Source organism: Procambarus clarkii, chromosome 5 (genome assembly GCF_040958095.1).
Source record: "Procambarus clarkii isolate CNS0578487 chromosome 5, FALCON_Pclarkii_2.0, whole genome shotgun sequence".
In the NCBI taxonomy this organism is placed as follows: Eukaryota; Metazoa; Arthropoda; class Malacostraca; order Decapoda; family Cambaridae; genus Procambarus; species Procambarus clarkii.
Genome location: NC_091154.1, coordinates 9,300,935 through 9,373,023, shown reverse-complemented (window position 1 = coordinate 9,373,023; position 72,089 = coordinate 9,300,935). Strand labels below are relative to the sequence as shown.

The window sequence follows — 72,089 nt, the reverse complement described above, 5'->3', positions numbered from 1 at the left end:
CTAGCGAGGGCGGCCGTGACGAGGACGGCGGTGAGAACCCCCAGAGAGGGGTTAAAAGGCGCAGTAGTTACAACTAGAGAAGGAGCCGCGCCAGGGGACGAGGTAGTCACCACTGGAGGCCTGGGGCTCGACCCAACCACAGAGGAGGGAGGGGAGCCAGGGGAAGGAGTCAGAGAGGCCAAAGGAGGAGCAAGGTCGGGGCCCAATGCAGCGGAGGCTACAGAGCCCGGTCTTCCAATACGGGCCGACTTGGGGGGGGGGGGGGGGTTGGTCGCCCACCCCACGAGCCTGAGAAGGTACACCAGAAGCAGCCGAAACAGGGGTTATCATCATGACGAAAAGAAGAATTCATTTACGAATGTGCCCCCACACCCACCATGGAGCCACAATTAGAGGCAGGACACCCAAGAAGAAGCTAACGCCGATCTTGGCGGGGCCTCCTAGGGGTGCGTCGTGAGTATACGCCCCACAAACGCCACCTTAAGAAACCGACAGTCCGTCGAGATCGGGTTCAGTGACGAAAGGGGGATTGACAATAAAAGGTTCCCCTCGCTCTCTACGTCGGGTACTACAGTTCTACGGGTGCAAGAGTATACCTTCTCAAGCACCCTGGCGTCAAAATAGAAGTAGTCCAAGGGAAGAACCAGAACGAGCAAAAGGTCGGCAGGAAACGGCAAGCAGATAGGAGAAGAGGAGGGAGAAAAACGAAACAGAAGGAAAAGGAAAAGATGCCCAGCAGAATTGGAGAGGACGGCAGCAGGAGCACAAGGCTAGAAAAGGACAGAGGACTGTCCCAAGGAGCATCACACTCCGGCAGCCGTCTACTAAGCCCCCTCACGACGCCAACGAGCTGAGCGGGGAGGGGGGGGGGCGCTAATATAAAATAAGTAGTTTCTTTGATAAATTATTGGACAATCTAAACAAGAACTACAGTACTGTATAAATCAAACGCCTTTATTTTTTTTACTAAAAAATTCACTTAAGTATTGTGATTTCTTGGGATTCAAGAAATTATCACGTTTTAATGTAGAATGATAACATTAATAAAAAAAATTCCTTTGCAGTACATCCTAAAAAAAAAAAAAAAAAAAAAAAAAACTTGCTTCGAGGGGCAAGTTTATTGGGCAGCGCCACTCATGTGAGTGGACACACTGCCATAGTGACAGTATTGGGCAGCGCTAATGACAGTATTAAGCAGCGCCACTCATCCTATGAGTGTAAACATCCCTAATAGGAAGAAAACCCGCCGGGTTCATTCTGTCACTTGTACCCAGACACAGCTGGGACTTGCTTAACCGTCAAGTAAACAGGTTCTTAAACAAGATTAACATTCATCAACCCTTAAAATGTTATGTTATCATGCGGGTGCAAAATGGGGAAATCTTGTGTAAAGTATCTATATATGACAAATAGTATTTTCCTAACTCAATGTGGGGTTTACTATTCTACACATTTAAGCTATTTAACCCGACCCCTTAACCGTCTGGTTGAGAATGTTTGAATTTTGTATTCAATGCCAAAAAACTGTTTACGTTGAGTCAATATTATAAATATGCTCCATTGTGTAAAACTTCACATACAGAACAGTAAAAATTTCATCACATTTCAGAATATCAATGCTCACATTTGGCAGGTATTCTATGCTTATCAGATCACTGAACACAGAATATGTAACTTCAGATTTATATAAACATTTAAATTTACATCACAATATTCATCACATTAACAGGAATGAGTGAAGCTTCTCAGGCAACAAAAATGTCAATAAAAGTGTTCATTTTCGTTTCAAATATAAAGGTAGTTCATCTTATTTGGCATCATATATATACTTATGTACACAATGTGCTGACTAGTTGGCTCTCACCTCGGAACATAGGGTGATATGTGACCATCAAATACAAGAGTCTGGTCTAAGAAAATTGAACGATGTGAACACTATATATACAAAACTCTTTGCTATATACAAATGGGCAAGAACAACATTTTTCCAGCCCCAAATTCCTCTTCAACATTATACAAAGTGGTCAAGCACCTGGCTCAAGGTGGACCTAAACCTGAATACCGTATCGTACCCTAACATGGACTTAGCGAGGTGGAGATCAGGCCCCGGGGCCATTGATCCCTGGAACCTCTTTGGTGATCCGTCTGGTAGCCTCACTAGCCTTGGGAATCTGTTATCTGGAAATTTGAAAATTCTTTAGTCTGAGTAGGCTACACTGAACAGTCTCGAAATCAGCTAACCAGAACAGATTTATATAATTCAAAAGTGATGCAAGCTGTATAGTATTGCATTATATATATATATATATATATATATATATATATATATATATATATATATATAAAACAACAGTGTTCATTTACGTCGCTAGTCCCTCAATCAAATCCTTTATAGATGCATTTTTTTTAACAAAATGAGTTTGGCTAGTGTCATCGACCCAATAATTCTTGCACGTGATGTTTGAAAATTATCCAAAGAAAGGGGGGGGCCATTCTATGAGGTGTGGAGTGACTAAGTGGCATAATGTTTGTATAATAATGTCCATATGTCTGTCTTCCATTATGGAGCCACGAGTCGTGTGTGTGTGTGAGTGCCCATTACAGTCTAGCCAGGACCCATTTCCTGCCACCTATTTCAGCGGTAGGGAGGAAAGCCATGGGTATGGGTTACATGTAAAAGCTCACAGCTTGTTATTAATACGGAGAGGATATGGGTAGCGATTCTAGCCTAATGTGTGCGAAGCAGGGATCTGATTAACCACAAAGGGTGCATAGGACTGTGTGAATACTTTACATATTTTATAACTCAAAAATACCTGCTGACTATGATGGTTGAGACAGGTGCTGCTCCTGCTGGGTGATGAATTCATTTTACAGTAGGCGCCAAACTCCACAATTGCTTGCATATGCCCTTCCCATAGTTAACATGTTCAGACTTGAGAGATGCACACACACCTCCAGCAAACGAAGACACTTGCCACACGAGGCTAATGACCTCAGGGACTCGACAGTGTAGTAGGACTACTTCTCCCTGGAATATACAGAAAATTTAAGTGAAAATTTTACCCCAGAAAGTTAAAAGGATTCAGCATGAACCGGGACACCTACGGTGTATGGAAGCACGATAACTGGGTTACCAAGAGGCAATAGTTGACATATATATTGTGACGGGTCGGTGGCGGAAGATGGCAGGACAGTTAACTGTAGTGTCTTGATAAAGGGAATCTTGAGGTTATCTTGAGATGATTTCGGGGCTTTTTAGTGTCCCCGCCGCCCGGTCCTCGACCAGGCCTCCACCCCCAGGAAGCAGCCCGTGACAGCTGACTAACACCCAGGTACCTATTTTACTGCTAGGTAACAGGGGCATAGGGTGAAAGAAACTTTTGCCCATTGTTTCTCGCCGGCGCCCGGGATCGAACCCGGGACCACAGGATCACAAGTCCAGCGTGCTGTCCGCTCGGCCGACCGGTACCGAGTCTGGAATTATGAACAGGAAAATTGAACCTGTGACTTCGTAACTATATCACACAAGCTGAACTGCAGGCCATTCCGGCTGGTTTGGAAGAAGTCCAGCAATATGAAAATAGTTTTATTTGTCGATGGCCGAGGAGCAGTTGATTCTTTAAACAATCTTAATCCAATCTTCATGACCATAGTTTAGGTTTGTAAGAATAGGATAAATGAGACACAGGTGAAAGGTCACAAAAATTAAATTCATGTGGATTCCATCTCATGTTGGAATAGTGGTCAACGAGGTGGCCGAACACCACATCAAAACCACAAGTTTACAGTGAATGTATTCTATGAATACAATGAATAGAATACAATGAGACAAATAAGAGAATCTTGTATATCTTAAAGGAGTGGAGGTGTCCTTACCGGAGGTGGCGGCCTCAGCCACCACCCCTCCCTCGTCACCACCGCAACCATCACCACCACCACAACCATCACCATCACCACTGACACCATGCAAAGCCAACATCCACCATCACCACCACTACCGGTATCAAGTACCAACCACAACCACAGATCAACATATTAGCCCTATATAATATCACCTTATCATTCGCTATCTAATCTGATTAGATCCTATTTACTCTTTTAAATAAATAGTAGCCCATGCACTTAGTCTGATTGGTACAGCGACGGATTCACTTCTTGCTGGGTCGCCGCTCAATCCCCAATGGTTCAAGTGGTTAGAAACAGAAATAAATATTTAGGCTTAGAAGTGGTGAGGAGCGGTAATGTATGAGAGAAGTCAAACCTTGCAACACAATCATGTATGACTCGAAACACAAATTTATCGTAAAAGAAAGGGAAATATCAGGTGAAAGCGCCAAGCCATTACGGCTATATATCACTGGGAAGGAATGGTGCCCAACCACTGGGTGGACGGTCTGGGATTGAACTCTGCCCTGCATGGTAAAGGAGATATGCTCTAAAGTGACTCTGTACACATGCGGCTCAGGCTTGGGTATACATACAACTAGGAATATGGAACAGGTGTGCACGCGGCTAAGACGGAACAGGTGTGCACGCGGCTAAGACGGAACAGGTGTGCACGCGGCTAAGACGGAACAGGTGTGCACGCGGCTAAGACGGAACAGGTGTGCACGCGGCTAAGACGGAACAGGTGTGCACGCGGCTAAGACGGAACAGGTGTGCACGCGGCTAAGACGGAACAGGTGTGCACGCGGCTAAGACGGAACAGGTGTGCACGCGGCTAAGACGGAACAGGTGTGCACGCGGCTAAGACGGAACAGGTGTGCACGCGGCTAAGACGGAACAGGTGTGCACGCGGCTAAGACGGAACAGGTGTGCACGCGGCTAAGACGGAACAGGTGTGCACGCGGCTAAGACGGAACAGGTGTGCACGCGGCTAAGACGGAACAGGTGTGCACGCGGCTAAGACGGAACAGGTGTGCACGCGGCTAAGACGGAACAGGTGTGCACGCGGCTAAGACGGAACAGGTGTGCACGCGGCTAAGACGGAACAGGTGTGCACGCGGCTAAGACGGAACAGGTGTGCACGCGGCTAAGACGGAACAGGTGTGCACGCGGCTAAGACGGAACAGGTGTGCACGCGGCTAAGACGGAACAGGTGTGCACGCGGCTAAGACGGAACAGGTGTGCACGCAGCTAAGACGGAACAGGTGTGCACGCGGCTAAGACGGAACAGGTGTGCACGCGGCTAAGACGGAACAGGTGTGCACGCGGCTAAGACGGAACAGGTGTGCACGCGGCTAAGACGGAACAGGTGTGCACGCGGCTAAGACGGAACAGGTGTGCACGCGGCTAAGACGGAACAGGTGTGCACGCGGCTAAGACGGAACAGGTGTGCACGCGGCTAAGACGGAACAGGTGTGCACGCGGCTAAGACGGAACAGGTGTGCACACGGCTAAGACGGAACAGGTGTGCACACGGCTAAGACGGAACAGGTGTGCACACGGCTAAGACGGAACAGGTGTGCACACGGCTAAGACGGAACAGGTGTGCACACGGCTAAGACGGAACAGAAGCGAACAGTGTGAACTACAGAACCTACACACTTGCTACTTCAGGTTAGGCTAGGTTAAGGAAAGGTAATGTTAAGGTTAGGCCATGGTTAGGGCAAGGCCAAGGTTAAGGCAAGGCCAAGGTTAAGCTTAACGTTAAGTTATGGGTAGGCTAAGGTATGGTAAGGTTAAGGCTAGGGCAAGTTAAAGGAAGGTTAAGGTTAATAAAAGACTATGGCAAGAATAAGGCTAGGTTAAGGCAAGGTTAAGGAAGGGTAGGGCAAGTTTAGAGTAGACTAAGGTTAAGGTTAAGGTAATGATAAGGTTAATGTAATATATGGTTAAGGTAAGGTAAAGCAAGCTTAAGGTAAGGGTAAGAATAGGTTAAAGTAAGGTTAGGGTAAGTTTAAGGTCAAAGGCAAGGTTAAAGGTTAATGCAAGGTTACGGTAAGGTTAAGGTAGATTACGAGGTGCGTTAGGTTAAATTATGTAAAGTAACATTGGGTTAGTGAGGCAGAGATAGGGGCGGGGCCGGGCGGAGCGAGGCTAGGCTAGTATGCTACAAGTATATGCGCTGGCTTCCTGTCCCCGCCGAGGCCACTAGTGATAGTGGCCCACAGGTAAACTCGGTTAAACCCTTATACATTACCTAAAAATTCAACACCCCTGGTAAACCATTGTCTACTTTCCCTAAACAATATTAATATCTACCTTAGCTGAGAGGAGGAAGGTGACGGGTCCAAGGTAGATGTTGGGGGTCCAGGGTAGATGTTGGGAGTCCAGGGTAGATGGTGGGAGTCCAGGGAAGATGGTGGGAGTCCAGGGAAGATGGTGGGAGTCCAGGGAAGATGGTGGGAGTCCAGGGAAGATGGTGGGAGTCCAGGGAAGATGGTGGGAGTCCAGGGAAGATGGTGGGAGTCCAGGGAAGATGGTGGGAGTCCAGGGAAGATGGTGGGGCCCCGGGTAAATGCTGGGGGCACCGGGTAGATGTTGAGGGATGCTAGAGGCTCAGAGTGGATGCTGGGGGCCCATGGTAGATGCTGGGGGGGGGGGAGGCGTTCTACTCGACAGAGTCCAGCTACCTGGGAGTTCTCTCCTACGCCATGCTAGCTGTCACTCGCCTCAAGGCATCGGTTTCCTGCACCAAGCGATCCGCCACCCTCCTCAAGGCATCGGTTTCCTTCACCAAGCGATCCCCCACCTTTATCAAGCCATTTGTTTCCCGCGTCAAGCGAGCTACGTCCCGCTTCAAGCGAGGTGTCCCCAGCGTCGAGCCATCTGCCACCATCGACATTCGAGTTACCACCTGCATCAGGTGATCTGTCACCTCCCACAGGTGATCTGTCGCCTGCGTCAAGAGAGTTGTCATCTGCGTCAGGCGAGCTGTCACTTGCGTTAAGCGAGCTTCCTGCTGCATCCGGTAACTTTGGTCTAACGAACTGTTGCTGGCAGCGTCCCCCATGTCCACTCAAAGCAAGCTGATCCAACACTGCGGGCTTTGCTGCTGAGTGGACAGCGTTCGGGGGTCGTTGTCCTAAGCAGGGTTGCCAGATCCGAATTGTCAAATGTCGCGAAATTTTAATTAAAGTCCCGCAATATTTTGTTTATCAACTGAGACGGTTTTCATTGCAATATATTTTAATACATAAAATAATACAACATGATTTAATGATTGTATTAATATTATCACTGAATGTATATAATAATACATTTAAGGTAGAACAACCCGGCCTCACACTAGGCTGGTTAGAGCAGCGGCCGTCCTCCCCAGACACATTCATCAATTTTAACATACTGTGTATTAAAAATTTGTTTGTACTTATATATAAATTAATATTATTATACTTAAAATTCTTTGTATAGTTAGGCATAGGTCAAACTAGGTGTTTAGGTTCTGTTGGCGATTATTTGTAATTTTAGTTCGTGAGTGAAGCATTTGAAGATTTTTGGTTCGAACAGAGGACGTGAGAGAAACACATTTTCCGGAAGTGTTCGGACGTCATCAGTTGAGAGTCCAGCCCGTCCTCCAAACAAAGACATAAAAGTGATTCCATGCACCCGCCAAACTCCCTGTTTATGAATGAAAAACGGTTTACACACGACTGACAACTGCTGACATTCGAACACTTCTGGAACAAGTGGTTCACTGACGACTATTGTTCGAACCACAACGCTATAAATGCTTCACCCACGTACTACAAATACAAATAATCGCCAACAGAATCTAAACATCTAACCTAACCAATGCCTATAGATGCACAATATGCTAAAATATTATAATATTCACTTGCATTTGCGAACATTCTTGTTTTGAATGAACAGCATGTTAAAATTTATGAATGCGTCATTGGGGTCGACCGCTGGATGGAATGGATTTGAGTCGAGAACGGGTTGCAAGAGGATTAAGAAAAAGTTAAGATAACGGCAATGATGGACAGCAGTAACACACTTAAGCATTATACAATAATAAACAGAAATTCTTCCTCTACTGGCCGAGGAGGATTGACTGGGCGCTAATCCTTAACTGTAGCCTCTGTTCACCCAACAGTGAAATAAGTGGGATGGTATAGAGGCCCACACAACCCATACCTGTCCTGTGAGTGACAGTGTGAACTCTCACTCACCACCACAATCACAACCACCACCACAACCATAACTACCACTACCACCACCTCCACAACCATCACCACAGCCACCACCACCACCAATACAACCACCACCACCACACCCATCACCACAGCCACCACCACCACCTCCACAACCATCACCACAACCACCACCACCACAAAGACCACCCCCATCACAACCACCACAATCACCACATCAACTCCATCACCACCACAAATTACAAAGTAAATGTCCATCAATATTGCACAATCATTGCATACTCTTGCAAGCGATACTTTTTGAGTACATCTGGCCCTCCGTCGGCTGGGTTTTGCCCGTTCAAATGTTCACTTAAGCTGTTCACCCAGGCCAGTTTATATGACCTGCTCCTGGTTGTAAAAGTTCACTGGGTGAACATCCAGGGGCTGAACATTATTGGTGGGGTGATGAACATGGCGGGAAGAACAAGTGAACAATACGAACACGATGAACATGTGAACTTTTGGACAAATTCCATCCCCCCTCTTGCAGTTTTCACAATATGATGCCTATTGGAAATATTTCGCCTGAGAGTTATTTGTGAGCGGAATTTTGGGTGATTGGACGAATTTGGAGTTGTATATGTATTATATAGCACTGAGCTATGTAGCCCTAAGCTATGTAGCCCTGAGCTATGTAGCGCTGGGACCGGATTCAGGAAGGTACTTACGAAGGTTTTTTCCTCTTAGCTAAGTGCGTTTTCCGTCTTAGCGCCTTCGTGGCGGAAATTGAAATTGAAATTGGCGGCTACGTCCGTATTCAATTAACTACCCTAAGTGGAAAAACCTTCGTAAGTTCATTCCGGGATTTAAGTGTGGTTTCGACCACTCGTAGCTTTACGTAAACTGGATATAAGTAATTTTTTCTCTACTACATAACACTGGGATCGATTTATGATATTGGAACATGACCAAAATATTATAGCTGGTGAATCTAGTGGAGAGGAGTCCTTCGTGTTAGTTATATATGCATTCTCTGCTTGAAACTTGAAGTAAATATGTGTTTGATGATAGTAGAATTAGTTTTATAGTAGCAAGATATTATACCAGTAGTTATTAAGTAAATAAACACTGGTGAACATGAAATATGAGAGAAGGTGATGAGCTCTGCCTGATGGGATCATTTACTATCACCAAATGCCCCTGTTCACCTAGTAGTAAGGGTGTACCTTAGCTATACATACCCATTTCTAATTTATTTAGTTTGGTTTTATTTTGAAATTAATCTGGGTGAGACAAAATAAAAATATGCTGCACAAATGATGTTAGGTAAGGAGAGGGGTAAAAATGTCAAAAACTTTATTCATTGAATACTTAAAGCTATAATTATGACTATATAGACTATTAAAAAAGAGAGAGGGAAGTAGGGGTCCAAGACCTCTTCCTGTTATACAATTTGGGTGTGGAACAAGTAATTATCAAAAGAAGGAACCATGCCGGGAAAGCTATGTAGCAGTAAGGCAGTGAGGTGAGGCAGCTACTTATTTGAGAAATGCTTATTTTATTTACCTTATAAGCTGAGGCAACTTATTTTATTTGAGGAATACTCAGCTGATTCCTCTACATTTAGCATGGAACAAATTTGTGTCCAAGACCTCTTCCTGTTACTCAATTTGGCTGTGTGTAACCAAACTAGAAGTGCTCTACAAATCAAGGGACCCAGAATGTGGAATGACCTCCCGAATCATGTCAAAGGCTGTACCTCTCTCAACCAGTTTAAGAGTTAAACCAAGTACTGCCTAATTAACTCCATGTAACCTAACTTACCTCCTAAATGTCAACCCATGTCTTGCTATTTTTTAAACAACGCTGTTCACCAACATGTGCAATTGCTGATTTATGCTATGTTAACCCCCCTTTTTGTATTTTTTATTCCTTCTTTCAACACAATTTATACTTAATCCCGATTACTATTAAGTTTTAGTCTGTTTTTTTCCCCCCACACCTTGCCCGAAATGCTTTGAGTATTAGTGGCTTTAGGTATTGTATGTACTAGCTCTGTCTATAAATCTAACATTATGTTTGTAAATCAACTGTATGTACTTTTCCTGAATAAAATGTATTATTTATTTTTTAATCAGTAAGTATTAAAAGAAGGCACCAAGCTGGGAAGGCTATGTAGCACCATTGTGTGTAACAATAAACAAAAATTTTTTTTTTAACAAATAATGCACCTGTATGGTAAAACAAATCCTGTCAGCTGTAAAAATATTGATACAGTTATTTAAATGAAAAATATAATGAAAGAAATATTACTGGTTTATTTTTATCCTATCTTTTAGTACTGTTCAGTATATCGAAGGAAGTGAAAAATTGAGACAATGCACAATTTAATGAATGATTAGCATGGATTAGCAGTTCAAAAGAAATATGACTATTACATATCAATATGAGATCTTAATGATGCATGGTCAACATGATTTAATAAGGATAATACAGTACTGTATTTGTAATACAAACTATAATTTAAAATCTTTATTACTGATGATTTTTATTAAGAAGATTAGGTATACACAGCAATGTGCTGCTACCCTATTCTATATGGAATATTACACAGTGTAGATAAAAAACTAGCTATAAGTTTATCTAATACTCCCATCTCACAGGATGGTTAGACATACTGTACATGGAATCAATTTAGAAAATACCAGCCTCAATACAAAAAACAAATCAACTCTGACTAAACAACTCTAAGCAATTTTCACAAGAGGTAAGCACTGAATCATGGAAACATTATATTATAATTACTCCTACCAGTTTCTAAAAGACTCCTCTCAAACAATGTATTTTTTAACATGTTTAGGTATACACAGCAATGTGCTGCTTCCCTATTCTGTATGAAGGACCACACAGTGTAGATCAAAACCCAGCTACAAGCTCATCCAGCATCATCACCTCACAGGATGGCCAGTCATACATGGAATTAGGAGAGAACAAAATACTTAATGCTGATCTATTAGCCTCCACTGGCAAAATCTGGGTGCAGCACAAGAATATCTTCCAATATTCCTGAGTGTATGAAGTAATTACAGAGCTCAAAATACCTCATACCATTTGGTATGAAGTCACTGATAACAGGACAATCACAGATAGTGTTGGAGAGTATGTTCTCTCAAGTAGGACTGAAAACAGATGTTTTTTTCCACCAAGAGGGCTATAAACCCATGGAACCGTCTACCCGCTGAAGCCGTAAATGCCAAATTTCAGCTAAAAAGTATCATTAAGACAATTGGCGGGCCCTTTAACAAGCCGCCGGCTTTCTGTCCTCGTCGAGGTCACTAGATAGTTAGTGGCCCTTGGGTAAATTCAGTAAATATATACAATAATTGTCAGCGCATCTTCCGAGCAACAAGGACAGCTGCACAGTATCTCTTAGAATTACGTAGGTAAACAACAAATGTAACATTTGTTTACTACAATGTCGGTGCTGGCTGTAGAAGTTGAAAAAACATTGTTTTACTTCGAAATATACTAATTTTATAAGAAAATTCGACGTAAATAGGAGGCAGTAGAGCTCCGATAAGCCAGCGCTAAATCTTCAATATGAAGAATGTTGCTGCTCTCTGATTGGCCAAACAAAACACAGTAGTGACCTCTATCGGCACGCAGGTGAACCAACAAATTTCTTCCTAAGTACACCGTATTGAATCGCACCTAAGCATCTTCTTAGGGCGCACTTAGGAACCTTCGTAGCAAACCCACTTACGAAGAAATACACTGAGCTTCCTGAATCTAGGTCCTGGGCAAAAGACAATCACATATATATTGAACCAATTCAAAATACCAATATATTTAAACAAAGTTTATTGACAAACTGTCAAAAATTTAAATAATACATACACATTCCCTAGCTTTAACACTAACTGACATATATATATATATATATATATATATATATATATATATATATATATATATATATATATATATATATATATATATATATATATATATATATATATATATATATATATATATATATATATATATATATATATATATATATTATATATATATATATATATATATATATATATATATATATATATATATATATATATATATATATATATATATATATATATATATATATATATATATATATATATATATATATATATATATATATATATATATATATATATATATATATATATATATTTATATTTATTTATTTATGATCGATGTTCCCTTCGGGAATCTTAATTTTAAGTCTTTTAGGACTGGATTACCATTGTCTAAACCAGCATTTTCGGAGATTAGAAACCATTGTTATGAGTTTGATCATTCTCTGCTGGAATCTGATTTTAAAATTCTGGACACTTGTATGAATGGCCAGTCAGATTTGAGAATAATGGAATCCTTATATATAAAGGAACTGCGGCCTCTGTTAAATAGCAACCTTTCAGCTGTCCAATTGTACACTGTATAATGCACAGAAGGCCCTGTAATTTGATTTTTAGTTTATTTTGGTAGTTTAATTTTGTTTAGTTTACCATGTCCTTGCCCTTTCTTACTTATTTCAAGTCTTAACATTGTACATTAATATAATCTTCCATGTAGGATATATAATACATTTTTTGGTATTTAATTTTATTTAATATTTGAGTTTTTATAAGATTTTGGTTAGCACTTTGTAATTGTCGTTTATTCTGTTTGTATTTTACATACATTTTTTGTAGATTTGTAGACATTATATAAATATTTGTTATAGTGTTTAGTATCTATGTGTTAGGTATCAAGTTTCACTTCTGATCACTTCACGTAAGTTTAATAGAATGGTTTGGTTTAGTAGTTATAAATTTCATCTTGTAGTTTAATGGATTTTAAATTAGTTTTAATATATGTGACAGTTAATAAGTTTTATTTGTATTGATCACTTTAAGTGCGCTTAAGTGTTTTGTTTTTTAAGCTTTTTCCTTTCTTTGATAGGCAATTATATTCAGTATGAGTTCTTTGTTTACCAGCTATTTGACTGTGATTTCTGTTTTTTCTTTTAGATCTGATGATGAATACGAGAAGTATTCGAAACGTTATGTTTTTTAAAGTAAAGATTCTGATACAAGATGTTCAGTATATCCCTGGTTTTCCTATTCATCTTAAAATTAAAAATATATATATATATATATATATATATATATATATATATATATATATATATATATATATATATATATATATATATATATATATATATATATATATATATATATATATATATATATATATATATATATATATATATATACACACACACACACACACACACACACACACACACACACACACACACACACACACACACTCAGGACTTCATGGAAAGACTGAGCCTACAGCCCTCTTGTAAGATGCTTAGTCTTGATGTCGACTCTGTTCACTAATGTTCCCCTCGATGACGTTCTCTCTTTCTTTAGAAAGAAGGCGACTGAAGGCCTTCTTCCTCTCCCGCTTCCCACTGACGTTTTCCTCGACCTCATTAGACTCTGTGTTGACTATTTCTCTTTCAACGGTAAGTAAATAATTATCAAAAGAAGGCACCAAACCGGGAAGGCTATGTAGTACCATCAAATACGCAAAATAATCAGAGGGCGCTAAATATCACCAAGGATGCCAATACGAGAACAAAAACGCATAAGGCGAACGATATCAAAAGTATTCGAGTCACCAAGAATTCTATCGAGGGACAGGTGACCGCGAGGGGCGGTCGGAAAGAAAGACAAACGCTCGTCCTGGAAGTTAGGACATTAAAGAAGGACATGCACGACCGTAAGAGGGACAATGCAATTAGGACAATAAGGAGCAGGGCGGCGCTCCATCAAGTGACCATGGGTTAAGCAAGTATGGCCAATACGCAACCTCGCCAGAGCTGTTTCCCACCGCCGGTTACGGTGGAAGGAGGACGGCCACGAGGAAACACAACATTTAAGAGTACGTAGCTTGTTACCAGTAACAGACAACCAAGAAGCCTGCCAACGGGTAAGGACTGAGGAATGGATAACCGGGTAAAAGTCGGAATACGGAATGCCTTTACGAGAGATGGGACAAGAGCGGACAGCTTCCTTGGTGGCAGCATCCGCACGCTCATTTAAAGACACACCAATATGGCTGGGAACCCAACAAAACTCAACCGACTTAAATTTACTGTGAACGAGAAACAGCCAATGCTGGATCTCGACAACTACTGGATGAACCGGATTAAAGGACCCGAGAGCCATGAGGGCACTACGAGAGTCAACAACAACCACAAAGGAAGACTGACAACGAGAAAGCAGGAGACGAAGAGCATAGAGAATAGCATAAAGTTCCGCTGTAAAGATGCTAGTCTCCGGAGGCAAGCGACACATACAAGTGCGATCAGGAAAAACAACAGAGTAGCCAACACCGTCCGCTGACTTAGACCCATCGGTGAAGACAGAAACGGTGCGGGAGTGAGAAAAGTGCTCGAGGAAAAGGCGTTGTAGAACCGTAGGAGGGGTAAAAGCTTTAGTGATACGGGTCAAGGATGTACAAAACCGCGGAAGAGGGACCCTCCACGGGGGCAAAGAAGGAACAACACGAGGAGAAACATCAGAAATACGAACGGAAAGAGAAGCCTGTAGGCGAGATAACCGGACAGAAAGAGGGAGGTGGTGAAGAGGAACAGGAACCGCAGGAGGGGTAAAAGTTAAAGCACGACAGAGGCGAGAGGAAGGATGTTGCAAGGACCGCGCAAGATAGCGAAGACAGTAGCGATCACGGCGGTCCTGGAGAGACAGGAAGCCAGTGTCAACATACAAGCTAAGGATGGGAGTCGAACGAAAGGCACCAGAACTGAAGCGCAACCCAGTATGGTGCAAAGTAAGTAAGTAAGTAAGTAAGTAATTATCAAAAGAAGGCACCAAACCGGGAAGGCTATGTAGCACCATCAAATACGCAAAATAATCAGAGGGCGCTAAATATCACCAAGGATGCCAATACGAGAACAAAAACGCATAAGGCGAACGATATCAAAAGTATCCGAGTCACCAAGAATTCTATCGAGGGACAGGTGACCGCGAGGGGCGGTCGGAAAGCAAGACACACGCTCGTCCTGGAAGTCAGGACATTCAAGAAGGACATGCACGACCGTAAGAGGGACAATGCAACTAGGACAATAAGGAGCAGGGCGGCGCTCCATCAAGTGACCATGGGTTAAGCGAGTATGGCCAATACGCAACCTTGCTAGAGCTGTTTCCCACCGCCGGTTACGGTGGAAGGAGGACGGCCACGAGGAAACACAACATTTAAGAGTACGTAGCTTGTTACCAGTAACAGACAACCAAGAAGCCTGCCAACGGGTAAGGACTGAGGAATGGATAACCGGGTAAAAGTCGGAATACGGAATGCCCTTACGAGAGATGGGACAGAGGCGAGAGGCAGGATGTTGTAAGGACCGCGCAAGATAGCGAAGACAGTAGCGATCACGGCGGTCCTGGAGAGACAGGAAGCCAGTGTCAACATACAAGCTAAGGACGGGAGTCGAACGAAAGGCACCAGAACTGAGGCGCAACCCAGTATGGTGCAAAGCATCAAGACGGCGAAGAGTAGAAGGAGAAGCAGACGAGTAAGCAGGGCAACCATAATCGAGCTTAGACAGGACGAGAGAAGAATGTAAAGCAAGGAGAGTGCGCCTATCTGCACCCCAAGAAGTATGGGACAAGACCCGAAGGAGGGTAAGGGCCTTAGAGCACTCAACACGGAGGTAAGAGATATGGGGAGACCAAGACAAACGAGTGTCAAGGAATAACCCCAAAAGCTTCGCGGAATCTTTGTATTCAAGGGGATGACCATAAAGTGACAAAGAGGGACGAAGAACAACCCGTTTCCGCGTAAATGTCATGGCACAAGTCTTAGAAGTAGAGAACTTGAAGCCATGATCAGTGGCCCAAGACGACACGGCATCAATTGCAAGTTGAAGCCGGCGTTGAAGGAGAGGCGAATCATCACTCTGACAACAAAGGGTAAGATCATCGACATAGAGAGCGGAGAAGACACCAGAAGGAAGAGAGGAAAGAAGACCATTGAGGGCAACCAGAAAAAGAGTAGTGCTCAGAACACTACCCTGGGGCCCACCTTCGCATTGCATAAAAGAGGGAGAGAGAGCGGTACCAAGGCGCACCCGAAAGGAACGACGAGAGAGGAAGCTGCGGAGAAAGAGAGGGAGATGACCACGAAGGCCAAAAGAATGAAGTTGAGATAGGATATGATAACGCCAAGTGGTGTCGTAAGCCTTTTCTAGGTCAAAAAGGACGGCAACAACGGAGGTCTTCGCAGCAAAAGCAGTACGAATATAGACCTCCAAGTTCACCAGGACATCTGTCGTGCTGCGGCACTTGCGGAAACCAAATTGAGAAGGGGAGAGGAGGTGATGGTGTTCCAGGAACCACATCAGACGAACGTTAACCATACGTTCAAAGAGTTTGCAGACAACTTGTGAGAGCAATAGGGCGAAAGTCCTTAGGGGAAGTACCCAGAGACCCCGGTTTGCGAACAGGGAGGACAACGGCATCGAGCCAGTCCTCAGGGACTGACGACGACTCCCAGATCCGATTATACAGACTCAGGAAATACTGAGACGTGCTCGGAGGGAGATGGCGAAGCATCTCATAATGAATACCATCGGAGCCCGCCGCCGTAGAACCGCAGAGGGCCAAGGCAGACTGAAGTTCAGAGAGAGAGAAGGGATCATTATAGGGAAGCTGAAGACGAGTGCAGAAATCTAAAGGACGAGACTCAAGGACAGGTTTACGAAGGAAAGATTGGGGAAGATGAAGACCAGAGCTAACAGAAGAATAGTGGGAACCCAGTTCGGAAGCGACCTGCAACGGGTCCGCCACAAGAGTATCATGGAGGTGAAGGACCGGTGAAACATCGGGAACGAACTTACCCGCTATCTTGCGGATACGCTTCCAGATCTGGGCCAGAGGGGTTTTGGACGTAATTGTTGAGACATAAGATGCCCAACATTCACGTTTAGCTGTACGGATGGCCCTACGGGCCACCGCACTCGCTTTCCGAAAGAAAAGAAAAGAATCGGTCGTCTGCCTACGGCGGTGCCTCTTCCAGGCTGCACGCTTACAGCGGACAGCCCGAGAACAGTCCACATTCCACCAGGGAACGCACTTCCGTGGACCCCGAGAGGAAGAGCGAGGAATAGAGCGGAGGGCAGCGTTGAAGACAGTGTCATGAAAAAGGAGGAGAGCGCGAGAGAGAGGCAGAAGGGAGAGGTCAGAGAGAGCAGCACTGAGGGTAAATAGGGTCCAGTCCGCCTTAGCAAACTGCCACCTAGGGAAAGAGAGGGAAGGGCGAAAAGAGAAAAAGGAAACAAGGATGGGGAAATGATCACTTCCACGGAGGTCATCAAGAACCTGCCATGTGAAATCTAAGTAAAGAGAAGAAGAGCAGAGAGAAAGATCAAGACAAGAAAGGGTGCGAGTCCGAGAGTCCAAATGAGTGGGCTCACCAGAATTCAGAAGAGACAGGGAAGAAGAGAGGAGAAACGGCTCAAGGAGGCGACCCCGGGTATTCGTCAGAACGTCACCCCAAAGAGAATGACGACAATTGAAGTCACCCAGCAGGAGCACAGGCTCCGGCAAGGAGTCTAGGTGGTGTTTCAAATCAGGAAGAGAGAGCGGGACACTCGGGGGGAGATAAATGGAACAAACTGTGTACCATTTCCCCACAAAGATACGAGCAGCAGAACAATGGAGAGGCGAAGGAAAAAGTAAAGGAACAAAGGGAACATCAGCCCGAATCAAGAGAGCAGAAGAATTAGAAGCCCCAGCAATGGCTTGGGGGGGGGGGGGGAGAGAAAGGAATAGCCACGAAAACGACCAGGACGAGCACCAAGCATCGGCTCCTGGAGACAGACACAAAGGGGCGAAAACCGCGAAATCAGAAGTTGGAGTTCGAGGAAATTGGCGTAATAACCTCGAACGTTCCATTGAAGAATGGACAACGACGAGAAGAGAAAGGACAAAAACAGAGAACAAGGAACAAAGGCGAAAGAGCAACAGAGCACGTTAAAGAATATCAGGGTCAGCAAAGTCAGGGTTAGGGGGCATGGGTAAACTGAGCAAAGACGGAGGGAAGGAAACGGGAGAACAGATCAGAGGTGGGCAGGCGGGGTCCGGAGGAGGGGGAGGAGGAGGAAGAGGAGGAGACAACGGAGAGGAGCAGTCAAGGACAGCAGCAGGAAGAGGGGGAGTAGAAAGAGGGGAGCGCACCTCAGCAAGAGCAGCAACCGAAAGGGAAGCAGGGGCCAAAGAAACCTCCATAGCAGGAACAGGGGGCGCAAGCACTGAAACGGGAGGGGAAGAGCAACAGAGCCAGAAGTAGGAGCCGAGGAAGAAAGCGAAGCCTTCTTACCTGCTGGGGAAGAGGAAGGAGAGGAGCCAGGCTTTCGCTTCTGACTTAGAGACCGGTGTCCCAGCAACTACGTACCGGGCAACGGATTCCAGTGTCTCAACAGGAGAAGCCGAACGAGAGCACACGACGGCCGTTAGGAGAGCGATGGACATCCGCCCGCACCGACAGGCGGCGGGTGAGAGCCGATAGATGGAGGAAGAGGATGGGAAGGAGGAAGAGGATGGGAAGGATGATCGGAGGGGGACGAGGAAGAAGACACGACAGACCGGGTAGAAGGAAGGGGAACCCCAGACAGAGGACCAGGAGGAGGATCCTTCGGGAGAGAACCCAAAGGAACAGAGGAGGGGGCAGTGGGCGCATCAGGGTCCAAGGCCCGGAAACTGTTGTGAGTCTGAGGAAGGCGGGAAGGACGAGGAGAGGAAGAGCGCAACACGCGAGCATAAGAGATATTAGCATAAGGCGGGAGCCGGCGAACCTGGCGCCTCGCCTCAGGAAAAGATAAACGCTCCCGGTGCTTCAGGTTGAGGACGGCTGCCTCAAGCTTGTAATGGACACACGCACGGGAGAAGGTAGGATGGGCCTCACCGCAGTTGAGGCAACGAGCCTGGGGAGAAGTGCACTCCGACTTAGAGTGACCTTCGCCACCACACAAAGGACAGAGAGAGACAGTCCCGGAGCAGCGGAGGGCACCATGCCCAAACCTCCAGCACTTGTTGCAGAGCCGAGGAGAAGGAATGTACTCCTGGACAGAGCACCTGGCACCAGCAAGAATGACAGAGGGTGGAAGGGTCCTACCATCAAAGGTAATCTTAACAACCCGGAGGGGTTGACGGCGACTACCACGAGGGGGACGAGTAAACGTGTCCACCTGGAGAATAGAATGGCCCTGGGCAGCGAGGATATGGCGAATATCGTCGTGGCAGTCACGCAGGTCCCGAACACCGGTCGCAACATGGGGCGGGAGCAAAATAGTGCCAACACTGGCATTCAACTGAGCGTTCTTCGAGACCCGAACGGGGGTCTCGCAAAGGCAGGATAAGGCAGCCAAGCAGGAAGCAGCATCCTGAGAAGGAGCAGCAACGACACGTGTACCGAGACTAGTGGGGTTGAAAGTAATGGAGGCATCCACGGAATCAATGAGATGTCGATGGAGGGAGAAATCGTCAGGAGGCGCAGAATCAAGAGGGAGGAGATCAAAATATTTGGCCCACGAAGCGGGACCAAACAAGGCTTGATAGGTAGCAGAACTGGAAGGAATCGAGCGAGGACGGCCGTGACGAGGACGGCGGTGAGAACCCCCAGAGAGAGATGGGTTAAAAGGCGCAGTAGTTACAACTAGAGAAGGAGCCGCGCCAGGGGACGAGGTAGTCACCACTGGGGGCTTGGGGCTCGACCCAACCACAGAGGAGGGAGGGGAGCCAGGGGAAGGAGTCAGAGAGGCCAAAGGAGGAGCAAGGTCGGGGCCCAATGCAGCGGAGGCTACAGAGCCCGGTCTTCCAATACGGACCGACTCTGGGGCTTGGTCGCCCACCCCACGAGCCTGAAAAGGTAAGCCAGAAGCAGCCGAAACAGGGGTTATCATCTTGACGAAATTAAGAATTCACTCACGAATGTGCCCCCACACCCACCATGGAGCCACAATTAGAGGCAGGACACCCAACAAGAAGCTATCGCCGATCTTGTCGGGGCCTCCTAGGGGTGCGTCGTGAGTATACGCCCCACAAACGCCACCTTAAGAAACCGACAGTCCGTCGAGATGGGGTTCAGTGACGAAGTGGGGATTGACAATAAAAGGTTCCCCTCGCTCTCGACGTCGGGTACTGCAGTTCTACGGGTGCATGAGTATGCCTCCTCAAGCACCCGGGCGTCAAAATAGAAGAAGTCCATGGAAGAACCAGAACGAGCAAAAGGTCGGCAGGAAACGGCAAGCAGATAGGAGAAGAGGGGGGAGAAAAACGAAACAGAAGGAAAAGGAAAAGGATTCCAGCAGAATTGGAGAGGACGGCAGCAGGAGCACAAGGCTAGAAAAGGACAGAGGACTGTCCTAAGGAGCATCACACTCCAGCAGCCGCCCACGAAGCCCCCACACGGCGACAACGAGCTGAGCGGGGAGGGGGTATACCTTCTCAAGCACCCGGGCGTCAAAATAAAAGTAGTCCAAGGGAAGAACCAGAACGAGCAAAAGGTCGGCAGGAAACGGCAAGCAGATAGGAGAAGAGGGGGGAGAAAAACGAAACAGAAGGAAAAGGAAAAGGTGCCCAGCAGAATTGGAGAGGACAGCAGCAGGAGCACAAGGCTAGAAGAGGACAGAGGACTGTCCCAAGGAGCATCACACTCCGGCAGCCGTCCACTAAGCCCCCCCTCACGACGCCAACGAGCTGAGCGGGGAGGGGCGCTAATATAAAATAAGTGTTTCTTTGATAAATTATTGGACAATCTAAACAAGAACTACAGTACTGTATAAATCAAACGCCTTTTTTATTTTACTAAAAAATTCACTTTTAAGTATTGTGATTTCTTGGGATTCAAGAAATTATCACGTTTTAATGTAGAATGATAACATTAATGATAAAAAAAATTCCTTTGCAGTACAACATCCTTTAAAAAAAAAAAAAAAAAAAAAAAAACTTTTGCTTCGAGGGGCAAGTTTATTGGGCAGCGCCACTCATGTGAGTGGACACACTGCCATAGTGACAGTATTGGGCAGCGCTAATGACAGTATTAAGCAGCGCCACTCATCCTATGAGTGGAAACATCCGTAATAGGAAGAAAACCCGCCGGGTTCATTCTGTCACTTGTACCCAGACACAGCTGGGACTTGCTTAACCGTCAAGTAAACAGGTTCTTAAACAAGATTAACATTCATCAACCCTTAAAATGTTATGTTATCATGCGGGTGCAAAATGGGGAAATCTTGTGGAAAGTATCTATGACAAATACTATTTTCCTAACTCAATGTGGGTTTACTATTCTACACATTTAACCTATTTAACCCGACCCATTAACCGTCTGGTTGAGTGTTTGAATTTTGTATTCAATCCCAAAAAACTGTTTACGTTGAGTCAATATTATAAATATTCTCCATTGTGTAAAACTTCACATACAGAACAGTAAAAATTTCATCACATTTCAGAATATCAATGCTCACATTTGGCAGGTATTCTATGCTTATCAGATCACTGAACACAGAATATGTAACTTCAGATTTATATAAACATTTAAATTTACATGACAATATTCATCACATTAACAGGAATGAGTGAAGCTTCTCAGGCAACAAAAATGTCAATAAAAGTGTTCATTTTCGTTTCAAATATAAAGGTAGTTCATCTTATTTGGCATCATATATATACTTATGTACACAATCTGCTGACTAGTTGGCTCTCGCCTCAGGATAATGTGACCATCAAATACAAGAGATTGGTCTAAGAAAATTGAACGATGTTAACACTATATATACAAAACTCTGGCCTATATACAAATGGGCAAGAACAACATTTTTCCAGCCCCAAATTCCTCTTCAACATTATACAAAGTGGTCAAGCACCTGGCTCAAGGTGGACCTAAACCTGAATACCGTATCGTACCCTAGTCTATGGACTTAGGGAGGTGGAGATCAGGCCACGGGGACATTGATCCCTGGAACCTCTCTGTTGATCAGTCTGGTAGCCTCACTAGCTTTGGGAATCAGTCTGGTAGCCTCACTAGCCTTGGGAATCAGTCTGGTAGCCTCACTAGCAATGGGAATCTGTAATCTGGAAATTTGAAAATTCTTTAGTCTGAGTAGGCTACACTGAACAGTCTCGAAATCAGCTAACCAGAACAGATTTATATAATTCAAAAGTGATGCAAGCTGTATAGTATTGCATATTATATATATATATATATATATATATATATATATATATATATATATATATATAATCAACAACAGTGTTCATTTGCGTCGCTAGTCCCTCAATCAAATCCTTTATAGATGCAATTTTTAACAAAATGAGTTTGGCTAGTGTCATCAACCCAATAATTCTTGCACGTGATGTTTGAAAATTATCCAAAGAAAGGGGGGGGGGGGGGCATTCTATGAGGTGTGGAGTGACCAAGTGGCATAATGTTTGTATAATAATGTCCATATGTCTGTCTTCCATTATGGAGCCACGAGTCGTGTGTGTGTGAGGGCCCATTACAGTCTAGCCAGGACCCATTTCCTGCCACCTATTTCAGTGGTAGGGAGGAAAGCCATGGGTATGGGTTACATGTAAAAGCTCACAGCTTGTTATTAATACGGAGAGGATATGGGTAGCGATTCTAGCCTAATGTGTGTGAAGCAGGGATCTGATTAACCACAAAGGGTGCATAGGACTGTGTGAATACTTTACATATTTTATAACTCAAAAATACCAGCTGACTATGATGGTTGAGACAGGTGCTGCTCCTGCTGGGTGATGAATACATTTTACAGTAGGCGCCAAACTCCACAATTGCTTGCATATGCCCTTCCAATAGTTAACATGTTCAGACTTGCTTGAGAGATGCACACACACCTCCAGCAAACGAAGACACTTGCCACACGAGGCTAATGACCTCAGGGACTCGACAGTGTAGGAGGACTACTTCTCCCTGGAATATACAGAAAATTTAAGTGAAAATTTTACCCCAGAAGGTTAAAAGGATTCAGCATGAACCGGGACAACTACGGTGTATGGAAGCACGATAACTGGGTTACCAAGAGGCAATCGTTGACATATATTGTGACGGGTCGGTGGCGGAAGATGGCAGGACAGTTAATTGTAGTGTCCTGATAAAGGGAATCTTGAGGTTATCTTGAGATGATTTCGTGGCTTTTTAGTGTCCCCGCGGCCCGGTCCTCGACCAGGCCTCCACCCCCAGGAAGCAGCCCGTGACATCTGACTAACACCCAGGTACCTATTTTACTGCTAGGTAACAGGGGCATAGGGTGAAAAACTCTACCCATTGTTTCTCGCCGGCGCCTGGGATCGAACCCAGGACCACAGGATCACAAGTCCAGCGTGCTGTCCGCTCGGCCGACCGGTACCGAGTCTGGAATTATGAACAGGAAAATTGAACCTGTGACTTCGTAACTATATATCACCCACACAAGCTGAACTGCAGGCCATTCCGGCTGGTTTGGAAGAAGTCCAGCAATACGAAAATAGTTTTATTTGTCGATGGCCGAGGAGCAGTTGATTCTTTAAACAATCTTAATCCAATCTTCATGACCATAGTTTAGGTTTGTAAGAATAGGATAAATGAGATACAGGTGAAAGGTCACAAAAAAATTAAATTCATGTGGATTCCATCTCATGTTGGAATAGTGGTCAACGAGGTGGCGGAACACCACATCAAAACCACAAGTTGACAGTGAATGTAATTTAACAATGAGACAAATAAGAGAATCTTTTTTATCTTAAAGGAGTGGAGGTGTCCTTACCGGAGGCGGCGGCCTCAGCCACCACCCCTCCCTCGTCACCACCACCACAACCATTACCACCACCACCACAACCATCACCACCACCACCACCACCACTGACACCATGCAAAGCCAACATCCACCATCACCCCCACTACCAGTATCGAGTACCAACCACAATCACCACCACAGATCAACAACATATTAACACTATATAATATCACCTTACCATTCGCTATCTAATCTGATTAGATCCTATTTACTCTCATAAATAGTAGCCCATGCACAGTCTGATTGGTACAGCGACGGATTAGCTTCTTGCTGGGTCGCCGCTCAATCCCCAATAGTCCAAGTGATTGGAAACAGAAATAAGCAAAATAAGAAATATTCAGGCTTAGAAGTGGCGAGGAGAGGTAATGTATGAGAGAAGTCAAACCTTGCAACACAATCATGTATGACTAAACACCAATTTATGGTAAAAGGAAGGGAAATATCTGGGAAAAGCGCCAAACACTTACGACTATACATCACTGAGAAGGGGTCAGGATAAGCATTTTTGATGGGACGGGAAGGAATGGTGCCCAACCACTTGATAGATGGTTGGGGATTGAACTCTGCCCTGCATGATAAAGGAGATATGCTCAAAAGTGACTAAACATGCAACTCAGGCTTGGGTATACAGACTAGGAATATGGAACAGGTGTGCACACGGCTAAGACGGAACAGGTGTGTACACGGCTAAGACGGAACAGAAGCGAACAGTGGGAACTACATTGCCTACACGGCTCACTTGCTACAACAGGTTAGGCTAGGTTAAGGAAAGGTAATGTTAAGTCAAGGGCCAGGGCAAGGTTAAGGTCGGGCAAGGTTAAGCCAATTAAAAAGGTTAAGGTTAGGTTAATGAAAGGTTATGGCAAGAATAAGGCTAGGTTAAGGCAAGGTCGAGGCAAGATTAGGGAAAGGTTAAGGAAGGGTAGGGTAAGTTTAGGGTAGAGTAAGGTTAGGGTTGGGTAAGGTTAATGTAATATATGGTTAAGGTAAGGTTAAGTTTAACCTTTAGCTGGGTTACATGAACCCAGCGATAGGTGACTTAAATGGGGATTTCGATGTGGATTCAATATATAACTTATTTAAGAATATTCTAAACAAAGCACAGGAACGTAGTATACCATACAAATTGAATAGATCGAATACTAATGACCCAAAGTGGATAACAAAGAATTTGAAGAACCTTATAGGTAAAAAGAGAGCTTGGTACAAAAGGATTAAAAATGGGGAGGTCACTTTAGAACAGGAATTCGTACAACTGGTTAGAAATGTTAAAAAAGAGATAAGGAAAGCAAAAAGAAACTATGAAGTTCGCATAGCAGGGCAAGCAAAGACAAATCCTAAAGGGTTTTTTCAGTTATATCGTACTAAGACAAGGGAAAGGATAGGTCCATTAAAAACTGAGACAGGTCAAATAACAGATAGTGATGAAGAGATGAGTAGTATTTTTAATAAATATTTTGTATCTGTATTTACTAAAGAGGAACTTAACAATATGCCTTCAGCCGAACAAGTCTATGTGGGTGGGGACGAGGACAGGTTGACGAGTTTAACAGTTACCAGGGAGGATGTTCTTAAACAAATAGTAAAACTCAAACCAAACAAATCCCCAGGGCCGGATGAAGTGTTTGCCAGGGTGCTTAAAGAATGCAAAGAGGAGCTTTGTGACCCACTGTCAACCATATTTAATAAATCAATAGAGTCAGGCAGAGTGCCAGAGTTTTGGAAAGTTGCTAATGTGATACCAGTTTTTAAGAAAGGAGATAGATCACTTGCGTCTAACTATCGACCAATTAGCCTAACGTCTATTGTGGGAAAGTTACTCGAATCTATACTAGCAAATAAAATTCGTCTTCATCTTGAAAAACATAAATTAATAATTGAGTCGCAACATGGTTTTATAAATGGCCGTTCATGTTTAACAAATTTGTTATCTTTTTATTCTAGCATTGTTGAGGCAGTTGATAGTGGTAAGGATTGCGATGTTGTATACCTTGACTTTAGCAAAGCTTTTGATACAGTGCCACATGAAAGACTGATTAAAAAGATAGAGTCTCATGGTATTGGGGGTGCTATATTAAGCTGGATTAGGGCATGGCTATACCAAAGGAAACAGAGAGTTAGTATAAATGGAATCAAGTCAGAGTGGGAAAATGTTGTAAGTGGAGTGCCTCAAGGCTCTGTCCTGGGACCTCTGTTGTTTATAATATATATAAATGATTTAGATTCAGGTTTGAGTAGCAACATTTGCAAATTTGCCGATGATACGAAAATCGGTAGGGAAATTAATTCGGAGGAGGACTCACTATCACTTCAAGTTGATCTAGATAGGGTTTTGAAATGGTCAAAGGATTGGCAGATGCAGTTTAATGCTGATAAATGTAAAGTTCTGAGGTTAGGTAATGATGATAGAGTTACAAGATACGAGCTAGATGGTGTTGTGATTGCGAAGTCGGATTGCGAAAGGGATCTGGGAGTTATGATTAGTAAGAATTTAAAACAAAAGGATCAATGCATAAATGTTCGTAATAAGGCAAATCGGACACTTGGATTTATTAATCGCAGCGTTAGTAACAAGACACCTGGTGTGGTTCTCAAGCTATATCTTGCTCTAGTTAGGCCCCATTTAGATTATGCAGTTCAGTTTTGGTCGCCATATTATAGAATGGATATAAATTCACTTGAACGTGTCCAGCGTAGGATGACTAAGTTAATTCCCCAAATTAGAAATCTTTCATATGAAGAAAGATTAACAAAGCTTAAGTTGCATTCACTGGAAAGGCGAAGAGTTAGGGGTGACATGATAGAGGTTTACAAGTGGATGAATGGACATAACCGGGGGGATATTAATAGGGTATTAAAAGTATCATAAGAAGAACATAAGAACAAAGGTAACTGCAGAAGACCTATTGGCCCATACGAGGCAGCTCCTATCTATAACCACCCAATCCCACTCATATACTTGTCCAACCCGCGCTTGAAACAATCGAGGGACACCACCTCCACCACGTTACGCAGCAATTGGTTCCACAAATCAACAACCCTGCTACTGAACCAGTATTTACCCAAGTCTTTCCTAAATCTAAAGTTATTCAATTTATACCCATTGTTTCGTGTTCTGTCTTGTGTTGATATTTTTAATACCCTATTCATATCCCCCCTGTTATGCGTATTCATCCACTTGTATACCTCTATCATGTCTCTTCACCTTTCCAGTGAATGCAACAATATCAACACAGGACAGAACACGAAACAATGGGTATAAATTGGATAAGTTTAGATTTAGGAAAGACTTGGGTAAATACTGGTTCAGTAACAGGGTTGTTGATTTGTGGAACCAATTGCCGCGTAACATTGTGGAGGTGGGGTCCCTCGATTGTTTCAAGCACGGGTTGGACATGTATATGAGTGGGATTGGGTGGTTATAGAATAGGAGCTGCCTCGTATGGGCCAATAGGCCTTCTGCAGTTACCTTTGTTCTTATGTTCTTATGTTCTTACGTTAAGACTAAAGGTAAGGTAAAGCAAAATTAAGGTAAGCTTAACGTAAGGGTAAAAGGTTAAAATAAGGTTAATGTAAGTTTAACGTTAAGGCATGGACAAAGGCAAGGACAAAGGTTAAGGCAAGGTAGATTACGGGGTGGGTTAGGTTAAATTATGTAAAGTAACACGGTGTTAGAGTGGGCGTTGCGGGGCGGGGCCGAGCAGAGTGAGGCTAGGCGCGTATGCTCCAGGTATATGCGACGGCTTCCTGTCCCCGCCGAGGCCACTAGTGATAGTGGTCCTCAGGTAAACTCGGGTAAACCGCTATACTTTATCTAAAGATCCAACCCTGCTGGTAAACCATTGTCTACTTTTCTTAAACATTATTAATACCTACCTTTGCCGAGTGGAGGAAGGTGACATAGGGCCAGGGTAGATGTTGGGGGTCCCCGGGTAGATGTTAGGGGTCCCAGAGTGGATGTTGGGGGTCCCCGGGTAGATGTTGGGGGTCCCAGAGTGGATGTTGGGGGTCCCCGGGTAGATGTTGGGGGTCCCAGAGTGGATGCTGGGAGCCCACGGCAGACGCTGGGGGTCCCAGAGTGGATGCTGGGGGCCCACGGCAGACGCTGGGGGTCCCAGAGTGGATGCTGGGGGCCCACGGCAGACGCTGGGGGTCCCAGAGTGGATGCTGGGGGCCCACGGCAGACGCTGGGGGTCCCAGAGTGGATGCTGGGGGCCCACGGCAGACGCTGGGGGTCCCAGAGTGGATGCTGGGGGCCCACGGCAGACGCTGGGGGTCCCAGAGTGGATGCTGGGGGCCCACGGCAGACGCTGGGGGTCCCAGAGTGGATGCTGGGGGCCCACGGCAGACGCTGGGGGCCCACGGCAGACGCTGGGGTCCCAGAGTGGATGCTGGGGGCCCACGGCAGACGCTGGGGGTCCCAGAGTGGATGCTGAGGGCCCACGGCAGACGCTGGGGGTCCCAGAGTGGATGCTGAGGGCCCACGGCAGACGCTGGGGGGGGGGGGGTGGAGGCAGGACTCCTAGTGAGCAGGACTCTGCCCTCCAGGAGTTGTATCTTGTGCCATGCTAACTGTCACCTCTCTCAAGCCAGCGGTTTCCTGCGTCAAGCGAATTGTCACCTGCATCAAGGCACCTGCTTCCCGAGTCAAACGAGCCGTCTCCTGCGCCAAGCGAGCTCTCTCCTGCGATAAGCGAGCTGTCCCCACCGTCAAGCCAGTTACCACCTGCGTCATTCGACCTGTCACCTGCATCACGTGATCTGTCAACTGCGTCATGCGAGCTGTCACTTGCATCAAGCGAGCTGTCACTTGCATCAAGCGAGCTTCCTGCTGCATCCGGTGACTTTGGTCTAACGAACTGTTGCTGGCAGTGTCCCCCATGTCCACTCCAAGCAAGCTGATCCAACACTAGGAACTCGCGGCTGAATGGACAGCGTTTGAGGGTCGTTGTCTTAAGCTGGGTTGCCAGATCCGAATTGTCAAATGTCGCGAATTTGTAATTAAAGTCCCCCAATATTTTGTTTAGCGACTGATACGGTTTTCAAAGCAATATATTTTAGTACATAGAGTAATACTACAGGATTTAATGATTGTATTCATATTATCACTGAATGTATATAATAATACATTTAAGGTAGAACAACCCGGCCTCACACTAGGCTGGTTAGAGCAGCGGCCGGCCTCCCAGGACACGTTTATCAATTTTATCAAACTGTGTATTAAAAATTTGTTTGTACTTATATATAAATTAATATTATTATACATAAAAATTCTATGTATAGTTAGGCGTAGGTTAGGTTAGGTGTTTAGGTTCTGTTGGCGATTATTTGTAATTTTAGTTCGTGAGTGAAGCATTTGAATATTTTTGGTTCGAACAGAGGACGTGAGCGAAACACATTTTCCGGAAGTGTTCGGACGTCATCAGTTGAGAGTCCAGCCAGTCCTCCAAACAAAGACTTAAAAGTGATTCCATGCACCCGCCAAACTCCCTGTTTTTTGAATGAAAAACGGTTTACACACGACTGACAACTGCTGACATTCGAACACTTCTGGAACAAGTGGTTCACTGACGACTATTGTTCGAACCACAACGCTATAAATGCTTCACCCACGTACTACAAATACAAATAATCGCCAACAGAACCTAAACACCTAATCTAACCTATGCCTATATATGCACAATATGCTAATATATTATAATATTAATTTATATATGAGAAAATTCCTGTTTTGAATGAACAGTATGTAAAAAATTATGAATGCGTCTGTGGGGTCGACCGCTGGATGGAATTGACTTGGTCTGACGACGGGTTGCAGGCGGGATATAAATGGTTGAGCATATTTCCTTTCACCTAATGCGTTTGTTCATTTAGCAGTGAATAGGTACAAGTTCAAGTACGTTTATTGAGACAATAAAATACATCTCAAAGGGAAAGAGTAGTTTAGGCTATTTCTACCCCCTTCTACTTCATGTCCCTCAAGGGGCGCACTAATCCAGAGAGTAACATTCCACAAATCACAGTACAAGAACCACACATAACTTTGCAGGTTAATGTAGTAAGCACAGCCACAAGTTGACATTGAATGTGAACTCACAATGAGACAGTCTGCAGTCTCCGTGGTGTAGTGGTAAGACGCTCGCCTGGCGTTCCGCGAGCGCTATGTCATGGGTTCGTATCCTGGCCGGGGAGGATTTACTGGGCGCAATTCCTTAACTGTAGCCTCTGTTTAACTCAACAGTAAAATGTGTACTTGGATGAAAAAACGATTCTTCGCGGCAGGGGATCGTATTCCAGGGACCGTAGGATTAAGGACTTGTCCGAAACGCTACGCGTACTAGTGGCTGTACGAGAATGTAACAACTCTTGTATATATCTCAAAAAAAAAAAAATATTCAGGCACAGGCAGGAGCGGAGAGGAGAGAGATAATGTATGAGGGAAGACAAACCATGCAACACTACATGTATGTGAATCAAAACACCCATTTCACTTATGGTAAAAGGAGAAATGCTTGGAGTGACTCTGTGTACATGCGGCTCAGGCTTGGGTACAAATATTACTGGGAATATGGGATAGATGTTCATGGTAATGACACGAAGTGTAAACTATGTGGTATGTTAAGGTCTCACACCCTTGCCCATTATGTTCTTGATTGTCCGTTGGTTAATGTATATAGAAACACTGAGATAAGGACTGTTCCTGAACATATAGCCTGGATGTGTCACAACGGAAAGGTTGATGATATTCTTGAGAGATATAAGAATTTTGCACCAAGACTGTAATATTTTGTTGAATTATCTGCAGGTGTCTTGCAAATTGTCTATACAGTATACCTAGGTCATAAAAGTATTTGTGTGTACGTCTGATAACATACTACTTGTGAGGGAGGAAATGTATATGTTTATCTCTCAGAATGTTCGGTAATATGTTTATTGTTTGTGATGTGTGTATATGTATGTATTAACACGATGTACTGAACGGGGTGAGAATAGCTTGAGCTACCTCATCCCTTTGTGTGTATTTTACATCAATAAACTTATTTCAATTTCAATTTCATGTAGTAAGCACAGGATATAGGTGTTAGTCTCTTGAGGCCAAGTGTTTGTAGCACCTACAAGTATTGTGTCTATCATACCATTAACACACATCCAAACAATTTGATGTGGTACACTACATATTTCCTTATTTCTATAGTTATCATTCAATTGGCTCTCTAATATATAGTGATCTAAGGTGTGGGCGTGCACCATACTACACAGTGATCTAAGGTGAGGCATGCACCATACTACACACTAATACACAGTGATCTAAGGTGTGGGCGTGCACCATACTACACACTAATACACAGTGATCTAAGGTGTGGGCGTCCACCATACTACACAGTGATCTAAGGTGAGGCGTCCACCATACTACACACTAATACACAGTGATCTAAGGTGTGGGCGTGCACCATACTACACACTAATACACAGTGATCTAAGGTGTGGGCGTGCACCATACTACACACTAATACACAGTGATCTAAGGTGTGGGCGTGCACCATACTACACACTAATACACAGTGATCTAAGGTGTAGACGTCCACCATACTACACACTAATACACAGTGATCTAAGGTGTAGACGTCCACCATACTACACACTAATACACAGTGATCTAAGGTGTGGGCGTGCACCATACTACACACTAATACACAGTGATCTAAGGTGTGGGCGTGCACCATACTACACACTAATACACAGTGATCTAAGGTGTAGACGTGCACCATACTACACACTAATACACAGTGATCTAAGGTGTGGGCGTGCACCATACTACACACTAATACACAGTGATCTAAGGTGTAGGCGTCCACCATACTACACACTAATACACAGTGATCTAAGGTGTGGGCGTGCACCATACTACACACTAATACACAGTGATCTAAGGTGTAGGCGTCCACCATACTACACACTAATACACAGTGATCTAAGGTGTAGGCGTCCACCATACTACACACTAATACACAGTGATCTAAGGTGTAGGCGTCCACCATACTACACACTAATACACAGTGATCTAAGGTGTAGGCGTCCACCATACTACACACTAATACACAGTGATCTAAGGTGTGGGCGTCCACCATACTACACACTAATACACAGTGATCTAAGGTGAGGCGTGCACCATACTACACACTAATACACAGTGATCTAAGGTGTAGACGTCCACCATACTACACACTAATACACAGTGATCTAAGGTGAGGCGTGCACCATACTACACACTAATACACAGTGATCTAAGGTGTAGGCGTCCACCATACTACACACTAATACACAGTGATCTAAGGTGTAGGCGTCCACCATACTACACACTAATACACAGTGATCTAAGGTGTAGACGTCCACCATACTACACACTAATACACAGTGATCTAAGGTGTAGGCGTCCACCATACTACACACTAATACACAGTGATCTAAGGTGTAGACGTCCACCATACTACACACTAATACACAGTGATCTAAGGTGTAGGCGTCCACCATACTACACACTAATACACAGTGATCTAAGGTGTAGACGTCCACCATACTACACACTAATACACAGTGATCTAAGGTGTAGGCGTCCACCATACTACACACTAATACACAGTGATCTAAGGTGAGGCGTCCACCATACTACACACTAATACACAGTGATCTAAGGTGTGGACGTCCACCATACTACACACTAATACACAGTGATCTAAGGTGTAGACGTCCACCATACTACACACTAATACACAGTGATCTAAGGTGTAGACGTCCACCATACTACACACTAATACACAGTGATCTAAGGTGTAGACGTCCACCATACTACACACTAATACACAGTGATCTAAGGTGTGGGCGTGCACCATACTACACACTAATACACAGTGATCTAAGGTGTAGGCGTGCACCATACTACACACTAATACACAGTGATCTAAGGTGTAGACGTCCACCATACTACACACTAATACACAGTGATCTAAGGTGTAGACGTCCACCATACTACACACTAATACACAGTGATCTAAGGTGTAGGCGTCCACCATACTACACACTAATACACAGTGATCTAAGGTGTAGGCGTGCCACCATACTACACACTAATACACAGTGATCTAAGGTGTAGGACGTCCACCATACTACACACTAATACACAGTGATCTAAGGTGTAGGACGTCCACCATACTACACACTAATACACAGTGATCTAAGGTGTAGACGTCCACCATACTACACACTAATACACAGTGATCTAAGGTGTAGGCGTCCACCATACTACACACTAATACACAGTGATCTAAGGTGTAGGCGTCCACCATACTACACACTAATACACAGTGATCTAAGGTGTAGGCGTCCACCATACTACACACTAATACACAGTGATCTAAGGTGTAGGCGTCCACCATACTACACACTAATACACAGTGATCTAAGGTGTAGACGTCCACCATACTACACACTAATACACAGTGATCTAAGGTGAGGCGTGCACCATACTACACACTAATACACAGTGATCTAAGGTGTAGGCGTCACCATACTACACACTAATACACAGTGATCTAAGGTGTAGCGTCCACCATACTACACACTAATACACAGTGATCTAAGGTGTAGGCGTCCACCATACTACACACTAATACACAGTGATCTAAGGTGTAGGCGTCCACCATACTACACACTAATACACAGTGATCTAAGGTGTAGGCGTCCACCATACTACACACTAATACACAGTGATCTAAGGTGTGGCGTCCACCATACTACACACTAATACACAGTGATCTAAGGTGTAGGCGTCCACCATACTACACACTAATACACAGTGATCTAAGGTGTAGGCGTCCACCATACTACACACTAATACACAGTGATCTAAGGTGAGGCGTGCACCATACTACACACTAATACACAGTGATCTAAGGTGTAGGCGTCCACCATACTACACACTAATACACAGTGATCTAAGGTGTAGGCGTCCACCATACTACACACTAATACACAGTGATCTAAGGTGTAGACGTCCACCATACTACACACTAATACACAGTGATCTAAGGTGTAGGACGTCCACCATACTACACACTAATACACAGTGATCTAAGGTGTAGGACGTCCACCATACTACACACTAATACACAGTGATCTAAGGTGTAGGCGTCCACCATACTACACACTAATACACAGTGATCTAAGGTGTAGGACGTCCACCATACTACACACTAATACACAGTGATCTAAGGTGTAGACGTCCACCATACTACACACTAATACACAGTGATCTAAGGTGTAGGCGTCCACCATACTACACACTAATACACAGTGATCTAAGGTGTAGGACGTCCACCATACTACACACTAATACACAGTGATCTAAGGTGTAGGACGTCCACCATACTACACACTAATACACAGTGATCTAAGGTGTAGACGTCCACCATACTACACACTAATACACAGTGATCTAAGGTGTAGACGTCCACCATACTACACACTAATACACAGTGATCTAAGGTGTAGGACGTCCACCATACTACACACTAATACACAGTGATCTAAGGTGTAGGACGTCCACCATACTACACACTAATACACAGTGATCTAAGGTGTAGACGTCCACCATACTACACACTAATACACAGTGATCTAAGGTGTGGACGTCCACCATACTACACACTAATACACAGTGATCTAAGGTGTAGACGTCCACCATACTACACACTAATACACAGTGATCTAAGGTGTGGACGTCCACCATACTACACACTAATACACAGTGATCTAAGGTGTAGACGTCCACCATACTACACACTAATACACAGTGATCTAAGGTGTAGGACGTCCACCATACTACACACTAATACACAGTGATCTAAGGTGTAGGACGTCCACCATACTACACACTAATACACAGTGATCTAAGGTGTAGACGTCCACCATACTACACACTAATACACAGTGATCTAAGGTGTAGACGTCCACCATACTACACACTAATACACAGTGATCTAAGGTGTAGGACGTCCACCATACTACACACTAATACACAGTGATCTAAGGTGTAGGCGTCCACCATACTACACACTAATACACAGTGATCTAAGGTGTAGGCGTCCACCATACTACACACTAATACACAGTGATCTAAGGTGTAGGACGTCCACCATACTACACACTAATACACAGTGATCTAAGGTGTAGACGTCCACCATACTACACACTAATACACAGTGATCTAAGGTGTAGACGTCCACCATACTACACACTAATACACAGTGATCTAAGGTGTAGGACGTCCACCATACTACACACTAATACACAGTGATCTAAGGTGTAGGCGTGCACCATACTACACACTAATACACAGTGATCTAAGGTGTAGGACGTCCACCATACTACACACTAATACACAGTGATCTAAGGTGTAGACGTCCACCATACTACACACTAATACACAGTGATCTAAGGTGTAGGACGTCCACCATACTACACACTAATACACAGTGATCTAAGGTGTAGGACGTCCACCATACTACACACTAATACACAGTGATCTAAGGTGTAGACGTCCACCATACTACACACTAATACACAGTGATCTAAGGTGTAGACGTCCACCATACTACACACTAATACACAGTGATCTAAGGTGTAGGCGTCCACCATACTACACACTAATACACAGTGATCTAAGGTGTAGGACGTCCACCATACTACACACTAATACACAGTGATCTAAGGTGTAGGACGTCCACCATACTACACACTAATACACAGTGATCTAAGGTGTAGACGTCCACCATACTACACACTAATACACAGTGATCTAAGGTGTAGGACGTCCACCATACTACACACTAATACACAGTGATCTAAGGTGTAGGCGTCCACCATACTACACACTAATACACAGTGATCTAAGGTGTAGGCGTGCCACCATACTACACACTAATACACAGTGATCTAAGGTGTAGGACGTCCACCATACTACACACTAATACACAGTGATCTAAGGTGTAGGACGTCCACCATACTACACACTAATACACAGTGATCTAAGGTGTAGGACGTCCACCATACTACACACTAATACACAGTGATCTAAGGTGTAGGCGTCCACCATACTACACACTAATACACAGTGATCTAAGGTGTAGGACGTCCACCATACTACACACTAATACACAGTGATCTAAGGTGTAGGACGTCCACCATACTACACACTAATACACAGTGATCTAAGGTGTAGGACGTCCACCATACTACACACTAATACACAGTGATCTAAGGTGTAGGACGTCCACCATACTACACACTAATACACAGTGATCTAAGGTGTAGGCGTCCACCATACTACACACTAATACACAGTGATCTAAGGTGTAGGCGTGCACCATACTACACACTAATACACAGTGATCTAAGGTGTAGGCGTCCACCATACTACACACTAATACACAGTGATCTAAGGTGTAGACGTCCACCATACTACACACTAATACACAGTGATCTAAGGTGTAGGCGTCCACCATACTACACACTAATACACAGTGATCTAAGGTGTAGGACGTCCACCATACTACACACTAATACACAGTGATCTAAGGTGTAGGACGTCCACCATACTACACACTAATACACAGTGATCTAAGGTGTAGGCGTCCACCATACTACACACTAATACACAGTGATCTAAGGTGTAGGACGTCCACCATACTACACACTAATACACAGTGATCTAAGGTGTAGACGTCCACCATACTACACACTAATACACAGTGATCTAAGGTGTAGGACGTCCACCATACTACACACTAATACACAGTGATCTAAGGTGTAGACGTCCACCATACTACACACTAATACACAGTGATCTAAGGTGTAGGCGTGCACCATACTACACACTAATACACAGTGATCTAAGGTGTAGGACGTCCACCATACTACACACTAATACACAGTGATCTAAGGTGTAGACGTCCACCATACTACACACTAATACACAGTGATCTAAGGTGTAGGACGTCCACCATACTACACACTAATACACAGTGATCTAATGTGTAGGACGTCACCATACACACACTAATTACACAGTGATCAAGGTGTAGGCGCTCCACCATACTACACACTAATACCACAGTGATCTAAGGTGTGGACGTCCACCATACTACACAATAATACACAGTGATCTAAGGTGTTATAGACGTCCACCATATACCACTAATACACAGTGATCTAAGGTGTAGGACGTCCACATACTACACACTAATAACAGTGATCATAAGGTGTGGAGTCCACCATACTACACACTAATACAAAGTGATCTAACGTGTAGACCGTCCACCATACTACACAATAATACACAGTGAGCTAAGGTGTGGACGTCCACCATACTACACACTAAATACCAGTGATCTAAGGTGTGGACGTCCACCATAACACACTAAACACAGTGATCTAAGTGTGGGAGTCCACCATACTCACACGTAATACACAGTGATCTAAGTGTGGACGTTCCACCATACTACACACTATACACAGTGATCTAAGGTGTAGACGTACACATACTACCACACTAATACCAGTGATCTAAGGGTGGACGTCCACCATACTAACACTAATACACAGTGGATCTAAGGTTGTGGACGTCACCATACTACACACTAATACACAGTGATCTAGGTGGAAGTCCACCATACTACACACTTAATACACATGATCTAAGGTTGGACGTCCACATAACAAACACTAATACACAGTGATCAGGTGTGGTCGTCCACACCATACTCACACACTACATACCAGTGATCTAAGGTGTCGGAACGTCCAACCTTACCTACACACTAATACACAGTGATCTAAAGGTGTGGGCGTCCACCATACTACACACTAATACACAGTGATCTAAGGTGTAGGACGTCCACCATACTACACACTAATACACAGTGATCTAAGGTGTAGGCGTCCACCATACTACACACTAATACACAGTGATCTAAGGTGTAGGACGTCCACCATACTACACACTAATACACAGTGATCTAAGGTGTAGACGTCCACCATACTACACACTAATACACAGTGATCTAAGGTGTGGACGTCCACCATACTACACACTAATACACAGTGATCTAAGGTGTAGACGTCCACCATACTACACACTAATACACAGTGATCTAAGGTGTGGGCGTGCACCATACTACACACTAATACACAGTGATCTAAGGTGTAGGACGTGCACCATACTACACACTAATACACAGTGATCTAAGGTGTAGGCGTCCACCATACTACACACTAATACACAGTGATCTAAGGTGTAGACGTCCACCATACTACACACTAATACACAGTGATCTAAGGTGTAGACGTCCACCATACTACACACTAATACACAGTGATCTAAGGTGTAGACGTCCACCATACTACACACTAATACACAGTGATCTAAGGTGTAGACGTCCACCATACTACACACTAATACACAGTGATCTAAGGTGTAGACGTCCACCATACTACACACTAATACACAGTGATCTAAGGTGTAGGCGTCCACCATACTACACACTAATACACAGTGATCTAAGGTGTAGACGTCCACCATACTACACACTAATACACAGTGATCTAAGGTGTAGGCGTCCACCATACTACACACTAATACACAGTGATCTAAGGTGTGGGCGTGCACCATACTACACACTAATACACAGTGATCTAAGGTGTAGACGTCCACCATACTACACACTAATACACAGTGATCTAAGGTGTGGACGTCCACCATACTACACACTAATACACAGTGATCTAAGGTGTAGACGTCCACCATACTACACACTAATACACAGTGATCTAAGGTGTAGACGTCCACCATACTACACACTAATACACAGTGATCTAAGGTGTAGGCGTGCACCATACTACACACTAATACACAGTGATCTAAGGTGTAGGCGTCCACCATACTACACACTAATACACAGTGATCTAAGGTGTAGGCGTCCACCATACTACACACTAATACACAGTGATCTAAGGTGTAGGCGTCCACCATACTACACACTAATACACAGTGATCTAAGGTGTAGGCGTCCACCATACTACACACTAATACACAGTGATCTAAGGTGTAGACGTCCACCATACTACACACTAATACACAGTGATCTAAGGTGTAGGCGTGCACCATACTACACACTAACACCATATTGACAGAAATATTTGTATCCTAGTCTTATCTCATCTAAATAGAGTCCTTCCAAGTAGATTTTTTCTACACAAGTTACTTTGTATTTTGTTGTATATAATTACGTATATATATACACATGAGTTGTAACATTGTTGTACAGCCAATAGCACGCTTAGCTTTTCGGGCAGGTCCTTAATCCAATTATTTTCCAGGAATACGACCATGCCAAATCGTTTAACAACTAGGGGCCAGATTCACGAAAGCACTTACGCAAGTACTTACGAACGTGTACATCTTTCCTCAATCTTTGACGGCTTTAGTTACATTTATTAAACAGTTTACAAGCATGAAAACTTGCCAATCAACTGTTATTATTGTTATAAACAGCCTCCTGGTGCTTCAGTGCTCATTAACTGTTTAATAATTGTAAACAAAGTCGCCATTGAGGAAAGATGTACACGTTCGTAAGTGTTTGCGTAAGTGCTTTCGTGAATCTGGCTCCTGGTACCCATTTTACTGTTGGGTAAACAGAGGCTACAGTTAAGGATTGGCTCCCAGTCAATCCTCCCCGGCCAGTGAAGGAAGAATTTATGTTTATTATTGAATAATGCTTAAGTGTGTTACAGCTGTCCACCATTGCCGTTCTCTTAACATTTTCTTCGTCTTCTTCCAACCCGTCCTCAACTCAAGTCCATTCCATTCAGCGGTCGACCCCACAGACGCATTGATAAATTTTAACATGCTGTTAATTCCAAACAGAAAGTTTCTCGAATATATATTAATATTAAAATATATTAGCATATTGTGCATATATAGGCATAGGTTAGGTGTTTAGGTTCTGTTGGCGGATATTTGTATTTCTAGTACATGGGTGAAGCATTTACAGCGTTGTGGTTCGAACAAAAGTCGTCAGTGAAGCACTTGTTCCGGAAGTGTTCGAACATCAACAGTTGTGAGTCGTGTGTAAACCGTTTTTCAGTCATAAACAGGGGGTTTAGCGGGTGCATGGATTCACTTTTGGGTCTTTGTTTGGAGGACGGGCTGGATAATGATTAAAAAGCGGTTTAAACACGACTCACAAATGACAACGTCCGAACACTTCCGGAACATGTGCTTCGCTCACATCCTATGTTCGAACCACAATTCTATAAATGCTTCACCCACGAACATAAATTACAAATAATCGCCAACAGAACCTAAACACCTAACCTAACCTAACCTAACCTAACCTAACCTAACCTAACCTAACCTACACCAAACTATACATAGAATAATTATGTATAATAATATTAATTTATATAATAGAACAAACCAATTTTTAATACACAGTATGTTAAAAGTAATGAATGTGTCTGGGGAGGACGGCCGCTGCTTTGACCAGCCTAGTGTGAGGCCGGGTTGTTCTACCTTAAATATATTATTATACATTCAATGACAATATTAATACAATCATTAAATCATGTAGTGTTACTCTATATATTAAAATATATTGCTCTGAAAACTGTATCAGCCGCTTAACAATATATTGGGGGACTTCAATTACAAATTCTCGACTTTTGACAATTCGGATCTGGCAACCCAGCTTAGGACAACGACCCTTGAACGCTGTCCACTCAGCCGCGAGGGCCCAGCAGTGGATCAGCTTGCTTGGAGTGGAGATGGGGGACGCTCCCAGCAACAGTCCGTTAGACCGAGGTCGCCGGAGGCAGGAGGCACTTCGCTTGACGCAGGTGACAGTTCGCTTGACGCAGGTGACAGCTTTCTTGACGCAGGTGACAGTTCGCCTGACGCAGATGACTGCTCGCGTGTCAGGTGACATCAGGCTTGAGGCAGATAGCAGCTCGCTTGACGCAAGAGACGGCTGGCTTGACGCAGTTGACGGTTTGCTTGACACAGTTGACGGTTTGCTTGACGCAGTTGACAGTTTACTTGACGCAAGAGACAATTCCCGGAGGGCAGAGTCCAGCTACCTGGAAGTAGAACGCCTCCCTTCAACATCTACCCTGGGCCCCCAGCATCTACCCTGGAACCCCCAGCATCTACCCGGGACCCTCGGCATCTCTCAGGGATCCCCACCATATATCCTGACCCCCCAACGGCTACCCAGGTCTCATAGCATCTACCCAGGGCTCCCAGCATCTACCCGGACCAGAGCATCTACCCGGACCAGAGCATCTACCCGGACCAGAGCATCTACCCGGACCAGAGCATCTACTCGGGCCAAAGCATCTACCCGGGCCCCCAGGATATAACCTGGCCCCCAGCATCTACCCGGGCCCCCAGCATCTAACCTGGCCCCAAGCATCTGCTCTGGTGCCTCAACATCTATCCGCCCCCCCCCCCCCAACATCTATCCGGGGTCCCTCCGCATCTACCCTGGCCCCCAGCATCTACCCCGGGCTCCCCAGTATTTACCTGGGGCCCCCAACATCTACCCGGGTCTCGGCCTCTACCCGGGGCCCAAGCATCTACCTGGACCCCCAGCATCTACCTGGACCCCCAGCATCTACCTGGACCCCCAGCATCTACCTGGACCCCCAGCATCTACCTGGACCCCCAGCATCTACCTGGACCCCCAGCATCTACCCAGGCCCCCAGCATCTACCCAGGCCCCCCAACATCTACCTTGGGGCCCCAAGCATCTACTCTGGCCCTCCGTCACCTTCCTCCACTCGGCTAAGGTCGGTATTAATAATGTTTAGGGAAAGTAGACAATGGTTTACCATCAGTGTTGGTTCTTTAGGTGAAGTATAGCAGTTTACCTGAGTTTACCTCGGGCCACTAACACAAGTGGCCTCGGCGGGGACAGGATGCCGGGACAAATACCTGGAGCATGCTCGCACCGTCTCGCCCAGCGCCCACCTCACGCTGTCTAACACACACTAACCCCATGTTACTTTACGGGGTGGGTTAGGTTAACTTGTGTAATCTATCTTAACCTCAACTTTACCTTTACTTTACCTTTTACCTTGCCTTTACATTACCTTTACCTCTACCTTAACCGTTACCCTTAAGCTTCCCTTATCCTTAACCTTTATTTTGCCTTTATGTTGCCTTTATGTTGCCTTTGTTGCCTTTACCTTTTATCTTGTAGAAAAATTGTCGGGATTGCTTATTGAGATCTACTAGGGACCTGTACTGTACTGAATTAAAAATTACAGTATGCAAAATGAATCCAACTAAAGTCCATAGGTAGGGTCGTAAAGCCTAGCTCCTCTTTTCATAATGACAGACTGTGGGCTGTATGGGGCAGGTGGGGGGTCCCTAAAGGTGAGTGAAGTTGACGGAAGATCTACCATCTACCTGCAGATAATTCGACAAATCGACTTGTATTATTAATACAAGGATGATTACATAACCTCGGTTCTATAACTGAACACTGGTTCTGTTTAAACGGAGGATCTAAACATGTACACAGGCCAGTCTAGCAGCATTACTAAAACAGCTAATATTCACATATTAATAAACACAAAGATTTGTATTATAGAGGTATGATATATATATGAATATGCAATTACATGACCTTAAATGTGGTCCATGTATTGGTAACTAAGTACAAGAGATTATATTCAATATGATAAACTTGCATGATAAATTAAAGATAACCAAGCAGTTATTAACTTAATATATTATCGTATATTATCATATACGATAATATATTTTCATACTTTATAATATATAAAGTTTAAGCTTTATAATAGTTTCATCTTTATAATATATAAAATTTCAGTTGAGTTTGACTTTCAATGACCGAGGTTGTATACCTCATGTGTCAAGATACAATGACCGAGGTTGTATACCTCATGTGTCAAGATACAATGACTGGGGTTGTATACCTCATGTGTCAAGATACAATGACTGGGGTTGTATACCTCATGTGTCAAGATACAATGACTGGGGTTGTATACCTCATGTGTCAAGATGCAATGACTGGGGTTGTATACCTCATGTGTCAAGATACAATGACTGGGGTTGTATACCTCATGTGTCAAGATACAATGACCGGGGTTGTATACCTCATGTGTCAAGATACAATGACTGGGGTTGTATACCTCATGTGTCAAGAAACAATGACTGGGGTTGTATACCTCATGTGTCAAGATACAATGACTGGGGTTGTATACCTCATGTGTAAAGATACAATGACTGGGGTTGTATACCTCATGTGTCAAGATACAATGACTGAGGTTGTATACCTCATGTGTCAAGATAAAATGACTGGGGTTGTATACCTCATGTGTCAAGATACAATGACTGGGGTTGTATACCTCATGTGTCAAGATACAATGACTGGGGTTGTATACCTCATGTGTCAAGATACAATGACTGGGGTTGCATACCTCATGTGTCAAGATACAATGACTGAGGTTGTATACCTCATGTGTCAAGATACAATGACTGAGGTTGTATACCTCATGTGTCAAGATACAATGACTGAGGTGGTATACCTCATGTGTCAAGATACAGTGACTGGGGTTGTATACCTCATGTGTCAAGATACAATGACTGAGGTGGTATACCTCATGTGTCAAGATACAATGACTGAGGTGGTATACCTCATGTGTCAAGATACAATGACTGAGGTTGTATACCTCATGTGTCAAGATACAATGACTGAGGTTGTATACCTCATGTGTCAAGATACAATGACTGAGGTTGTATACCTCATGTGTCAAGATACAATGACTGAGGTGGTATACCTCGTGTGTCAAGATACAATGACTGAGGTTGTATACCTCATGTGTCAAGATACAATGACTGGGGTTGTATACCTCGTGTGTCAAGATACAATGACTGAGGTGGTATACCTCGTGTGTCAAGATACAATGACTGAGGTGGTATACCTCGTGTGTCAAGATACAATGACCGAGGTTGTATACCTCGTGTGTCAAGATACAATGACCGAGGTGGTATACCTCGTGTGTCAAGATACAATGACTGAGGTTTTGGTGAATGAGTTCTAAATAAATTTAAAAAGTTCAGTTGCTGAAAGATTAAAAGTAAACTTGGTGATATATGGGGCGTTGCCCCGCCCTGTAATGACAAACATACTTATTGGATATATTAAAGTTATACAAGCATGCAATTGGCCAATCAACACGCTACAGTATCATTCAATATACTTATGTCTGAGTGCCGTCTAAGAAGTTGCCAAACTGATAACACTCTTGTAGAATCTAAGACACTATATTTCATGTCACAGCTTTGATGTTTATCATTTTGGTACCGTTGCTAATGGACTGTCCTTGATTGCGTTTGCAGTAGGATAAGGTAGGTGTGGTGGAGGCGGCGTCCCTTCGAGCCACTCTACTCCCTTTAGATAAAGTACTAGTACGGACTTGCAGTCTCCGTGGTGTAGTGGTAAGACACTCGCCTGGCGTTCCGCGAGCCCTTTGTCATGGGTTCGTATCCTGGCCGGGGAGGATTTACTGGGCGCAATTCCTTAACTGTAGCCTCTGTTTAACGCAACAGTAAAATGTGTACTTGGATGAAAAAACGATTCTTCGCGGCAGGGAATCGTATTCCAGGGACCATAGGATTAAGGACTTGCCCGAAACGCTACGCGTACTAGTGGCTGTACAAGAATGTAACAACTCTTGTATATATCTCAAAAAAAAAAATAGGACACGCAGAGATCACACTAACGTGATGCATCAAATGAACAAATCCACAAGGGCCGTGACGAGGATTCGAACCTGCGTCCGGGATCCAGTAAGTTCAGTAGAACTTCGGTTTCAACCCTTTTTTAACCCTGTCGTAGCTCAGACGATTAAGGCAGTGTCTGGGATGCTCCCGGACGCAGGTTCGAATCCTCGTCACGGCCCTTGTGGATTTGTTCATTAAAGTACTAGGAATTTTTCCTTATGGCTATTATCCAGATACTCCCCAAGTTCTAGAGAGTAATCACTGGTGATAGATAAGTTGGTATAGTGTCCTTTACTGAATGTTTGCAGGCGCCGTCACACGTGTTCACTGTAAACAACGTTCTCTGCCTCCGGCGCTGCTTAGGTCGCTTCTCTCCCGAGTTTGCTTAGGTCGCTTCTCTCCCGAGTTTGCTTAGGTCGCTTCTCTCCCGAGTTGACTCCACCCTCTTCTCAGGGTAACCTTCAATGCATATGGATTGATCATTTTTACTGTCTAGACATATGATTGAGATATGATTATAATATAGATATAAGATTTATAGATTGATAGTAATGGATAGTACTATTGATTCTTATTAAAGATTTGATTTAATCCTCACCGGTAATGGATTCTTTATTCCAACATTTTGTAATAGATATTCTTTTAGAAGCTTCTAGATCCTTGAGAAATCCTGCAGTCACGTAGGCACCATGGGCCCTATGGTGTACGTGATCATAGTGGCATTGTGGTGTAGGATATAGTGAATATGTAGATTACTGATGTGATTTTGATATAGAAATAATACATTACTTAGATAATATAGATATAGTGGGTGAAATTTTCCACATGCCTCACCTTTACCTTTTCTTCACCTTAACCTTACGTCACCTTTACCTTACCTTTTTACATTAACCTTACCTTAAATTTCCCTATACCTTAACATAACCTTAACCTTACCTTTACTTTAAACTTTGCCTTATCTCTACCTTGTCTTTACCTAAGCCTTTACCTAAGGGGGCGTCAGTTTCCAATTTGCCCTAAAAATGCAACAAATGAAAACTCGTTCGATTTCAATCAAACTTTTTTGACAAGTTCTATATGAAAAGCGTTTCATCTGGTCCAAGTTTCAGCATCGTAGCATAAATAGGAAGGGAGAAAAAAAATATTGAAGTTGTGAAAATTATGCAAAAATGGTCAAAATCGATTATCAATAAAGTGTCAACTGAAATCATAACTATGACTCTTTGCTATCACAATAGTATATATTAAACAAATATAATTAGTTTAATTGAAAAAAAAAAAATTTTCCCCCATTTTTTTTTCGGCCGATTTGCATCAAACTTACACACCTGACTGTACGTAAGCCTATCTGTAAGGACGCCAATTTTGGAGAAAATTGGTTGATGTCAACCTCAGCCACAGATTTTAGAACCTTAGACTTCATTCATTTTTTTTTTTCCATTGACACAAACGTTTACAAAACTGATTCATTTTTTATTCAATTTACATGAAACTTACACAGTATATGTGGAGGGCATGTCTCTACATTTGAGTTTTCATTTTTCTCTAAGTTCATTTATTGATTTTATAATAGCAATAAACATGCCATATTTGCAAAAAAAAAAAAAAATTGGGAACTTTGAACATTTGTATTAGGAAAACTAAAGATGTTTTGGAAATTCTATATCTCAAGGTCCTTTATTATATGCTAATGTGTCAGAAAAGTCACAGAATAATTATATCTGAAACGTGTGTTCTGAAGTGTGGACTTGAAAATGTGTAAAAAACGTTGAAAAAAAAAAAAATCTCCCTTTCTATTTACGCTGCAGTACTGAAACTTGCGACAATTAAAGCACTTTTCATATACAACTAGTCAAAAAATATTGGTTGACATTGAACAACTTTGATTCTGACAATCTGACGCCCCCTTAATCTTACCTTAACCTTTAGTAGCAGGTGTGAGCGGTGCAGGCTCTAGTTCATTCACCTCTGTTCCATATCCCCAGTAGTATGTATACCAAAGCCTGAGCCGCATGTGTAGTGTCACTTCTGAGCATTTTTCCTTTTACCATGCAGGACAGAGTTCAATCCACGACCGTCCAGAAGTGGTGGGGCACCATTCCGTCCCTCTGTCCCATCCCAAACCCATATCCCGACCCCTTCCCAGTGCTATATAGTCTTAATGGCTTAGTGCTTTCCCCTGATATTTCCGTTCCTTTTAACATAAGTCGGTGTTTTGAGTCGTACATGATTGTGTTGCATGGTTTGACTTCACTCACTCATCTTGTGTTGCAAGGTTTGACTTTACACTATACCTCTCCTTGCAACTTCTACTTAAGCCTAGATATTTTATATTTTGCTTCATATTTGTCATAGCTAAAACACCTTCACTGTCAACTTGTAGTTTTGATGTGGTGTTCCGCCACCTCGTTGACCACTATTCCAACATGAGATGGAAGCCACATCAATTTAATTTTGTGACCTTTCAACTGTATCTCATTTATCCTATTCTTACAATCAACTATGGACATGAAGATTAGATTTGGATTGTTTAAAGAGTAAAGTGCTCCTCGGCCATCGACAAATAAAGTTTATTTTCGTCATGACGTACTTCCTCCAAACCAGCCGAAATGGTCTGCAGTTCAGGTTGTGTGGTTGATATATAATTACTACGTCAAAGGTTCAATCTTCCTGTCCACAGTTCCAAACTCAGTGTATTCCCTTATCAGGACACCACAATTACCTGCCCTCCCATCTTCCGACACGTCACAATATACATGTCAACTATTGCCTCTTGGTAACCCAGATATCATGCTTCCATACACCGTAGTTGTACCGGTCCTTTTACCCTTCTGGGGTACAATTTTCACTTGTATTTTCTGTATTTTCCAGGGAGAATTAGTCCTACTACACTGTCAAGAGTACATCGTAGTTCTTGGTCATTAGCCTCGTGTGGAAAGTCTAGTTTGCTGGAGGTGTCACTTAAGCAAGTCTGAACATGTTAACTATGGGAAGGTTATATGCAAGCAATTGTGGAGTTTGAGGCGTAGTGTAAAATGTATTCATCAACCAGCAGGAGCAGCACCTGTCTCAACCATCATAGTCAGCAGGTATTTGTGAGGGTGTGAGCGTTATAATGTATGAAGTATACACTCGGTACGATGCACCCTTTGTGGTTAATCAGATCCCTGCTTCACACACACTAGGCTAGAATCACTACCCACATCCTCTCTGTATTGTGAATAAAAAGCTGCGAGCTCTTAAATGTAACTCGGTCATGGCTTTCTTCCCCTACTACTGAAATAGGTGGAAGGAAATGGGTCCTGGCTAGATTGTAATGGCCCCTCGCATACTAGACTCGTGGCCCCTTAATGGCAGATAGATTGGACATTATTATGCAAACAGCATTATGCCACTTAGTTACTCTGCATCTCGAAGAATGTCCCCCTTCTTTGGATAAGTTTCAAAATAACACATAGCAAGGATTGGGTAGATGGGACAGTATCCCGACTCATTTTGTAAACATGCAACCATAAAGGATTTGATAGAGGGACTAGCGACGTAAATCAACACTGATGTTTCAAATTAAAAAAAAAATGTATATAGGCTGCAATACTCAATAGCTTGCATTACTCGAAAACAAAATATACACTGGTAGATGTTTTTATGTCTGGGTTAGTTGGTTTCCAGATTTCCGTGTAGCCTACTCAGACTAAAGCAGAATTTTCTAATTTCCAGATTGCCGATTCTCAAGGCTAGTGAGGTTACCAGATTGATGCCCAAAGCCAGTGAGACTATACCAGACTGATTCACAAAGAGGGTCTAAGGGTCAAAGGCCCCGCGTCCTGGCCTCCGCCTCCCCTATTCCACAAAGTGTACGGAACGGTATTCAGATTTAGGTCCACCTTGAGCCAGGTGCTTGACCACTTTGTATAATGTTGCAGAGGAATTTGGGACTAGAAAAATTGTGTTCTTGCCCATTTGTATATAGGGCAGGAATTTTGTATATATAGTGTTGACATTGTTCAATTTTATATGACCAGTCTCTTGTATTTGATGATCATTTTATCCTGAGGTAAGAGAACCTCTGTGTGTGTGTGTGTGTGTGTGTGTGTGTGTGTGTGTGTGTGTGATGCCAAATACGATGACGACGGAGTACTTTGCTTTAGGAGGTCAAACTGTACCCTGATCTGGTGCATTATACCGGTAAGAGACGGGTAAATCTTAAGGGAAGTGCAACCCTCTGGACAAGGCTCTTGCACCCAGGCACTGCCGGGTGGGTAAACATTGGGCAGCAACGACGAGAGCCACCATGATCTACCGAATCAAGGTACGATTTAGAAGGGGACCGGACCCTACCCGGTCAGAGATCGTGGATTTGATTAGCACGAAAATCAACGTTGCCCCACTGGACGTCGTCGACGATGAAGGACCTAAACTGCTGTTCAGCAGTACACAGCCGTACAGGGTCTATTTGACCCCACCAACCTTACTGCTCTCGAGGAGGCACATGATCCTCACGCCAGCCACGTCACTACCTCGCAGCCAGGGTGGTGGTTGTCCGGAGAGTGAGCTACCTCCTCTCTGGAAAAACTGCCGCCTCTTGTTGTCACCAGCATAAAACAGAATCCTTCGTTGACTGCTGTGTCTGTAAAGTATTTGTGTGCAGGACGGCCATCTCTCCACCATGGTCACCTGCACTTCGCCTTAGGAAGCTGCCTCTGCTACTACCAACGGCTTCCGATGTTTTGGCATCGCTTGCACTCAACAGATCAGCAAAGAACATTATTACCAGCTTCGACAAGTGCTATAGCTATGAGCACTTCACAAAAAAGTGTACGTCTCCGGACCAACGGTGCAGCAAGTGTGCTAAAAATTACCACTTCAAAGGATTCACCAACAACTTCCTCCACTGCCTTCTCTGCCAAGGTGACCACACTGCCGTCTCAATCAAGTGGCCCCGAAGACGTGCGGAAATAAAGATGTCAGACGCCAGGCAGGTCAACACCAGTCGCAGTGCACCATCAACATTCAATCGTGCAAGCCGCCAACTTTCATGAGCTCTCGGGTGGAGGCGGAGCTTCTGCACAGCCTGCAAGCCATTGAGGGCCTAGCTCCCAGTCCGCCAACCAATCAACAACTCGGCCACAACAGACACTACCTCTCTGGCCAATCAACGAACACGCCTTCACCACAGCTACGACTTCAAAACTACAGCTTCAGCCACTGCCACAGCTACGACTTCAAAACTACAGCTTCAGCCACTGCCACAGCTACAACTTCAGTTACTAATACCACTTCAGCCTCTGATATCACCATCTCTCCAGCTGTACTGGCGGATATCCTGTAGGCTGACGCCCACTCTGTGCAACATGTTACAGATCCTGCAACGTCCTTGCACATTGCCACTTCAGACCAAACATCTACTAATCCAGTTTAACCTGTGGCTACATCAGCTTCACCGGCACCTACACCTGATGCTCCTGCAGACCTCCACTTATATTCTGATGTCTCTCCTGCTTCTGATGACATTGAAGAACATTTACCTTCCCCAGAACCGGCATATACCAGTGACTCGAGTAGTTTTGGAACTACATTACAACGTGAAAACACTATAGCTGGATCTCCTGAGTACAGACGGCTCACCAGCCGTATAAATAACAAGAGCTATGAAGAATACTTGCAGACTGAGCTAGAAAATAAGAATCTCTAGATAAAAGCCACCACCATCCTCGAGGAATGCGACAAATCCACACTGGCCCTCGAACTTTTCCTCGAGGACTTTGTCGAGTACAAGAAACGCCACGAAATGATTACCAGAAGCAAGAAGATATAAGAAAAGATATAAGACGACATGAGACGACGACTCCAGGAAGAGGACTCCAGAAAGATAATATCAGACGAGTCTGTCATCACCTAGAATGAGGAAGCACCGCCACTGCCGCCCTTCCTGACCTGATTCAGCCTAGCCAGATGTGGGGTTGTCTTCAGCATCGACTTAAGACACGCAGCTGGGTCAAGCTCTGGCACTTTTCTATACAACTTCAACGTTTCCTCTCACCGACTTCTCTTCTGCTGTCCCATCTTCAAGGCTCGCCCTAATGGGCGTCTCGTGTATATTATTGTATTGTATAAGATGGTAAGCGTCCTTTATATTTGAAATTATTATGAACACTTTTTGTTGAATACTTTCCTGTTGGCATATTGTTGGCTGGGAAGCTTCACTCATTACTGTCAGTGATAAATATTGTGATGTAAATTTAAATGTTTATATAAATCTGAAGTTACATTTTCTGTGTTTAATGATCTGATAAACACAGAATACCTGCAAAATGTAAGCATTAATATTCTGTAATGATAAACCTTTTCCTGTACTGTATGTGAACAGTTTGACACACAATGGAGCATATTTGTAATATTGACTCGACGTAAACAGCTTTTGTTTTTGCCCCCCCCCCCCTCCTCCCCGCTCAGCTCGTTGTCGCCGTGTGGGTGCTTAATGGGCGGCTGCCGGAGTGTGATGCTCCTTGGGACAGTCCTCTGTCCTTTTGTAGGCCTTGTGCTCCTGCTGCCTTCCTCTACAATTGTACTGAGCACCTTTTCCTTTTTAGTTTCTCTCCCCCCTCTTCTCCTATCTGCTTGTCCGTTTCCTGCCGACCTTTTGCTTGTTCTGGTTCTTCCCTTGGACTTCTTCTATTTTGACGCCCGGGTGCTTGAGGAGTCACTCTTGCACCCGTAGAACTGTAGTACCCGCCGTCGAGAGCGAGGGGAACCTTTTATTGTCAATCCTCCTTTCGTCACTGAACCCGATCTCGACGGACTGACGGTTCTTAAGGTAGCGTTTGTGGGGCGTATACTCACGACGCACCCCTAGGAGGCCCCGGCATGATCGGCGATAGCTTCTTGTTGGGTGTCCTGCCTCTAATTGTGGCTCCATGGTGGGTGTGGGGGCACATTCGTGGATGAATGTTTTTTTCGTGACGATATCTACTGTTTCTGCTGTTTCTCCTTTACCTTCTCAGGCTCGTGGGGTGGGCGACTAAGCCTCCGAGTCGATCCGTGTTGGAAGACCGGGCTCTGTAGCCTCCGCTGCATTGGGCCCCGACCTTGCTCCTCCTTTGGCCTCTGACTCCTCCCCCTGGCTCCCCTCCCTCCTGTGGTTGGGTCGAGCCCCAAGCCCCCAGTAGTGACTACCTCGTCCCCTGGCGCGGCTCCTTCTCTAGTTGTAACTACTGCGCCTTTTAACCCCTCTCTCTATGGGGGTTCTCAACGCCGTCCTCGTCACGGCCGCCCTCGCTCGATTCCTTCCCATTCTGATACCTATCAAGCCTTGTTTGGTCCCGCTTCGTGGGCCAAATATTTTGATCTCCTCCCTCATGATTCTTCGCCTTCTGACGATTTCTCCCTCCATCGACATCTCGTCGATTCCGTGGATGCCTCCGTTACTTTCAACCCCACTCGTCTCGGTACACGTGTCGTTGCTGCTCCTTCTCAGGATGCTGCTTCCCGCTTGGCTGCCTTATCCTGCCTTGGCGAGACCCCCGTTCGGGTCTCGAAGAACGCTCAGTTGAACGCCAGTGTTGGCACTATTCTCCTCCCACCCCATGTTGCGACCGGTGTTCGGGACCTGCGCGACTGCCACGACGATATTCGACATATCCTCGCTGCCCAGGGCCATTCTGTCCTCCAGGTAGACGCGTTTACTCGTCCCCCTCGTGGTCGTCGCCGCCAACCACTTCGGGTTGTGAAGATTACCTTTGATGGTAGGACCCTTCCACCCTCTGTCATTCTTGCTGGTGCCAGGTGCTCTGTCCAGGAGTACATTCCTTCTCTAGGCTCTGTAACAAGTGCAGGAGGTTTGGGCATGGTGCCCTCTGCTGCTCTGTGACTGTCTTTTGTGTGGGGGCGAAGGTCACTCTTAAGTCGGAGTGCACTTCTCCCCAGGCTCGTTGCCTCAATTGCGGTGAGGCCCATCCTAACTTCTCCCGTGCGGCGTCCATTACAAACTTGAGGCAGCCGTCCTCAACTTGAAGCACCGGGAGCGTTTATCTTTTCCTGATAAACGCTCTTTTCTTTCCCTTCCCTTTTCCCTTACTTTCTTTTCCTTTAACTGTTCTTTTCCCATCTCCCGTAAAAGTATTCCTTATTCCGACTTTTATCCTGTTATTCATTCTTCCATTCTTGCCCGTTGGCAGGGTTGTTGGTCCTCTGTAGTTGGTAACAAGCTGCGTACTCTCAAACGTAGTGTGTCCCCCGTGGCCTTCCTCCTGCCACTGTAACCGGCGGTGGGAAACTGCTTTGGCACGGCTGTGGGTTGGTCATACTCGCTTAACCTACGGTCACTTAATGGAGCGCCGCCCTGCTCCTTATTGTCCTAGTTGCATTGTCCCTCTTACGGTCGTGCATGTTCTTCTTGAATGTCCTGACTTCCAGGACGAGCGTGTGTCTTGCTTTCCGACCGCCCCTCGCGGTCGCCTGTAACTTAATGGAATTCTTGGTGAATCGGATACTTTTGATATCGTTCGCCTTATGCGTTTTTGTTCTCGTATTGGCATTCTTGGTGATATTTAGCGCCCTCTGATTATTTCGCACTTTGGTGCTACATAGCCTTCCCGGTTTGGTGCCACCTTACCACTCCCAGGATGAGTGGCGCTAACAAATACTGTTACTATGGCGGTGTGGCCACTCACAGGATGAGTGACGCTGCCCAATAAACTCTACCCCCTCGGGGCAAAATGTAAAAAAAAAAAAAAAAAAAAAAAAAATTGTACTGTAAAGGAAAATTTTCTTGTTTTTATAAAAGTAGAATGATTAGTAGAAAGGTGTAATTTTGTGGAAAAAAAAAATTGTAATGTATATACAGTACTGAAGTCCTTGTTTAGATTGTCCAATAAATTTTCAAAGTAATAAATTTTATTTTTAGATGTGAGGTTTGCTTTTCAACCAATACAAATGCTTAACATTAATGATATTATTCATGGCCCTGCTTCGTAACATTGGCTTCACTAATGGTTAAGTAACGTTTACTCTGTAGTGCCAATTGGCGTGTCAACACGCTAGTTACAGTCGCAGGCTGATCTTTGACACCCTGCACAGTGCAGTGCACGCTTAAGTTTTGATACGCTACAGTTTCGTTTTATGGAATATTTGCTGTGGTTCATACGTCAGGCTGCGAGCAGCCGCGTCCAACAGCCTGGTTTACCAGACTATCAACCAGGAGGCCTGGTCAGTGACCGGGCTATACCTTGACCCTTGGAATCGAATGCAAGGGAAAATAGAACATTTTCTTTCTTAGATACAAAATAATTTTTAAATTTTAAATGAAGGAGCCACCAGTTATACAAGTGTGTCCCCTCCATGGTGCCTCCTTGCCGTGGTGAGGGGCTCACGTACACCTCCCTGGGACGGGTGTGGGTTGCTTGTACCCCCCTCTCCTGCCCCCTCTTTGGGTGGTGTACGTGCTGAAGGGCACCATGTAGGGGCCTTGTGAGCCGTCGGACCACCCGCTGGAGGGGTCGCCTGTGAGAGGCCGCCCTGAGTGGATGGTTGGATGTCCAGGCTTGGGCGATAGGGGGAATGGAGTCTTAACAGTGTGGGAGAATGGACGATGTAGTAGGACTCACCTGTAGAAAAGGGGGAGCACCGCTGGGGACGACACCCTGCACTGGCCCGCGCTCGGCCTCCCTGGTAGGTGGTATCCCTTGGTTCCAGGTCCCAAACCTTTAAAATTGAGTGCTGAATGGATGACGACACGATTTGTCTTAACCAGGCTCGTGGGGTGGGCGACCAGGACCTAGATCAGGAAGCTCTGTGTATTTCTTCGTAAGTAGGTTTGCTACGAAGGTTCCTAAGTGTGCCCTAAGAAGATGCTTAGGTGCGATTCAAAAACGTCCACTTGGGAAGAAATTTGTTGGTGCACCTGCGTGCCGATAGAGGTCACTACTGTGTTTCGTTTGGCCAATCAGAAAGCAGCAACATTCTTCATATTGAAGATTTAGCGCTGGCTTATCGGAGCTCTACTGCCTCCTATTTACGTCGAATTTTCTTATAAAATTAGTATATTTCGAAGTAAAACAATGTTTTTTCAACTTCTACAGCCAGCACCGACATTGTAGTAAACAAATATGTTACATTTGTTGTTTACCTACGTAATTCTAAGAGATACTGTGTAGCTGTCCTTGTTGCTCGGAAAATGCGCTGACAATTATTGTATATATTTACTGAATTTACCCAAGGGCCACTAACTATCTAGTGACCTCGAAGAAGACAGAAAGCCAGCGGCTTGTTAAAGGGCCTGCCAATTGTCTTAATGATATTTTTTAGCTGGAATTTGGCATTTACGGCTTCAGCGGGTAGGCGGTTCCATGGGTTTATAGCCCTCTTGGTGGGGAAAAAAAACATCTGTTTTCAGTCCTACTTGAGAGAACACACTCTCCAACACTATATCTGTGATTGCCCTGTTATCAGTGACTTCATACCAAATGGTATGAGGTATTTTGAGCTCTGTAATTATTTCATACACTCAGGAATATTGGAAGATATTCTTATGCTGCACCCAGATTTTGCCAGTGGAGGCTAATAGATCAGCATTAAGTATTTTGTTCTCTCCTAATTCCATGTATGACTGGCCATCCTGTGAGGTGAGGATGTTGGATGAGCTTGTAGCTGGTTTTTGATCTACACTGTGTAGTCCCTTTATACAGAATAGGGAAGCAGCACATTGCTGTGTATACCTAACATGTTTAAAATACATTGTTTGAGAGGAGTCTTGTAGAAACTGGTAAGAGTAATTATAATATAATGTTTACATGATTCAGTGCTTACCTCTTGTGAAAATCGCGAAGAGTTGTTTAGTCAGAGTTGATTTGTTTTTTGTATTGAGGCTGGTATTTTCTAAATTGATTCCATGTATGTCTAACCATCCTGTGAGATGGGAGTATTAGATAAACTTATAGCTAGTCTTATCCACACTGTGTAATATTCCATATAGAATAGGGTAGCAGCACATTGCTGTGTATACCTAATCTTCTTAATAAAAAAAATCAGTAATAAAGATTTTAAATTATAGTTTGTATTACAAATACAGTACTGTATTATCCTTATTAAATCATGTTGACCATGGATCATTAAGATCTCATGTTGATATGTAATAGTCATATTTCTTTTGAACTGCTAATCCATGCTAATCATTCATTAAATTGTACATTGTCTCAATTTTTCACTTCCTTGGATATAGTGTACAGTACAAAAAGATAGGATAAAAATAAGCCAGTAATATTTCTTTCATTATATTTTTTATTTAAATAACTGCATCAATATTTTTACAGCTGACAGGATTTGTTTTACCATACAGGTGCATTTTATTAAAAAAAAATTTGGTTTATTGTTACACACAATGGTGCTACATAGCCTTCCCAGCTTGGTGCCTTCTTTTAATACTTACTGATTAAAAAATAAATAATAAATACATTTTATTCAGGAAAAGTACATACAGTTGATTTACAAACATAATGTTGGATTTATAGGACAGAGCTAGTACATACAATACCTAAAGCCACTAATACTCATAGCATTTCGGGCAAGGTGTGGGGGAAAAAACACGGACTAAAACTTAATAGTAATCGAGATTAGGTATAAATTGTGTTGAAAGAAGGAATAAAAACTACAAAAAGGGGGGTTAACATAGCATAAATCAGCAATTGCACATGTTGGTGAACAGCGTTGTTTAAAAAATAGCAAGACATGGGTTGACATTTAGGAGGTAAGTTAGGTTACATGGAGTTAATTAGGCAGTACTTGGTTTAACTCTTAAACTGGTTGAGAGAGTTACAGCCTTTGACATGATTCGGGAGGTCATTCCACATTCTGGGTCCCTTGATTTGTAGAGCACTTCTAGTTTGGTTACACACAGCCAAATTGTGTAACAGGAAGAGGTCTTGGACACAAATTTGTTCCATGCTAAATGTAGAGGAATCAGCTGAGTATTCCTCGAATAAAATAAGTTGCCTCGGCTTATAAGGTAAATAAAATAAGCATTTCTCAAATAAGTAGCTGCCTCACCTCACTGCCTTACTGCTACATAGCCTTCCCGGCATGGTGCCTTCTTTTGATAATTACTTGTTCCACACCCAAATTGTATAACAGGAAGAGGTCTTGGACCCCTACTTCCCTCTCTTTTTTAATAGTCTAGTCATAATTATAGCTTTAGTATTCAATGAATAAAGTTTTTGACATTTTTACCCTTATCCTTACCTAACATCATTTGTGCAGCATATTTTTATTTCATGTCTCAGCCCAGATTTAATTTCAAAATAAAACCAAACTAAATAAATTAGAAATGGGTATGTATAGCTAAGGTACACCCTTACTACTAGGTGAACAGGGGCATTTGGTGATAGTAAATGATCCCAACAGGCAGGGCTCATCACCTCTCATATTTCATGTTCACCAGTGTTTATTTACTTAATAACTACTGGTATAATATCTTGCTATTATAAAACTAATTCTACTATCATAAAAGACATATTTACTTTAAGTTTCAAGCAGAGAATGCATATATAACTAACACGAAGGACTCCTCTTCACTAGATAAAATTGTTATAATCTTTTTATGTTCCAAAATCTTAAAATCGATCCCAGTGTTATGTAGTTGAGAAAAATTGAGTTATATCCAGTTTACGTAAAGCTACGAGTGGTCGAAACCACACTTAGATCCCGGAATGAACTTACGAAGGTTTTTCCACTTAGTGTAGCTACCTGAATACCGCCGTAGCCGCCACGAAGGCGCTAAGAAGGAAAACATTCGTAGCTAAGCAGAAAAACCTTCGTAAGTACCTTCCTGAATCTTGGCTCCAGGTCCCTGGGTCGGACTGTACTGGAAGACTGGGATCTATAGCCCCCACAACAGGGCCCGGTTTAGACCCAGACCGCACTCTTCCTCCCTGCTCCCCTCCCTCATGTGGTTGGGTCGAGCCCCAAGCTTGCTGTGGTGACCGTCTCGTCACCTTGCACGGCTCCATCTCTTATTGTGACTACTGCGCCATATGACCCGTCTCTCTCTAAGAGGTTCTCGTCGCCGTCCCCGCCACGGCCGTTCTCGTATGCTCCCTTCCCTACACTAATTCATACCATGCTTTGTTTGGTCCTGCTACGAGGACTAAGTATTTTGACCACCGACCTTTATATTCTACCCCTCCTGACAATTTTCCCTTCATAGCCATCTTGTTGATTCAGTAGATGCCTGTTACTTTTAACCCCGCCCGTCTTGGGACCCGTGTCGTTGCTGCTGCTCCTCAGGATGGAGCCATCCAGCGGTCCAAGAATTAATGCAAAAGCAAACTGAACTTGGGAACGCCCTTGATCAAATTAAAAGGGCGCAGGACCAAATCCTCCAGTTCCTGCAACAGCAGAGTCCATCATGTGAAGGGCCAACATGCCAGAGTCTGGTACAAGGTGGTACAAGGTACAAGCTGTCATGGTATATGACAGCGGACACAACAATGCTCCCATAACATCAGTGCACACAGTACCCCCAGTGCACACAGTACCCCCAGAGCACACAGTACCCCCAGAGCACACAGTACCCCCAGAGCACACAGTACCCCCAGTGCACACAGTACCCCCAGTGCACACAGTACCCCCAGAGCACATAGTACCCCCAGTGCACCCAGTACCCCCAGAGCACACAGTACCCCCAGAGCACACAGTACCCCCAGTGCACACAGTACCCCCAGTGCACACAGTAACAGCAATGCACTCACAGGTCACCACAGATTAGACAATAACAAAAGTGAACATCAAAATAATGCTCAAAGTGCATCTGTTAGTATCCATTTTGAAGTTGTTTGCTAACAGGAAAGAACATCTCACTCTATTACAATGGAATTGCAATGGAGTTCGCAATAGAATTAATGACATCATACAGTACGTCCGTGGACACCAAACTGACGTCATAGTGCTACAAGAAACACTAGTGGGTGATGACTTCAACCCAAGATTCAGCGGTTATCTGAAGTTCTACCTTCCAGCTGGGGAAAAAAAAACGGAGCCTCACTACCTTTATCACAACGCTATAAATGCTTCACCCACGTACTACAAATACAAATAATCGCCAACAGAACCTAAACACCTAACCTATCCTATGCCTATATATACACAATATCCTAATATATTATAATATTAATTTATACTTGAGAAAATTCCCGTTTTGAATGAACAGCATATTAAAATTTATGAATGCGTCTGTGGGGTTGACCGCTGGATGTGCAACTCGTCCTCGACTCAAGTCCATTACATCCAGCGGTCAACCCCACAGACGCGTTCATAAATTTTAATATGCTGTTCATTCAAAACGGGAATTTTCTCAAGTATAAATTAATATTATAATATATTAGCATATTGTGCATATATAGGCATAGGTTAGGTTAGGTCAGGTGTTTAGGTTCTGTTGGCGATTATTTGTATTTGTAGTACGTGGGTGAAGCATTTATAACGTTGTGATTCGAACAAAATTCGTCAGTGAAGCACTTGTTCCGGATATGTTCGAACGTCAGCAGTTGTGAGTCGTGTGTAAACCGCTTTTCATTCATAAACAGGGGAGTTTGGCGGGTGCATGGAATCACTTTTGGATCTTTGTTTGGAGGACGGGCTGGGATGTAATGGACTTGAGTCGAGGACGGGTTGTTTTGGTCGTAATACAAGGCTGTAAATGCTTCACCCACGAACTAAAATACAAATAATCGCCAACAGAACCTAAACACCTAACCTAACCTAAGTCTAACTATACATAGTATTTTTTAGTAATAATAGTAAATTATTACATAGTAATAATTTACATATTAGAACAAACCAATTTTTAATACACAGTTTGATAAAATTGATGAATGTGTCTGGGGAGGACGGCCGCTGCTCTAACCAGCCTAGTGTGAGGCCGGGTTGTTCTACCTTAAATGTATTATTATATACATTCAGTGATAATATGAATACAATTATTAAATCCTGTAGTATTACTCTATGTATTAAAATATATTGCTTTGAAAACCGTTATCAGTCGATATACAAAATATTGGGGGACTTTAATTACAAATTCGCGACATTTGACAATTCGGATCTGGCAACCCGAGCTTAAGACAACGACCCTCGAACGCTGTCCACTTAGGCGCCAGGCCCCCCAGTGGTGGATCAGCTTGCTTGGAGTGGACATGGGGGACGCTGCCAGCAACAGTTCGTTCGACCAAGGTCGCCGGAGGCAGGAGGAATTTCGCTTGACGGAGGTAGCAGCTCGCTTGACGCAGTTGGCAGCACTCCTGATGCAAGTAACAGCACGCTTGACGCAGGTGACAGCACGCTTCACGCAGGTGAAAGCTCGCAAGAAGCAGGTGGAAGCGGACTTGAGACAAGAAGTAGCGGACTTGCCGCAGGAGGCAGCGGACTTGCCGCAGGAGGCAGCGGACTTGCCGCAGGAGGCAGCGGGCTTGCCGCAGGAGGCAGCGGGCTTGCCGCAGGAGGCAGCGGGCTTGCCGCAGGAGGCAGCGGGCTTGCCGCAGGAGGCAGCGGGCTTGCCGCAGGAGGCAGCCGTCTTGAGTCAGGAGGCAGCCGTCTTGAGTCAGGAGGCAGCCGACTTGAGACAGGAGGTAGCTCGCTTGACGCAAGAGGGAGCTCGCTTGACGCAAGAGGTGGCTCACTTGACGCAAGAGGCAGATCAATTGATGCAAGAGGCAGCTGGCGGGGAGCAGAGTCCAGCTTCGTGGGAGTAGAACGCCTGCCTCCCCAGCATGTACCCTGGGCCCCCGAGCATGTACCCTGGGCCCCCAACATCTACCCAGGGGCCCGATATCTACTGAACCCCAGCATCTACCCTGGGGCCCCAGCATCTACCCAAAGGCCCTTAACATCTACCCTAGGCCCTTAACATCTATCCGGGGGTCCCAACATCTACCTTGGCCCTTCGTCACCTTCTTCCACTCAGCTAAGGTAGGTATTAATAATGTTTAGGGAAAATAGACAATGTACCATGAAAGTGTACAATGTACAATGAAAGTAAACAATGGGTTACCAGCAGTGTTGGATCTTCAGGTAGAGCATAGCAGTTTGCCTGAGGGGTCACTATCACTAGTGGCCTCGGCGGGGACTGGAAGCCGGCGCATATACCTGGAGCATACTTGCCTGGCCTGGCCCTGCCCACGCCCGTGCTGCGTCGTCCCGCTCCATGTTACTTTACATAATTGAACCTAACCCACCGTGTTATTTACCTTACCCATATCCTTACCCATATCCTCACCCTTATCCTTACTCTTAACCTTACCCTTATCCTTACATTTACCTTACATTTACCTTAAATTAACCTTAAATTAACCTTAAATTTAACCTTAACCTTAAATTTAACCTTAACCTTAAATTTAACCTTAACCTTAAATTTAACCTTAACCTTAAATTTAACCTTAACCTTAAATTTAACCTTAACCTTAAATTTAACCTTAACCTTAAATTTAACCTTAACCTTAAATTTAACCTTAACCTTAAATTTAACCTTAACCTTAAATTTAACCTTAACCTTAAATTTAACCTTAACCTTAAATTTAACCTTAACCTTACCTTACCTCTAACTTGCCTTAACCTGTAGGAGCAGGTGTGAGCGGTGCAGGCTCTGTAATTCACATTGACTTTTGTTCCATATTCCCAGTGTGTGCTCTGTACAACATTCTCCAGTAGTATGTATACCCAAGCCTGAGCCGCATGTGTACAGTGTCACTTTTGAGCATTTCTCCTTTTACCATGCAGTCCACCAAGTGGTTGGGCACTATTCCTTCCTGCCTAGCCCGTCCCAAATCCATATCCCGACCCTTTCCCAGTGTTATATAGTAGTATTGGATTGGTGCTTTCCCCTGATATTTCCCTTCATTTTACCGTAAATCGGTGTTTTGAATCGTATGATTGTGTTGCATGGTTTGACTTCCCTCGTACATAATTGTGTTGAAGGCTTTGATTTTACAATATACCTCTCTTCGAAACTGCTGCCCAAGCCTGAATATTTTTTTTCAATTTGCTATTTATTTCTCATTATTAAAATACATTCACTGTCAACTTGTGGTTTTGATGTGGTGTTCCGCCACCTCGTTGACCACTATTCCAACATGAGATGGAATCCACATGAATTTAATTTTTTTGTGACCTTTCACCTGTGTCTCATTTATCCTATTCTTACTAAACCTAAACTATGGTACATGAAGATTGGATTTAGATTAAAGAATCAACTGCTCCTCGGCCATCGACAAATAAAACTATTTTCGTATTGCTGGACTTCTTCCAAACCAGCCGGAATGGCCTTCAGTTCAGCTTGTGTGGGTGATATATAGTTACTAAGTCACAGGTTCAATTTTCCTGTTCATAATTCCAGACTCGGTGCCAGTCGGCCGAGCGGACAGCACGCTGGTACTTGTGATCCTGTGGTCCTGGGTTCGATCCCAGGCGCCGGCGAGAAACGATGGGTAGTTTCTTTCACCCTATGCCCGTTACCTAGCAGTAAAATAGGTACCTGGGTGTTAGTCAGCTGTCACGGTCTGCTTCCTGGGGGTGGAGGCCTGGTCGAGGACCGGGCCGCCGGGACACTAAAAAGCCACGAAATCTAAAGATAACCTCAAGATTCCCTTTATCAGGACACTACAATTAACTATCCTGCCATCTTCCGCCACCGACCCGTCACAATATGTCAACTATTGCCTCTTGGTAACCCAGTTATCGTGCTTCCATACACCGTAGTTGTCCCGGTTCATGCTGAATCCTTTTAACCTTCTGGGGTAAAATTTTCACTTAAATTTTCTGTATTTTCCAGGGAGAAGTAGTCCTCCTACACTGTCGAGTCCCTGAGGTCATTAGCCTCGTATGGCAAGTGTCTTGTGTTGCTGGAGGTGTGTGTGTGCGCATCTCTCAAGCAAGTCTGAACATGTTAACTATTGGAAGGGCATATGCAAGCAATTGTGGAGTTTGGCGCCTACTGTAAAATGTATTCATCACCCAGCAGGAGCAGCACCTGTCTCAACCATCATAGTCAGCTGGTATTTTTGAGTTATAAAATATGTAAAGTATTCACACAGTCCTATGCACTCTTTGTGGTTAATCAGATCCCTGCTTCACACACATTAGGCTAGAATCGCTACCCATATCCTCTCCGTATTATTAATAACAAGCTGTGAGCTCTTTACATGTAACCCATACCCATGGCTTTCCTCCCTACCACTGAAATAGGTGGCAGGAAATGGGTCCTGGCTAGACTGTAATGGGCCCTCACACACACGACTCGTGGCTCCATAATGGAAGAGAGATAGGGACATTATTATACAAACAACATTATGCCACTTAGTCACTCCACACCTCAAATAATGCCCCCCCCCCTGTCTTTGGATAATTTTCAAAACATCACATGCAAGAATTATTGGGTTGATGACACTAGCCAAACTCATTTGGTTAAAAAAATGCATCTATAAAAGATTTGATTGAGGGACTAGCGACGTAAATGAACACTGTTGATGTCTCATATATATGTGTATATGTATGTATATGTATGTATATGTGTGTATGTGTATGTATGTGTATGTATGTGTATGTATGTGTGTATGTATGTGTGTATGTGTGTATGTATGTGTGTGTGTGTGTGTATGTGTGTATGTATGTATATATGTATATATGTATGTGTGTATGTGTGTATGTGTGTATGTGTGTGTATGTATGTGTATGTATATGTATGTATATGTATATATGTGTATATATGTATATATATGCATATATATGTATATATATGCATATATGTATATATATGTATGTGTATGTATATGTATGTATATATATATGTATGTGTATATATGCGTATATATGTATATATATGTATATATATGTATATAATTAGAATGCAGTACTATACAGCTTGCATCACTTTTGAATTATATAAATCTGTTCTGGTTAGCTGATTTCGAGACTGTTCAGTGTAGCCTACTCAGACTAAAGAATTTTCAAATTTCCAGATTACAGATTCCCATTGCTAGTGAGGCTACCAGACTGATTCCCAAGGCTAGTGAGGCTACCAGACTGATTCCCAAGGCTAGTGAGGCTACCAGACTGATTCCCAAGGCTAGTGAGGCTACCAGACTGATTCCCAAGGCTAGTGAGGCTATACCAGTCAGATGGAAGAGGCCAGTGAGGCTACCAGACGGATCACCAAAGAGGTTCCAGGGATCAATGGCCCCGTGGCCTGATCTCCACCTCCCTAAGTCCATAGACTAGGGTACGATACGGTATTCAGGTTTAGGTCCACCTTGAGCCAGGTGCTTGACCACTTTGTATAATGTTGAAGAAGAATTTGGGGCTGGAAAAATGTTGTTCTTGCCCATTTGTATATAGGTCAGAGTTTTGTATATTTAGTGTTCACATCGTTCAATTTTCTTAGACCAGTCTCTTGTATTACCTGACCTGACCAGTATTATCAAATACTGGTCTCTTGACCAGTATTTGATGGTCACATTATCCTGAGGTGAGAGCCAACTAGTCAGCACATTGTGTACGTAAGTATATATATAATGCCAAATAAGATGAACTACCTTTATATTTTAAACGAATATGAACACTTTTATTGACATTTTTGTTGCCTGAGAAGCTTCACTCATTCCTGTCAATGTGATGAATATTGTGATGTAAATTTAAATGTTTATATAAATCTGAAGTTACATATTCTGTGTTCAGTGATCTGATAAGCATAGAATACCTGCCAAATGTGAGCATTGATATTCTGAAATGTGATGAAATTTTTACTGTACTGTATGTGAAGTTTTACACACAATGGAGCATATATATAATATTGACTCAACATAAACAGTTTTTTGGCATTGAATACAAAATTCAAACATTCTCAGCCAGACGGTTAAGGGTCGGGTTAAATAGCTTAAATGTGTAGAATAGTAAACCCCACATTGAGTTAGGAAAATACTATTTGTCATATATAGATACTTTCATAAGATTTCCCCATTTTGCACCCGCATGATAACATAAGATTTTAAGGGTTGACGAATGTTAATCTTGTTTAAGAACCTGTTTACTTGAGACAGTTAAGCAAGTCCCAGCTGTGTCTGGGTACAAGTGACAAGATGAACCCGGCGGGTTTTCTTCCTATTAGGGATGTGTCCACTCGTAGGATGAGTGGCGCTGCTTAATACTGTCATTAGCGCTGCCCAATACTGTCACTATGGCAGCGTGTCCACTCACAGGATGAGTGGCGCTGTCCAATGAACTCGCCCCTCGAAGCAAAATTTTTTTTTTTTTTAGGATAATGTTGTACTGCAAAGGAATTTTTTTATGATTAATGTTATTATTCTACATTAAAACGTGATAATTTCTTGAATCCCAAGAAATCACAATATTTAAAAGTGAATTTTTTAGTAAAAAAAATAAAAAAAATAAAAAGTTTGATTTATACAGTACTGTAGTTCTTGTTTAGATTGTCCAATAATTCATCAAATTAACACTTATTATATTAGCGCCCCCCCCCCCTTCCTTCCTGTTCAGCTCGTTGCTGCCGTGAGGGGGGCTTAGTGGGCGCCTGCCGGAGTGTGATGCTTCTTGGGGCGGTCCCCCCTGTCCTTTTGTAGCTTTGTGCTCCTGCTGCTGTCCTCTCAAATTTTGCTGGACGCCTTTTCCTTCTGTTTCTTTTTCTCCCCCCCCCCCCCCTTTCTCCTTTCTCGTTGTCACTTCCTGCTGACCTTGTGCCAGTTTTGATCATTCTTTTGGCCTTTTGTATTGACGCCCGGGTGCTTGAGAAGGTATACTCTTGCACCCGTAGAACTGTAGTACCCGCCGTCGAGAGCGAGGGGAACCTTTTATTGTCAATCCTCCTTTCGTCACTGAACCCGATCTCGACGGACTGACGGTTCTTAAGGTGGCGTTTGTGGGGCGTATACTCACGACGCACCCCTAGGAGGCCCCGGCAAGATCGGTGATAGCTTCTTGTTGGGTGTCCTGCCTCTAATTGCGGCTCCATGGTGGGTGTGGGGGCACATTCGTGAATGAAAGTTTTCCCTCGTTTTCATGGCTGATAATGTTTTCCTTGTTCTTTCTCAGGCTCGTGGGGTGGGCGACCAAGCCCCCGAGTCGGACTGTGTTGGAAGACCAGGCCCTGCAGCCCCTACTGCATTGGGCCCCGACGACCTGACTACTCCCCTCAGCTCCCCTCCCTCCTCTGCAGTAGGGTCGAGTCCCCAGCCCCCAGTGGTGACCACCTCGTCCCCTGGCACGGCTTCGTCTCTCATTGTGACTACTGCGCCTTTTACCCCCATGAACTCCGGGTGTTCTCAACGCCGTTCCCGCCACGGCCGCACTCGCCCTATCCCTTCCCGTAATAATACTTACAACGCCGTGTTTGGTCCCGCTATGTGGTCTAATTACTTTGATCTCCACCATCTGGATTCTACTCCTCCTGACGATTTCTCCCTCCATAAACACCTTCTTGATTCGGTAGATATGCCTGTTACTTTTCAGTCCACCAGTTACGGTATGCGTGTCGTCGCTGCTCCTTCTCAGGATGCAGCTACTCGCTTAGCCGCTTTATCCTGCATTGGAGAGACCCCTGTTCGGGTCTCCAAGAACACTCGGTTAAATGCCAGTGTTGGCACTGTTCTCCTCCCACACCATGTTGCAACTGGTGTTCGGGACTTTAAAGATTGCCAGGAGGATATTAAACATATCCTCGAAGCCCAAGGCCATCCTGTCCTCCAGATGGGCAACGTTACTTGACCCCCTCGTGGTCGTCGCCGTCATTCCCTTCGAGTTGTAAAAATCGCCTTTGATAGTAGGACCCTTCCGCCCGCTATTATTCTTGCTGGTGCCAGATACTCCGTTCAGGAGTACATTCCCTCTCCTAGACTATGCAATAAGTGTTGGAAGTTCCGGCACGGTGTCTTCAAATGCACCAGTACTGTGTATCTGTGCCCCTTGTGTGGGGACGATAGTCATTCTAAATCCGAGTGCACTTCTCCCCAGGCTCGCTGCCTCAATTGCGGTGAAGCCCACCCTACCTTCTCAGCTCATATATGCACTATAAACTCGAGGAAGCCGTCCTCAACTTGAAGCACTGTGATCGTCTGTCTTTGCCTGAAGCGAGACGCCAAGTTCGTCGTCTCGCCCCTTTCGCGGGCGTCTCCTACGCTCGCGTCTTGCATTCTACCTCTCCTCGTCCCGCTCCCCGCTCAGCTCGTTGTTGCCGTGAGGGGTGCTTAGTGGGCGGCTGCCGGAGTGTGATGCTCCTTGGGACAGTCCTCTGTCCTTTTCTAGCCTTGTGCTCCTGCTGCCGTCCTCTCCAATTCTGCTGGGCACCTTTTCCTTTTCCTTCTGTTTCGTTTTTCTCCCCCCTCTTCTCCTATCTGCTTGCCGTTTCCTGCCGACCTTTTGCTTGTTCTGGTTCTTCCCTTGGACTTCTTCTATTTTGACGCCCGGGTGCTTGAGGCGGCATACTCTTGCACCCGTAGAACTGTAGTACCCGACATAGAGAGCGAGGGGAACCTTTTATTGTCAATCTCCCCTTTCGTCACTGAACCCGATCTCGACGGACTGTCGGTTTCTTAAGGTGGCGTTTGTGGGGCGTATACTCACGACGCACCCCTAGGAGGCCCCGGCAAAATCGGCGATAGCTTCTTGTTGGGTGTCCTGCCTCTAATTGTGGCTCCATGGTGGGTGTGGGGGCACATTCGTGGATGAATATTCCTTTTCGTAATGATGACCCCTGTTTCGGCTGTTTCTGGTTTACCTTCTCAGGCTCGTGGGGTGGGCGACCAAGCCCCCGAGTCGGTCCCTGTTGGAAGACCGGGCTCTGTAGCCTCCGCTGCATTGGGCCCCGACCTTGCTCCTCCTCTGGCCTCTCTGACTCCTTCCCCTGGCTCCCCTCCCTCCTCTGTGGTTGGGTCGAGCCCCAAGCCCCCAGTGGTGACTACCTCGTCCACTGGCGCGGCTCCTTCTCTAGTTGTAACTACTGCGCCTTTTAACCCCTCTCTCTCTGGGGGTTCTCACCGCCGTCCTCGTCACGGCCGCCCTCGTTCCATTCCTTCCAGTTCTGCTACCTATCAAGCCTTGTTTGGTCCCGCTTCGTGGGCCAAATATTTTGATCTCCTCCCTCTTGATTCTGCGCCTCCTGACGATTTCTCCCTCCATCGACATCTCGTTGATTCCGTGGATGCCTCCATTACTTTCAACCCCACTCGTCTCGGTACACGTGTCGTTGCTGCTCCTTCTCAGGATGCTGCTTCCCGCTTGGCTGCCTTATCCTGCCTTGGCGAGACCCCTGTTCGGGTCTCCAAGAACGCTCAGTTGAATGCCAGTGTTGGCACTATTCTCCTCCCGCCCCATGTTGCGACCGGTGTTCGGGACCTACGCGACTGCCACGACGATATTCGACATATCCTCGCTGCCCAGGGCCATTCTATTCTCCAGGTGGACACGTTTACTCGTCCCCCTCGTGGTAGTCGCCGTCAACCCCTCCGGGTTGTGAAGATTACCTTTGATGGTAGGACCCTTCCACCCTCTGTCATTCTTGCTGGTGCCAGGTGCTCTGTCCAGGAGTACATTCCTTCTCCTCGGCTCTGCAACAAGTGCTGGAGGTTTGGGCATGGTGCCCTCCGCTGCTCCGGGACTGTCTCTCTCTGTCCTTTGTGTGGGGGCGAAGGTCACTCTAAGTCGGAGTGCACTTCTCCCCAGGCTCGTTGCCTCAACTGCGGTGAGGCCCATCCTACCTTCTCCCGTGCGTGTGTCCATTACAAGCTTGAGGCAGCCGTCCTCAACTTGAAGCACCGGGAGCGTTTATCTTTTCCTGAGGCGAGGCGCCAGGTTCGCCGGCTCCCGCCTTATGTTAACATCTCTTATGCTCGCGTGTTGCGCTCTTCCTCTCCTCATCCTTCCCGCCTTCCTCAGACTTACAACCGTTTCCGGGCCTTGGACCCTGATGCGCCCACTGCCCCCTCCTCTGTTCCTTTGGGTTCTCTCCCGAAGGGTCCTCCTCCTGGTCCTCTGTCTGGGGTTCCCCTTCCTTCTACCCGGTCTGTCATGTCTCCTGTGTGTTCTTCCTCGTCTCCCTCCGTTCCTCCTTCCCCTCCGTCTCTTGACTCTCCCCGCCGCCTGTCGGTGCGGGCGGATGTCCATCCCTCTCAAACGGCCGTCATGTGTGCTCTCGTTCAGCTTCTCCTGTTGAGACGCTAGAATACGTTGCCCGGTACGTAGTTGCTGGGACACCTGTCTCTTTACGTCAGAAGCGTAAGCTTGGCTCCTGTCCTTCCTCTTCCCTGGCGGGCAAGGTGGTTTCACTTTCTTCCTCGGCCCCTACTTCTGCCTCTTTCGCTGCTTCCCATCCCATTTCGGTGGTTGCGCCCCCTGTTCCTGCTATGGGGGTTTCTTTGGCCCCTGCTTCCCTCTCGGTTGCTGCCCATGCTGAGGTGCGCTCCCCTCTTTCTACTCCCCCTCTTCCTGCTGCTGTCATTGACTGCTCCTCTCCGTTGTCTCCTCCTCTTCCTCCTCCTCCTCCTCCGGACCCCGCCCGCCCACCTCTGATCTGTTCTCCTGTTTCCTTCCCTCCGTCTTTGCTCAGTTTACCCATGCCCCCTAACCCTGACTTTGCTGACCCTGATCCCGACCCTGATATTCATTAACGTGCTCTGTTGCTCTTTCGCCTTTGTTTCTTCCTTGTTCTCTGTTTTTGTCCTTTCTCTTCTCGTCGTTGTCCATTCTTCAATGGAACGTTCGAGGTTATTACGCCAATTTTCTCGAACTCCAACTTCTGATTTCGCGGTTTTCGCCCCTTTGTGTCTGTCTCCAGGAGCCGATGCTTGGTGCTCGTCCTGGTCGTTTTCGTGGCTATTCCTTTCTCTCCCCCCCCCCCCGGCTGTTGCTGGGGTTGAAGTCGTCGTCCAGAGCTCGGGGGGGGGGGGGATGAAGAGAGGCCAGACCTGACCTAGTTGTTGACAACCTCGAATGATTCTTCCTAAGTGTTACATAGCTCTGAGCTACATAGCTCAGTGTTACATTACTTCCAAGTGCTACATAGCTTACATGCTCGGTACTACACACTAAAACACAGTGATCTAAGGTGTGGGCGTCCACCATACTACACACTAATACACAGTGATCTAAGGTGTGGGCGTGCACCATACTACACACTAATACACAGTGATCTAAGGTGTAGGCGTCCACCATACTACACACTAATACACAGTGATCTAAGGTGTGGGCGTGCACCATACTACACACTAATACAGTGATCTAAGGTGTGGGCATGCACCATACTACACACTAATACACAGTGATCTAAGGTGTGGGCGTGCACCATACTACACACTAATACAGTGATCTAAGGTGTGGGCGTGCACCATACTACACACTAATACAGTGATCTAAGGTGAGGGTGTGCACCATACTACACACTAATACACAGTGATCTAAGGTGAGGCATGCACCATACTACACACTAATACACAGTGATCTAAGGTGTGGGCGTGCACCATACTACACACTAATACACAGTGATCTAAGGTGTGGGCGTCCACCATACTACACACTAATACACAGTGATCTAAGGTGTGGGCGTGCACCATACTACACACTAATACACAGTGATCTAAGGTGTGGGCGTCCACCATACTACACACTAATACAGTGATCTAAGGTGTGGGCGTCCACCATACTACACACTAATACAGTGATCTAAGGTGTGGGCGTCCACCATACTACGCACTAATACACAGTGATCTAAGGTGAGGCGTGCACCATACTACACACTAATACACAGTGATCTAAGGTGAGGCGTGCACCATACTACACACTAATACACACCATAGTGATAGAAATATTTGTATCCAAGTCTTAATCTCGTCTAAATTGAATCCTTCCAAGTAGATTTTCTTCAACAATAAGTTATTTTGTATTTTTGGATATATTTATTTATATATATACAAGAGTTCTTACATTGTTGTACAGCCACTAGCACGCATAGTGTTTCCGGCAAGTCCTTAATCATAATTTTTACCCGAAATACGACCCGCCAAAATCGTTTAACAACCACGTACCCCTTTTACTGTTGGGTAAGCAGAGGTCACCGTTAAGGATCGGCGCCCAGTCAATCCTCCAAGGCCAGTGAAGGACGAATTTGTGTTTATTATTGTATAATGTTTAAGGGTGTTACTGCTGTCCACCATTGCCGTTATCTTAACTTTTTCTTCATCCTCTACCAACCCGTCCTTGTCGAGTCCATTACATCCAGCGGTCGACCCCACAGACGCACTCATAAATTTTAAAATGCTTTTCATTCATATCAGGAATTTTCTCAAATAAATAAATATTATATTAAATTAGCATATTGTGCATCAATGAGCATAGGTTAGGTAGGTGTTTAGGTTCTGTTGGCGATTATTTGTATTTGTAGTACGTGGGTGAAGCATTTACAGCGTTGTGGTTCGAATAATATTCGTCAGTGAAGCAGTTGTTCTGGAAGTGTTCGAATGAAATCAGTTGTGTGTAAACCGTTTTTCATCATAAACCAACCCGTCCTCGACTCAAGTCCATTACATCCAGCGGTCGACCCCACAGACGCATTCATAAATTTTAATATGCTGTTCATTCGAAACAAGAATTTTCTCAAGTATAAATTAATATTATAATATATTAGCATATTGTGCATACATAGGCATAGGTTAGGTGTTTAGGTTCGGTTGGCGATTATTTGCATTTGTAGTACGTGGGTGAAGCATTTATAGCGATGTGGTTCGAACAAAACTCGTCAGTGAAGCACTTGTTCCGGAAGTGTTCGAACGAAATCAGTTGTGAGTCGTGTGTAACCCGTGTTTCATTCATAAACAAGGGGTTTGGCAGGTGGATGGAATCACTTTTATGTCTTTGTTTGAAGGACGAGCTGGATTGTGCGTCAAGAACGAATCCAACTGAAGTACCACCAGCCCGTCCTCCAAGCAAAGAACCAAAAGTGATTACCTACAGAACCTAAACACCTAGCCTAACCTAAGCCTATATATATGCAAAATATGCTAATATATTATATTATTAATTTATATATGAGAAAATTCTTGTTTTGAATGAGCATGTAAAGATTTATGAATGAGTCTGTGGGGTCGACCGCTGGATGTAATGGACTTGGGTCGAGGACAGGTTGATAAATGCTTCACCTACGAAGCAAAATTACAAATAATCTCCAACAGAACCTAAACAC

General features: G+C 44.5%; 1 protein-coding gene and 4 long non-coding RNA genes across 6 annotated transcripts in view; 3 read left to right on the top strand and 2 right to left on the bottom strand.

Annotated features, from left to right (window-relative positions):
• Nucleotides 1-1,413: 1,413 nt before the first annotated feature.
• Nucleotides 1,414-7,014, bottom strand: LOC138373219 (uncharacterized). Its single transcript, XR_011231087.1, has 3 exons — nucleotides 6,208-7,014; nucleotides 2,817-3,031; nucleotides 1,414-2,178 (listed from the first exon to the last, which is right to left on the bottom strand). It is a non-coding gene; the product is annotated as an uncharacterized lncRNA (long non-coding RNA).
• Nucleotides 7,015-21,418: 14,404 nt separating this feature from the next.
• On the bottom strand, nucleotides 21,419-28,949 carry LOC138373225 (uncharacterized). Its single transcript, XR_011231088.1, has 3 exons — nucleotides 27,883-28,949; nucleotides 22,926-23,144; nucleotides 21,419-22,282 (listed from the first exon to the last, which is right to left on the bottom strand). It is a non-coding gene; the product is annotated as an uncharacterized lncRNA (long non-coding RNA).
• An 11,890-nt stretch (nucleotides 28,950-40,839) lies between these two features.
• Nucleotides 40,840-49,017, top strand: LOC138373211 (uncharacterized). Its single transcript, XR_011231086.1, has 3 exons — nucleotides 40,840-41,907; nucleotides 47,744-47,961; nucleotides 48,590-49,017. It is a non-coding gene; the product is annotated as an uncharacterized lncRNA (long non-coding RNA).
• A 10,968-nt stretch (nucleotides 49,018-59,985) lies between these two features.
• On the top strand, nucleotides 59,986-64,877 carry LOC123765434 (fibrinogen- and Ig-binding protein-like). Of its 2 annotated transcripts, XM_069339241.1 has the most exons (4): nucleotides 59,986-60,823; nucleotides 62,682-62,904; nucleotides 63,868-63,922; nucleotides 64,013-64,877. In XM_069339241.1, the coding sequence occupies exon 1, from the start codon at nucleotides 60,052-60,054 to the stop codon at nucleotides 60,604-60,606; it is 555 nt and encodes a 184-aa protein (XP_069195342.1). In that variant the 5' UTR covers nucleotides 59,986-60,051; the 3' UTR covers nucleotides 60,607-60,823; nucleotides 62,682-62,904; nucleotides 63,868-63,922; nucleotides 64,013-64,877. The 2 variants fall into 2 exon arrangements, with proteins under 2 accessions (XP_069195342.1, XP_069195339.1); XM_069339238.1 differs by having other exon boundaries at nucleotides 63,868-64,877.
• A 6,899-nt stretch (nucleotides 64,878-71,776) lies between these two features.
• The window catches only part of LOC123761803 (uncharacterized), a 4,482-nt gene continuing 4,169 nt past the window's right edge, over nucleotides 71,777-72,089 (top strand). The window contains exon 1 of the long non-coding RNA XR_006773264.2: nucleotides 71,777-72,089. This exon is cut by the window's right edge and continues 842 nt beyond it. This is a non-coding gene — a long non-coding RNA (uncharacterized lncRNA).

What these genes read in the sequence shown, in the direction of transcription:
- LOC123765434 (XM_069339241.1), top strand. Translation starts at nt 60,052, where the DNA reads ATGGGGGACGCTGCCAGCAACAGTTCGTTCGACCAAGGTCGCCGGAGG.